Raw genomic sequence first — 60,948 nt, 5'->3', positions numbered from 1 at the left:
TAGTGGGTTTTGGGAGCAATAAGCGAATGAGCTGATTTAATAGCTCTTTGCCTAACAGGAGATCTCTCACCATCCCCATCCTCCTCTTTGTCCCCTTGCGCTAGGTCTCTTCTACTACAATACAACCTTTCAGTGAACTCATTTAACTGATGGGATTGGCAAAAAGCCGGATGGTTTAGTGGCAGACCTGGGCAAGCCTGGGGCAGTGTGGGCTTTTGGTTTTTTGTGGTTTGTTTTTTTTTTTTTTTTTGTTAAACTGTATCTGAAAGGGGCCAGACAGCTGCCACAGCTGGCAGAAAGCAAGCGGCAGGAGTGCATGCCAGGGCTGAGAGGTCCTGCCTCCGCTCGTGGCTTGCCCCTCCCCAGCATCTCTGATGACACTCTCTCCTTTAGGAAGGAGCACCTTCAGTTAAATTAAACTGTGTTTTTTAAGTAAGAATAAATTTAAGCTGCTTTAGCTCTGAATAATTCCAGATAGCAGTCTAGGTAGTTTTAATGTGGTTTTACTAATCTTCTTCAAAATCTAATTCAGACTAGCTTTCGTGAGGTCCTTTGTAGCCAGCTCTCAGTTTGTGCAAAGTGCCTGCAAAGTTAATGCAAAACTTGTGTGGTGTTACACACAGAGTCATTTAAAAGAAAATAAAACCAGAAAGGACCTCTGCAGGGTGTCTAGTCTAATTTTGTGCTCCAGTCAGGTCTGGCTTCAAGACTGTCTTGGATTTTGAAAATGCCCAGCCTGAGGAGAGGGATTGCACATCATCTCAGTCAGTGCTCGACTGTTCCTGTGGTGAAAGGAAACAGGCAACGGATAAAAGCTGTGCTTTAGATGGCAAGAAGGACCTTTATTTCTGTTGCAAATGCAGGGATTTTGGAACAAGGGATCAATACCTAGCCCTAGGCTATGGACAAAACTGTAGCTGGATCATCTTGAAATGTTGGTCAGGGCCTTGGTCCAGCTTTGACTTTCAGAAATGACGTGGTAAATTGAGACATGAGATTCTTGACCCTTCTTGGAGGCTTGATGGGGAGTTTGAGGGTGGCTAAAGTGTTTTCGGGTGAGCTAAAGCCAGTATCCTCTCTCTGTTCAGAGCCATTGCAATGGCGGGTGCCACACAGTGTACTCGTTAAGAGCAGTGACAGTTAGGCCAGTTTAAACAAAGCCGCTGTTAGTCAGTCGAGGTGCCCTCCTGGCCGGACGCAGCGCACTGCGGGTGCGCGTGTGGGCTGAGCATGGAGGGCTGGGCTCCTCCGGAATGGCTGCCTGAAGCCCCACGCCCACCCTGACGTTATCGGGGAGAGGTCACCGTCCTTCCCCTCACTCAGCGTTTGCTCTGAGTGCCTCTTCTCCAACACGAATCCTCACAGAAGCGGGCGGGTGGACCCCACGCACTCCTCAGCGCAGCCAGAGGCACAGAGCGGGTGACGACGCGGGTGGACATCTTTGGAAGCAAGATGAGGGGAGACCAGGGCGCGGGCCGCGCGCGGGTCTCGAGGGGAGGCTGGCTTGGCCTCCCCGGGCCTCGCAGTGCCCAGGGCCACCACTGGCCACCTCAGGTGGAGGGGAGGAGAGATGTGCCCATCTGAGAGCCGGGCGGCTGGTGGAAGGCCTCTGGGGCGGGGCCTACGTGACGTCACAGGGCCGCCGTAACTGCCCGAGTTGTCCTGGCAACAGTCATTGCAACAATGAGCCACCAACGCTGCGGGCAGCCTGCCTCTCAAGCACAGTACACCGACAGGTAAAACTGATACCATTTGGACATGCAGAGACAATTTGGAATAGATTTACGCCCTAGCTAGCTGTCAGGACTGGAAAAAAGATTTTTCTTCACCTGTTAAGACAGGTTTAAAAGTTCCTGATACAACCATGCTTCTAAACGTGAACTAGCGCTTGGGCTCAACCTTTTCCAATGTTTTTATAGTTCTGGAGCCTCTCAACTCAGTTGCCTGGGACTCATACAGAACAAAATTACGGTACGTGCCACAAGTGATTCCTATCCGACGACCAAAGCGTGCATGACCCAGCCAGAAGAGGAGTTGCGCAATGGAAGTGCAAAGGTTATTAAACCTGATGGACCATTTTTAGGTATGGCGGTGTTTCATTTTTTACTAGATGCCTGTATGTTTTTAAACTCAGTAATTCATTTTTTCAGGATTCTTGGGAAAGTCGGTGTGTTCAGAGATCTCTGATGTAGGTAGCTTGCCCTCATGTTACAGTCTGCTCGTGCTGCATTCAGACATTAGCCCTTTTTTTCCCCCGAGAAAGCCTGCCAGTCGTTCCTCGTTCCCATATTGCTTGACTGGTTGAAATTTTGACCTCTGAGGTGAGGGATTTTACCACCCCATGCCCTGAAATTCTCTGGTTCAGTACCTAACGTTTTGTTTTTGTGACAGCACTTTTGAGGACCTAAATACTGTGCTAAGTCATTAGCCTGAATTTGTAATCTAAAAAAATTCACATTGAGGAAGTCTCATATACAAATTCATAGGCTTTATAGGAAAAACTTTGCTTTCCACACTTGCTAATGCTGATTAAATTTTATTTATGTCTTGGCCATCAGTAAGCAACTGCTACCACAAGACCATGGTTGGTTTTCAAAAAAAAAAAAAAGCTTAAAGTAAGGCAATGCTGGCATGGGAACGTGGATTTCATCATTTTCCACAAAACAGAAAGCATTTAGGTGGTATTGTTTGTTATTAAACTGTTCTGAGTACCGTTTTCCTGAGGAGCCTGGAGCTGGCTGCAGAGAGGTGCAAGGTGAGCATCCCCTTTCTAGGCACTCAGTGGTACGGGCAGCGGCGGTCCTGCCCGCAGCAGCGAGCTGAACCAGGTACATCCATCTTCATTACGTAAAACAGGCTCTCACTTGGCTGCGGCCGCAGTCGTCCGCCAGCACGGACATCCCTGACAGCGATGGTACAACGCTTGCTCTGCCTCAGCAGGGCATTTGAAGCCAGCTTTGTCACAGCTTTTTGGAGATACAACACTAAGTGTGTGTGGTCTTGACACTAAGGCAGCTCAGCACGGGTTGATACAGGGACATGGAGTGGGGACTGCTTCCCCTGTATTGTCTAAACTGCTCTTTAACGGCAGCGTGAGAGGAGCCACTTTCATGGATTTCAAAACTTCTCCTTGGGGAAGTTCTATTTTACATGTGAATGATCTGCGTGGTTCCTGTTGGTGGTTTAAATAGATCTTAAGCAAATATTTAACATTAAATAAATGGGGTCTGAAGATTGACAGTAGGACAGTTAGGATATTTGGGGGCACTTTTGTTTCAGACTGGCATTGAGGAGGCTCAGGTAGGACAGGTCTTGTTGCTGGTAGGTCACGGGGGTGACTCTGCAGCGTGCTTCGTGCAGTACAAATCAGGAACTGCGGTTGTTAATCATGTTAAGGCTTGGTTATGTTCTCCGTTATTCTTTTTAAGGGATTCAGAGACATGACTTTAGGAGGTGTTTTGTTTGAATGCTGGTTACACCATCAGCTGTGCCGGGGGGGTGTGTGTGTGTGTGTGTGTGTGTGTATCTACACAGAAATTAACTTGTCCCGATGATTGTAATGCATTCAATTTAAAACTGCTAAATTCACACTGTTCAAAAAATGGAACTGTGTGCATTTGCATGATTAGGTTTCTTCTTGAAAACCAGAAGGGCAAAGTCCAGGGAACATGCAGGGTGCCAAGGTTATAAAGGTTTGGCCTCCACTGCAAAACGGAAACAAATTCCTGCTACTCCTGAGGACAAGCAGTACCTAAGCACAGCTCAGTCTCTGTGTGTCTGATGGAGAGAGCAAGCTCCAGATTTTCTCACCAATACTCATTAAGTCTCCCTCATGTACCAAACGTGAGCTGCTGGTTTCAAAAAAATAGCTGGTTTGTGTCACATCCTCTGTTGGATTGCAAACAGGTTTTACTACAATGATTTTCTGTAACATTCTGATAATTTTCTTTTTTTTTTTTTTTTTTTTTCTTTTTCTTTTTCCCTGCCTGATAGCAGAGCAAGGAGCTCAGGTCTTTTTCTGGAAAACTGAGATTCAGCTCGGGTAGTGTTGTTTTTAAATTCTGGATGCGTTGCTTGCGCACACTTGCATTGTTCCTCCAGTTGAGAAACGCATCTTTTTATAGAGTTTGATCCAAAACGCTGTGCAGGCCATGTTTTAAAACTTCTCCGGCCTTGATCCCAAGAACTGTTAAATTTTGGGTGTACTGTTGCTGACAAACCGGGGGTTATTTAACAAGAGGGGAACATTTCAGCTTAAAATGTGGTGTAAGTTATGGTAGCTCAAAAGTGATCAACACCAAGTGTTGGTAGTTTCTTTAAGCAGTGATGTGATTAATTGTGTAGACTTGTTCTCCCTAGGCATTAACGGGGGATCCTTTAGTTATATGGAAGACCTTTGCATCACACTTGGGAGCACTCTCCTGAAAAAAATGCCCGATTTTGAGTATTCAGTGCTTGAGCTTATAAACTGGAAAAATAATAAAAGCACCATGTATATAAATAACCAGTAAAGCCTTCCTACCGGTATCACTCCCCAGTTGTTTTAATACTGAATATTTCTTTGTTAATGCCTAGCTCGATGCAGCTTTGCTACCTGTATTCTTATAGATCTTGAAATGCTAACTTAAGTCATTTTTAGAGTTTATCTGGCTTGGTAAAGTCTTTAAAACAACTTTCTTGTCTTCTGCCAATCTCCCACATCATTCTCTTTTTTTTTTTTCTTTTTACCCTTATTTCAGGAAGAAAAGCACAGGTCAGAAAAGCACCACAAAAAATTCCAGATCCTGTGCCTGTGAGGAAGAGATCAACGCCCATGAACCCTGCAAACATAATAGGGAGGACTTGCACACAGAATGTGGTTTGTCGGCGGCCGTACAGGGATAGGGTGATTCATTTGTTGGCACTGAAGAATTACAAGAAACCAGAGTTACTCACTCGCTTGCGGAAAGATGGTGTCCACCAAAAGGACAAGAATTGCCTCGGAATGATCCTTCATCAGGTGAGATCATAGAGTTTGTGCCAGAAAGTTTTCCTTCCTGCTATTCTTTTCAAAATAATTTTGAGCTGTGTCACTTCAGTGTTTAAATCAGAAAATAGTGAACAACTTAATGCTTCTTGTTTAAGTTTTTCAATAAACTTCATGCAGATGCCCCAAACTGCAAGTCAGTGTGAGGAAAGGAAAGACAGATGAAAAAATTCTTGGCGAGTGGTTTTGTTTTGCTAGAATGCCAGGCAATATTAACTATTTCTAGCTTTGTTTCTCCTAATATCTTATTTTTTCCCTCTCTCTTTTACTTGGACTGCTCAGTTGAGAGAAGTTGACTGTGCGTTCTCTCAATTGTGTGAAATAGTTTGTCATAGTACTTCATGTTTTTTGTGACGAGTTTATGTGAAGAGAAATTTGGTAACTGCAATCGCATAGGTTAGTACTTCGTTTGAACGTGGCTGGTGGCCTGTAAGTGGCACTTGACTTCCCTTGGGATCTGCCGGAATTGCAACCAAGGGAAGGGTGTTCCAGCGAAATCGTAAATGCTAAAGGTGGTGGTCCGATTTTGAGCATATTATTTCTTTGCTATCATGTGGACTGTGTCTTTACCTTCCTTGAAACTTTTTTTTATTCAGTAGCTTTTCCAGTGCTCCTTTAAGTTCCACCTGTATTTCTTTATCACATCCCTCAAAATTACTGGTAAGTCTATAATGTTGTATAGGTGAAACTTTTAAGCTGCGTGTTCAAGAGCGTCACTTATTAATTTGCTACAAAAGCAGTTCAGAAAAGGCTTCTTAAAGTACCGTAAGATGCAGTGGCTCCTCCCTTACTTTTCAAATACTCCCCGTACCCATAGACTGTGGCTGAATTAGGCACGTATTAATGTGTGAAGTAGGAATATTTCCTACTTGTCTAGGAAAAAAGTGTTTGGGAACCTCTTAAAGTGAGCAAAATTCAACATTTATACAGCTTTGGTTCATCCTACACTGAATTCTAAAACCTCATTCCTTGAATATGTTAAGTGTTATTGTTTTGTTTCCCCAGTGCGATGGTAGTTGGTTTTTTTCCACCCCGAAGACAGACACAATTTAATGACAGCCATGTTCTTACCTACAAATTGAAGGAGTCAATCTATATTTTAAGTTGGTTATAAAATTCTAAAAGCTCAGCTCCCTAGAGCGTGAAAGGTGCAAAAACTTCCTCTTGTCCCATTATGCTTGGCAATGTTTAAGGAGACTTTCCTGGAGTCTGTTTCCTGTATGTGGTGTGAACCTCAAGGCACCAGTACCTCAAGGTACTGGTTTGCATCAGAAATGGTCGTGTTAGCAACGCTACACCCTGAAAAGCCTTGCTCATGTTTTTCTTAGCTCTGTAATGAGTTTTTTTTTTTGTACAAATCTAAAATCAGCAGCCTGAACTTGCTAAGATCTAATACGCACAGATTTGCTTCTCTTAGAATACAGCTTTAGTTGTTTTTAACAAGTGAATTACTGTTTAAGGGTATCTTTGTTACTTTTAATTGTTTTTTTAGATGGGGACAGACAGACATGGACACAGGCATGAATTTGCAGTATTTACCATGTTTTAGAGGAAAAAAAAATAGGCTGAGCTGAAAAGTGGTGGTGGTGTGTTGATGAGTAGTTACTCCACATTTTGTATCAGGCAAAGAGAGATAGTTTTGGGGGTTTTCCCTGAAACTCTGAACAGGTGTCAGGTGATGAAGTCTAAACCAGCACTTTAGGTGTCAATGATCTCAAGGGCTTTTTAGCTCATTTTAACCTTTTGAGTACACTTTGCATTTTTCTTAAGGAAGCTATAAGCCCATTTTATTTTCAAAAGTATAGAGCGAGGCATGCACACAAGCCTCTCGTGACAATACTGAACCCTGCGTCTGCAGAATGAAGAGCACGTCTGGCCTGCACACCTCCCCTTAAACATTTCAGCACTAAAACATTGTTAGACATGAGTACAGTTACTTTTTTCCCAATTGGTAAAACTTTGATATGGCTTAAAACTAATGGGATAGATGAAGAATTCATCTTTGTACCAGAAGTACTTGTCCAGCGCCAGTTAGGTTATCAGGTACAACTGTTCAGCAGAGAGATACAGTTTCTTGTGGCTCAGGCACTTGAGAAAGAAAAGCAGTTGTGTTTCTCAAGACAAATGATGACATAGTGCGTTCATTAATGTGATGATGGAAAACAGGCGTTGTTCCAAGCACAGTCTGTGCTCTGCCATTGCCGTAGAGCTGTGTACAACCAAAGAACAGCAGGTGTCCTCCCGGAGTTGAACAAATCTGAATTTGTATGTGGAGATAGTGTTCTTCAGTTCTTAAAACAAAACAAAACAACAAAAAGCCCAAAACAAAAGAAGGCAAACAAACCCCCCACAAAACAGGCCTCTCGGCATATTTCATGCAGTGAATATTTAAAGTTTTGGCATAGTTTGCCTTGATTCCCAATGCTGTATTACAGACCCCTGGTGCAGAGAGAGGTTTGCAGCAGTTTGGGATTTTCTTACCTTCAAATTTCTACATCCCAAATTGACCACATTTTTAAAAATTGGTGCTCGTTGCATGAGAGCTACTCGGATCTTCACATCTAAAAAACCTGGAAAACTGGTGTGTGATTCTGTTTTCAACTTTAATTTTACTTTGCAGTAGTGTGCATTGAGGTATCACGAACATTTATTTTCTTAAATGTCTGCCTATAGGTAGCCAGCCTGAATACAAAGGATAATTCTTACAGTCTGAAGGATCATCTGTTTAAAGACATTCAAAAAGATTGGCCTGGATACAATGAAATCGATAAACAGTCATTGGAGTTAATACTTTCTAGGTAAGTTCAGTCTCTAGGGGAAGGAAAATTGCCATTTAAAAACCTTGTTCTGGGAAATGAATGTCTGTCTTCCCTATAATGAAAGAGCTATGACATAGACATTTTTTGCCTTGTAACCTGAAATGTTGGGTCATGCTTACAGAAAATTAAATTCATCTGAGGATGCCCCCAGCACCAGTCATTCGGGATCTCCTGTAACTCCCAGTAAAGATGGCCCATCAAATGCTCAGGTATTTTGTACTTTTTTTTATCATTATTTACAGTGTATTAAGATTTATCACACTTTACACCGATGTAAAAGTTGTGATGTGAAGCACTAATATTGTCTTAAACACATGAAAAACGGAAGCATTTATCTTTAATTGGACGTTTCTTCTTTTGAAAGGTGGTTGCACTGTCAAGGACTGCAAAAAAACTTAGTCACGTAGCTTTAAGGGCTGCTATATTTAGTGTTCTGTATTTCAGAATGTTTATTAAAATACTTAAGACAAGATGGGAAGCACAGAAAGCCTTTCACCACTGAGATATTTACATTTACACAGAGGAGGGAGGGCACACCTCTGTGTTTCCCTAACTTTCTTTCAGAGCATGAAATGGTGCAGGTCCCAGGGACCTCTTCCCACCTGCCTCCCTACCCACAGAACGCAGATTTATTCCAACAGGGTGGCACAGAGCCGTGCCTGGGACTCCCGGCCCAAGCTGCCGCTTGTACATCGACGTGAGCAGCGTGCGCTTGCTAGAGGAGAGGATGTGAACCAGCTGGAGAGCAGCTGGGACAACAGCTGCAGCAAAACTGGGGGGTTTACCCGTTCTTATCGGCTTTGCACATCACACGCTCTGAGAAGCATGCCGCTGCGTGCTTCTCGGGGCCGCTTTAGTAAATCGCGTGGCTGTGTGCCAGCAAAAGCTGACTCTTCACCTGGTGTGTCCGAACGGAAATCGGTGCCTAAACGGTACCAACCTGACCTCCTCGTTTTGGGGAAGCCTTTGCTAGAGCTGCTGAAGAGAGTGTCTTTCTCCCAAAGCCTTTTAGCTGTAGGTTTGAAGAACGACTTGTTAATCATAAAATTAGAAACCAAGGATGAAAGAAACCATGTATTTAGCTGCAGTACTTCCTCGTTTGACAGCTAGTTTTGGAGAAGAAAGATGTGTTTTCAACAATTGCCAGTTCAGAACCGTTCCTTTTCCAGAACGGGAGCAAAACTTAGTTCTGCTGGTTTTTACGGGTTTTTTTCTTTATTATCACAGAAAAGGGTCTTGAATTCCTCTTCCGTCGGTCCTCTGAACAAAAAGAAGAGGATCTCTCGCCTGGGCAGTGGAATCCCGTCCCCGCTCAGAGACCGCTTGTCTGCCTTCAGGGAGAAAGCCGCTGCCGCCCCTCCGCCGTCTCCTCGCCCCATGACCACCTCCATTCCCGCTCCTCACCCGCTGCCTGGGACGCGCCTTCACGCTTCCAACCTGCCAAAAACTGCCAGCTCCACCTCCCCCAGCACCCCTGAGGGGCAGGGGACACAAAACCTGCCCATGGACAGCTTCAGTCCTAATAGCACTAAGGCCTGTGAGGACCAGCAACAAAAATATACCTCTTGGAGTTCTTTGGGGATCCCAGAGCCTGCCGGGGTGCAGGTGAAGCCTCCTAAGTCCACAGGCAAGAAGCTGCACCAACTGCCCGGGAAGCTAAAAGAGCGTAAGGAGAAGGATGAAGGCAAAATGCAGCACACTGTGAGTGTGAGCATGGAGGAGAAAAACCTCAGAAGAGAAGAAACTGCCAAGCTGAGTACATCCTCCTGTTTGGATTCGGGTGAAGGTATTAATACGCTGCTTTTCCTAACTCCTGTATGGGTAACCGTGGTGCAAAGAGACCTGTAAAACGAGGGACTGGAAACCCAAATGGTCTATTTTTTCACTTGGCTTTGCCATTATCCCTACTTTATGGTCATGAAGAATCCATATTGTTTTTCCGCTGTTGTATTACCTTGTAAATGTTAGTTTAAAGAGAACAACAACAAAAAGCAGAAGCTGTTCTGCTGGAAGCTTATCTAGAATTTGGTTCATTTTTAAGAATTCTCCCTCTGTAGTACAAAAATCGTTAGAAAGAAACCTGAAATGGATTGCTGTAGGGCAGAAACTGGTTAAAAGGAAGAGCTAGGAACTAGAAAAACACAAGGAATGGAGTTTTTTTTCCTTAATTTCCAGTAAACTGACAGTTCACTGAACTTACTCTGCTTCTTCCATGAGCCAGTTTTAAGGTCTGCGAGCTGCAGATAAAACCTGTCACAGGTTTATGGCATGCTAGCTTACTGAAACACATAGATCAGACTTAAATGTATTTCATGGCGTATCACAATGCAAGGTTCACCAGCCTCTGCCTTTTCATGGAGAGCCTAAAACCTGCATAAACTGGCATGAGGTTTGCTGGAGTTTTGGTTTGAACTGTGCTGTGAGCTCCTCTCTATCTGCAGAATTTATTACTTCCAAAGATGTAGAAACGGTGTGCACTGAAAATGGTAGTGAAAAGATAAACAGCAACCCTCGGAGAATACTTGACTTCTTGACACACACACACAGAGAGTAGGGCAGAGTTCAGTTCCTTTGTTAAGTCTGTGTGTTGTCTAATTTCAGAGGTTTGACGTGCAAATGAGAAGTCAGGTTTAGCCCTTTCCTATCACAGCCCAGAGGCGTGTTTGGACTAGGCAGGGTGCCTCTCTGAAGTGCTGTTGTGCTTGTAGACAAGGGTGCTTTGAGATGCTCTTTTCACTTTTACCCTGGACATACTACACAGTGCCCACGTGGCTTGGGATTTCTTTGCAAATATTTGTGCTTTCAGATATTTATGAATTTATATACAGGTGAGGGTCTTTCTGCAGATGCCAGTAACGAAATTCTGAACAGCTAGGGAAGGAAAAATCTGCACTGCATTTCAAGTTGGTGCTTACACTGAGCCATGTCAACAAACACACCTGAATTTTTGGAAATGAAGCGCTCGCAGTGAAACTGTTCACCTAAGTTGTATTGTACATACCGCGACCGTTAATATTACTGTTTGCATTTCTCTCAAATGTTGTTCCCATTTCTACACCACTTTTTCTACTCCTGCTGTACTGCGTAATAATTTTAATACTAAAAGTAAAAGAATAGAGTAGAACATCACATGATAGTTCTTTTTCCCCCATGACCTAAAGCTCGGAGAGCTTAGAGATTGCAAGAACAGTCGAGCTTTAGCAGAAATACTGTGTTTAAGCAGTGGCAGTGGAAGAAAACAAAGAATATATAGGGCTGTGTGTTTTTTAACTGCAAGACCCCAGATGAAAAGCAGAGAGAGATTACCAAGATCTTGAGTGTTCCTCCGTGTTCCAGCTAACTTTTCCTTATGGCCGCTATTTTTCTTATTTACCAAAAAGTCAGGAGGCTCCTGAAATATTCCTTTAAAAAGAGGGACTAGAGATTAAGTGTACTGTGCTCTCATAATGCCATTTGAAAGAGCAAAAGAGCAATTTACAAGTGCAAATAACTTTCAAACCCAGTTTTGCCACGTTAATGAGGAGCAAGTCTTTGTTGCAGGTCATTGAAGCCTGAATGCCAGGAACCTATATACAATGCTCCTGACTTTCCTGCTTAGAGTGCTGAAATTAAATCTGACCTCGGATACCTGTAATTGGCAGGGAAGGAGGGATAAAAACATGGCACGAAAAGAACTTCAGCTTTCTGCTCTATTTCTTGCTGGAACCTGGACGTTGAGATACATCTATATCTACATAGATACAGATACATCTCAAGCTGTTGTCTTTTGTGCAGCCACATCTGTTGCTGCATAATTTGAATGGCTGTGCAGACGCCACATCGTGTCTTCAAATAAGAAAAGCTGACCTTGGGTTAATACTGCGGTAGCGCAGAACCTGTAGAATAAAGTAGCCGTGCCCTCTTTCTAAAGCCCGGTACTGCCTACTATGGAGAAGGTCATGTGAGCCCTATTATTAACTTACAGAGCTTATTCCAAGTAATTTACTGTGAGAATAAAACTCTAAAGGCTTTCTTCAAGCCCATTAAGCTGGTATTGTTTGGCTACATTAAAAATCTGTTTACCGCAAGTGTCAAAATTCTGCTTTTCTGTAGGAGTTGAAGAAACTTGCACTGCCTCCACAGGTTCTCCTTCAGCAAGCCAACCACCAGACTACTTCACGTGAGTAAAATAACAATTAACTTTCTTGCCACTCATTGAAGCAGATGAAAAATCACCTATAAAAACTCTCGTTTAGCTACAAAATTGAGAATTGACCAAAATGTAGTTTTAGAATAATGACAAGTTCCTTCAAGTCACCCAGCTGCCTCATTCAACTACCTGCAAGTTTTAAACTCTGAGGGTGTCCCTTAATTATTGCGGTGCGAAAAGAAGCCATAAAAGGTAATTTTAATACCCTTTAGAAGAAGACGTAAAACATTTAATTTCATTCTTCTTCAAGAACACCATAAGAAAGGAACACGAACCTGCGCTGTTTTCTTTTTAGAGGCAAGGCAAAACAGGAGGAAAGCTGAATGCTAGAATACATAAATTCGAACACCTTTCCTGCACTTTCACTGCTTAGTGCATTCTAAGGTGGAAAGTGGGGAGGGAAGGTAGCAGACTTTAAAGTCCAGAGTTACAAAGCCTATATGTGAGCTAACAGGAGTTAACCGTCAAAGTTATTTCTAAAGCTTTGATGTAAAATGGTCACTGGCTAACTTGAAGCTGCAGCAAAATATCCAATTTCACCGCAGAATTGCAGACCAAAGAGCTAGAGAAAACAGAAGAACCTCAGTTCAGATTTTAACTTTTACCTGCTTAATTTTGACTACAAAGCAAGATAAAAATACATCAAACTTGCATGTGAAAGGTAACATACCTACAGTGACTGCCATGTTGCAGTCTGTAAAACTACAGAAGGACTTCCCGGTGAGTTTACTTTTGGCTCCTGAACAAGTTGTCAAACATCAGATTGACATTTCCAAAAAGCTGAGATTTACCTGCTCTATAAAAAAGCTTTTCATCCGTGACAAGTGTTAAAGAACTTGCTTCAAAATGAAATACCTCTAATACCAGAATCATTTGGTTGCCTAAATAGTTCTTGACAGTATCAAAACTTTCCTAGGAGGAGGGTTTGTCTTTACCGTTGCAAAACGGGGAAGTAGCTTCTGCAAATGCCCAGTGTCTGGGCTTTTCCCCCACTGTTTTACTGGTGGCCTTTTTTAAAAAATGTGAAAGTTGAAGGAGGCCGCACTGGAATAATTGTGGAATAACGTGGTCAGCGCCACCTGAATTTCTAATAAAATGGGCTTTTTGGGGGGAGGATGGGCACAGTGGGGAGCAGTCTAAAGCTCCTTCCTCGGTTGGAAGGATGAGTTTGAGAAGGTTTTGAGGGGCCTTCGGTGCTCAGAGTTGGAACGAGCACCCCGACAGGTAAAGCCAGGACGAGCCCGACACTTCCTAGCAGCGCAATTGCCCAGCGTCAGCCGCAGCAGCGGCGCTGAGCCCATGGTCGTGTCTGCGGTGCAGGAGAGGAGGGAGAAGTGTGTTAAAACGCTGCGAATTGCCAAGTTCAGCAGCTTCTGTCAGAGGAGTAACATCAGCAAGGGAGGTCAGGCCTCCGCCTAGCGCTTGAACTTTGGAGCATCTTCTGCCTGTGCTGAAGCAGACGGCATGGCAGCACTGTGCGTCTCACTTACTCTATTAAGTGATGCTCCATGGAAAGACTGAAATAAGTCTGGCCCTGCAGGGAAGCAGTTTAGTGCTTCACGTGTTAGGCTGAGAACTCAAACCGATGTTTAATTCTTGGCCTCTGCTGCGTGCCAATGAAGCGATCCAGCTCCCCGCTGTCTGCTTCCCAGTCAGCTGAGGGCAGGGATACTGAGGAGGAGGGTTATTTGATGTAATCTAGTATTAAAGCCGGATGCCAATAGCTACTGTTAAAAGTTTAAAAAAAACCCCAACACAAAACGACCACCAACAAAAGAACAACCAACCAACCAACCAAAACCCAAAAACCCCAAAGAAACCTTCATGCAAGGTTTCATGAAGTTGGTTTAGTTCTGACTGGGATTAAAAACCTTAACGAAGACTTCCCTGTGAAAGGAGCAACATCTGGAGCAATCTCACAGATAATCTACTGGCCACAGTGTCCTGGAAAAAAATTAGGGTGTGCTGTTTCAGACTGATCACTACAGAAAGATTGAAACCTGAGAGCACCTACAATTTGATCCAGTTTAAAGGACTTTGGTAGTTTATTTCAATTTCTCTTCCTGTCTAAGTGCTCTATAATTCATGAGTATAATCACAGCTTTAGCATAAAGATACTTTCCATCTTAGTCTAAAGAAAGATGATGAGAGTAAAGGAACTCAAGCTTTTTAGGCAAAGCTTAAGGAAGAGCTAGACCAACCAAACAGATTCACCTTTCTCCCCACTTCTATCCTCATTTCTTCCCTCTGCACACGCCTACATTGCGAGTGCTCTGCTGGGCTCTAGTCCTGTGCTCAACTCCTGCTGTGGGATGTAACTGTGCACAAGCTTCACAGGTCCTTCCCAAAATGCTGGGGGGCACCTGTAGTTTTCTTTTAAAAACCATCCAGCACTCTAACCAGGTGCCTCTGGCCTGGGATACATCACTGAGCAAAGTTGTCATCTGCATTGGTGCAGACTTTCAACTTGTTAAAGTTTTACTGCTCGTTAAAATTAATCTAAAGGTGGTTTGAAGGATTTGTCCCCGTGTGGAGGTGCCTGTGTCACCCAAAGAGAACGGGGTCTTTAGGCTAGGAGGACCAGAAGCACTGGTGTGACAGTGTTAAATCTGCTCCTGGTGATTTGAGGGAGAGGGGAATGAAGAAAGTTTCAATCGCTTCAGTGGCTTTAAGCATTTAAGGGTTTTTCCCTCCTTAGGAGGTGATGTGATGGTGGTTTTTTTTTTGTTTCAGACCTCTCTGCAGTTTGTTTTTGTTGCTGTATTGCAAGTGCCTTAGTTGAATGGACATCAGTGGAACTGGTGTTCCCTAAAATAATAAAACGTTATCATTAACTATGCTTGGCTGTTAGGTTTTTGGCTACATTTGTGCCTATCTGACTGCATCCAACACTGTAAATGTAGTCCCTTCCAAAAATGTAATGGAAATGAATTTTCAAAAGTAAATATAATCTAATGAACTTCTCCCTTCATAGAAAGAGATTATAATCTAGCAGTTTCTCTTCTCTCTCTGAAGCTGATGCATTTATTGATCCTTCTATATTTGAATGATTGCTCATGTTTTCTAAGTATGCTACGCCTTCCTTGTGCACCTTGTGAATGACACTCTAAGAAGTAAAATATTAGCAAACAGCTCTCACAGAAATATGGTAGATTTCCGTAATTACCTAAACACTTTCCCTTGGAGCACGTGTGCTTACTTGTAGAAGCAGTCAGTCATGTAGTTAACTGACTTAAAGCTTGGGTGTCTGTGCTTGATATTCATTATGTCCTTGGTGTGAAATTGCATGTGTGCTTATTTTTGCACCAGAAAATACACAGCCATAGTCTCATACGAGCAACGCCAGCGTTACAAGAATGACTTCTGTGCAGAGTATGATGAATACAGGAACTTGTATGCTCAGATGGAGAGGATCAGCCAGCAATTCATGAGTCTTGATGCACAACGGCACATGCTTTCTCCAGGGTCCAAAGAATATAAGGTAAAGAAGGATAAAACTGTGAGGATTGTGTTTCATCTCCCTCTTATCCCTTCCAAAAGCCCACATTTTCAGCACAGGCAGACCTTTCAGTATATATATCTGTTAAATTATATTGACGTGGTTTTAAAACGAACACCTGAGACTGAGTAACCGGTCGCAGGGCTGGAATTGCCAGACTGGCTCATGCTTCGCTGTCGAGGCGTGGGGGTGCTGCGGTGCTGTTACACAGATCGGGGAGAAGATTGGAAGCGCGTGGAAACCAGCAGCTGTAATCCCAAAGCTTTCCTGACCCTCTGTTTCCCATGGTTTTATACCCTTAACTAAACCTGCAGCCACAGGTTACCCATCTTCCTGATGCTAGCTATGATTCTAGCAGAGAAGGGTGTTCAAAAACTGATACTCTGGCCTTCCACTCAGACTTCTCTGATTTGGACATACAAATTCCTCATGTTCAGTACCAGAATTCTTTAATTCTGTGTGCACGCTGAGGATTCTTGGCTGGCGTTTTTTTAGTTTTTGGTCAGATTGCAAGTGTATTTGTGAGCAGAAGGAGTATTTTAAAATCCCCGGTACTGCTCAACTAGACAAAGGGAAACCTTTTAGAATGGGCATACATCCTCAGACCCTGTGTGGGCTAGCCCGGATTTTTGAAGCTTGAAAAAACCCTGCAAAAAGTTGTTCAGCCCTCAAACTCCACCTATCTGAGCTGTCTGCAAACAGACAGCAGCGTGAGCGACTTGTCAAAGGGAATCGTCAAACACATGCCCCTTTTGTTGCCTATTTACACGTTTAATTGCAGATTTGGGGTGATGTGGGGGGATGGGAGGTTATTTTTGCATTTTCTGGTAGTAGTGAAATGTTCTTCATGTTGTCTTCATGTTTGTTTGTCTGTTTGTTTTTTCCTTGAAGATGCTTTGTGAGGAAGTCTTAGAAGAGTACCGAAAGTTAAAAGAGGTATGTGTAAGACCAGATTTGTGGGAGGTAGTAATCACTGAGCCTGGCTCAAGGGTATTTTTAAGCAAAGGACATGAAATATTTAACTCTGCAGAAACGTTTTCATGCCATGATTTTCTTTTTATCTTATCTTTACAGTCTAGCCCCAGCTACTTTGAAAAGAAGTGTAGATGCCAGTATCTCCACAGCAAGCTGTCTCACATTAAGAAACTAGTAGGGGAATTTGACGAGCAGCAACAAGAGTTATAGCACTAGTGTCCTGCTTCGACCAGGACACGTGAATGGACAGAAGCTTATTTATTTAAAACTTAAGATTAGTTTCCCTAAGATTCTAAAAGGTAGCATTGAACCTTTTTGTTACAGAAGTTTCCGTATTAGCAGAGTTAACTACTTTTATTGTTGTTGATGTTGCTTACATGTGTATTTAAAGCTGCTTCTTCTGGTCCCTTCTTTTCGTCAAGATTTTTGTTTGTGCATTTAATTAGTTTTAGCAGTAGATGACTGGGGAGCCAGTACCTTTACTATGAAGTTGTGCCCATATTAGGAAAACATTGTAGCAACCTGAAACGCAGATGGATAGGTGTAAGGCTGTTTTCTGACCTTTCTTGTTAATGCAAACTCTTTGCCTTAAATGGCAGAAGGTTTAGAAATTAGCACAAAACAAAAAAACCACATTGTTTTGGAGGGTTAAAGAGGCACGTAGATGTGCAGTATACAGGGCATTTTGTGACAAAAGAAACTCGCCCCTGCAATTTAAACCCCCCGTTGCAGTGGCTGGTTGCCTTAAGGTGTTTGGTTGTGAATATTTAGTGTAGTTAAATCATGAGCTGCACTGCTTCCCGCTTTGCCGAAGCACCTGGGAAGCACTACGTGGCCTATCGGTGTCTGGAAGCGTGTGCTTGTACTGCGTGTGTGCGAGAATGCGTGGGTGTGAGCGTGTGCGATGGGGAAAAAAACCAAGCTGCTACTCTAAGTAGGCCAAACGCTCAGGTTAAAACAACTGACGAGTGTTGCTGTAGGCTTTTTCCTACAGAATTGCTACTTGTGTTCTGGAAGGTGAGAGCATTTCCATTTCGGTCATTTGTCAGCTTTAATAATACTGGGGAAATTGATACTTTACCAAAATGAAACAGATATATAGTTTGGGGGCAAGATTATGGAATTAGACATGTAGGTTACCTATTTATATACTACTTAAAGTATTTTTTGAAGAGAGATATGCAAAGAAGCTATGGCCTGCATGAAATAGGTATTTAAAGATTTTTGTCCTGGGTGCCAAGAAGACAACAAAGAGGAGATGTATTTAACTGTAAAATGATGTGATCACCAAACAGCACAAGCTTTCATTTCATGAAGTTTTTTTGTTTATTTTGATGCAAGCCATTGCTTACTTTATCAGGTGAAAACGCAGGTTATTTGGTCAAAATTGAGCAAAATCTTTGTGTGTCTTACTGTGTTTGTCTTTTCAACGTATTGCCAATTGAAGAGGGAAGCATTATGTTTACAAATCTGATTTTGGACCTTTTGCCAAAGTTTTGGTAGTATTGCTGATAGACAGAAAAAACTGTTGTATTATCACTGTAAACCAGAAAATGTCTGACTGCCAGAAAACACGCGTTCAGGTAAATGGGAGCGATGGAATTTTTGCCTTAAATTTCTGCGTTCAGAGACGATACATGTTTGTGAAGACGGCATAGCGAGGAAGGCGCATCCCTTTCTGCTGCCTGCCAGCGATAGTGGTGCTACCGACGGGAGACCAGGCTGACTCTGGGTCCCTTGGATTAGCACAGCTGGTTTCCCTCCGCATTTCAAGTGGCGAAATGAAGGGCAGATGTCTTGCTCCCTGTTAAGAACTGAGTTCATCTGGGTTTAACAACTGCATTCGGTCCCCAGCCTGCGCACGCAGGGGCTGTTAACTTCACTGCAGTTCTGCTGCCCGCGCGCTGGGGGCCCAGCTTTCAACCTAGAGACAGAGCTGCTGCTCAGATTAAAACGGTGGGAAGATCCTGATGTTGGGACCCAGTTTGGCAGTTGTTGGCTTTTTACCTAAACTGTGTGCCCGGGTCTGACGTTAACCGCCAGGACGGGACAAGCCGCGCTGCTACAACCGTCTCGACGGCTGGCGATCACCCGCAGTGCTGTCACTGTAGAACTGAGACCCGGTGCAGCTAACTGATTTCCCCCCCTGCCCCCTTTTGCCATCGCGCACATCTTCTGGTTTAGAGGCCGTGTACGTGTTGCCGCTGGAGGTTAGCGCTACTTCAGAGGTCCCGCGCTGCAGACCACCATCAGACCGGACAAGGTACTGTAAAGGCCTTAATCGAAGGCCTTAATACCTCCTATTAAAGCCAAGTTGTCTTAAATAAAAGAGTCATTGTGTGTCTAACTACCCATGCAGCTCCTTGAGAAATTTTAGGAGACTATATTCACCTCACATCCTTCCCTTTTGCATGAAGCAGGGAGGGAGGAATCATCCTTCTCGAGCAATACTGCTTGCAAACTAAGTTTTCGTGCATTGCATTAGTGGCATTCACTGCTGGCAGACCCTTTTGAACCCTTCTTAAACATTAACAAGTTACACCTCTTCAGCACTTCCTATAAAATAAATATTACCTATAAAATGAAGGTAGTATTGTAAAGACAAGAAAAGAACTACTTCAGGAGGCATATCCCACTGAATTTGGGCAATACCCTCCTGGCAGCTCTTTCTGACCCAAGAGACTTTCTGAACCAACACCTACCACAAAAGGTGTTTTCCTTCTTCAGCTGTTAGCTAGCAGAGATCACTGTTCTTCTAATTCAAGATTGTTTCTCTAGAACAAGTGCACTTTCCTCTCAACTTTCTTCCCCGAAAGGAATCACCTTAATGGTAAACTGCAGTGGCAGAGAATTTTATGTGTGTAATACCTCTGGAGGAACCAGCGTTCAAATCAAATCTTTACAGAACCAAAATATCTCGGCTGTCTATAGGAGATGCCGACACTTCAGAGGGACTCTCAAACTCACCACCTTCGCTTTCCCCTTCGAGTGAAACCCCAAGAAATTGAGGAAACCTGCGATCCATACGCCAGCTGCTTCTCCAAACGCCAGCACACACAGACCTTGCTACGCAGACCCTTTGCTTGCGCTCAGCTATCAAGCATCTAAGGTCCTGTCTGCACTTCCAGAGCAGTGAACGTCCCCAAGATACTGTCGCTGTGTCTGACGGCTGCTGGTGGAATCAAAGGAGGCTCCTCTTCTAAGGTCAGAGAAGATCGTGATATGGGCAAAAACAAGTGAAGAGGAAAGGCCAGTGGTGATTTGGACATGGTTGCAACAAATACGCAGCATAGTGCTTACACAGTGGGAAAGCAACAAAGGCCTCAACACCCTCTGCTATCACCTCACTAGTTCCTAGACGCTGAAGGCTGTACCCCACTCCCACATGGCGGAATAGCAGAGTCCTTTAGCTGATGGGCTCAGGTAAGGCAAGTAGAGAACAGCTAGAAATAACACTGCCAAGATATTAGAAGAGAACATAAATCGGTGACCTTATCCATAACTGCGTGACCATGGTGTTTCAGAAGCCAAATGTAATACAGCAGCACCTTGTCCTGGTTCTCTGAGTCAAAGTGAACAGTGTTAACATCTCCCGAAAAGGCAAGAAAATGCCCTGCTTTTGCATTAGTTTGCTTCAGCTTCTAGAAGATTACGTTCAGCGTCGTATCAATGTTGTCCAGTGGTGTTGAATAACTATTTGTCCCATTTGATTAACTGGGCTATCACAGGCAGAGTTTATGCACTGATCTGGGAAGCTGATAGCAAACAGGCACGTGGACGCTGTTCAGGTTCTCAGTCACAGGCGAGCTTGTGCCCTCAATTTCAGAACAGAGATTTCTCTAGATAGTGGGTTTTGGGAGCAATAAGCGAATGAGCTGATTTAATAGCTCTTTGCCTAACAGGAGATCTCTCACCATCCCCATCCTCCTCTTTGTCCCCTTGCGCTAGGTCTCTTCTACTACAATACAACCTTTCAGTGAACTCATTTAACTGATGGGATTGGCAAAAAGCCGGATGGTTTAGTGGCAGACCTGGGCAAGCCTGGGGCAGTGTGGGCTTTTGGTTTTTCGTGTTGTTTTTTTTTTTTTTTTTTTTTTTTGTTAAACTGTATCTGAAAGGGGCCAGACAGCTGCCACAGCTGGCAGAAAGCAAGCGGCAGGAGTGCATGCCAGGGCTGAGAGGTCCTGCCTCCGCTCGTGGCTTGCCCCTCCCCAGCATCTCTGATGACACTCTCTCCTTTAGGAAGGAGCACCTTCAGTTAAATTAAACTGTGTTTTTTAAGTAAGAATAAATTTAAGCTGCTTTAGCTCTGAATAATTCCAGATAGCAGTCTAGGTAGTTTTAATGTGGTTTTACTAATCTTCTTCAAAATCTAATTCAGACTAGCTTTCGTGAGGTCCTTTGTAGCCAGCTCTCAGTTTGTGCAAAGTGCCTGCAAAGTTAATGCAAAACTTGTGTGGTGTTACACACAGAGTCATTTAAAAGAAAATAAAACCAGAAAGGACCTCTGCAGGGTGTCTAGTCTAATTTTGTGCTCCAGTCAGGTCTGGCTTCAAGACTGTCTTGGATTTTGAAAATGCCCAGCCTGAGGAGAGGGATTACACATCATCTCAGTCAGTGCTCGACTGTTCCTGTGGTGAAAGGAAACAGGCAACGGATAAAAGCTGTGCTTTAGATGGCAAGAAGGACCTTTATTTCTGTTGCAAATGCAGGGATTTTGGAACAAGGGATCAATACCTAGCCCTAGGCTATGGACAAAACTGTAGCTGGATCATCTTGAAATGTTGGTCAGGGCCTTGGTCCAGCTTTGACTTTCAGAAATGACGTGGTAAATTGAGACATGAGATTCTTGACCCTTCTTGGAGGCTTGATGGGGAGTTTGAGGGTGGCTAAAGTGTTTTCGGGTGAGCTAAAGCCAGTATCCTCTCTCTGTTCAGAGCCATTGCAATGGCGGGTGCCACACAGTGTACTCGTTAAGAGCAGTGACAGTTAGGCCAGTTTAAACAAAGCCGCTGTTAGTCAGTCGAGGTGCCCTCCTGGCCGGACGCAGCGCACTGCGGGTGCGCGTGTGGGCTGAGCATGGAGGGCTGGGCTCCTCCGGAATGGCTGCCTGAAGCCCCACGCCCACCCTGACGTTATCGGGGAGAGGTCACCGTCCTTCCCCTCACTCAGCGTTTGCTCTGAGTGCCTCTTCTCCAACACGAATCCTCACAGAAGCGGGCGGGTGGACCCCACGCACTCCTCAGCGCAGCCAGAGGCACAGAGCAGGTGACGACGCGGGTGGACATCTTTGGAAGCAAGATGAGGGGAGACCAGGGCGCGGGCCGCGCGCGGGTCTCGAGGGGAGGCTGGCTTGGCCTCCCCGGGCCTCGCAGTGCCCAGGGCCACCACTGGCCACCTCAGGTGGAGGGGAGGAGAGATGTGCCCATCTGAGAGCCGGGCGGCTGGTGGAAGGCCTCTGGGGCGGGGCCTACGTGACGTCACAGGGCCGCCGTAACTGCCCGAGTTGTCCTGGCAACAGTCATTGCAACAATGAGCCACCAACGCTGCGGGCAGCCTGCCTCTCAAGCACAGTACACCGACAGGTAAAACTGATACCATTTGGACATGCAGAGACAATTTGGAATAGATTTACGCCCTAGCTAGCTGTCAGGACTGGAAAAAAGATTTTTCTTCACCTGTTAAGACAGGTTTAAAAGTTCCTGATACAACCATGCTTCTAAACGTGAACTAGCGCTTGGGCTCAACCTTTTCCAATGTTTTTATAGTTCTGGAGCCTCTCAACTCAGTTGCCTGGGACTCATACAGAACAAAATTACGGTACGTGCCACAAGTGATTCCTATCCGACGACCAAAGCGTGCATGACCCAGCCAGAAGAGGAGTTGCGCAATGGAAGTGCAAAGGTTATTAAACCTGATGGACCATTTTTAGGTATGGCGGTGTTTCATTTTTTACTAGATGCCTGTATGTTTTTAAACTCAGTAATTCATTTTTTCAGGATTCTTGGGAAAGTCGGTGTGTTCAGAGATCTCTGATGTAGGTAGCTTGCCCTCATGTTACAGTCTGCTCGTGCTGCATTCAGACATTAGCCCTTTTTTTCCCCCGAGAAAGCCTGCCAGTCGTTCCTCGTTCCCATATTGCTTGACTGGTTGAAATTTTGACCACTGAGGTGAGGGATTTTACCACCCCATGCCCTGACATTCTCTGGTTCAGTACCTAACGTTTTGTTTTTGTGACAGCACTTTTGAGGACCTAAATACTGTGCTAAGTCATTAGCCTGAATTTGTAATCTAAAAAAATTCACATTGAGGAAGTCTCATATACAAATTCATAGGCTTTATAGGAAAAACTTTGCTTTCCACACTTGCTAATGCTGATTAAATTTTATTTATGTCTTGGCCATCAGTAAGCAACTGCTACCACAAGACCATGGTTGGTTTTCAAAAAAAAAAAAAAGCTTAAAGTAAGGCAATGCTGGCATGGGAACGTGGATTTCATCATTTTCCACAAAACAGAAAGCATTTAGGTGGTATTGTTTGTTATTAAACTGTTCTGAGTACCGTTTTCCTGAGGAGCCTGGAGCTGGCTGCAGAGAGGTGCAAGGTGAGCATCCCCTTTCTAGGCACTCAGTGGTACGGGCAGCGGCGGTCCTGCCCGCAGCAGCGAGCTGAACCAGGTACATCCATCTTCATTACGTAAAACAGGCTCTCACTTGGCTGCGGCCGCAGTCGTCCGCCAGCACGGACATCCCTGACAGCGATGGTACAACGCTTGCTCTGCCTCAGCAGGGCATTTGAAGCCAGCTTTGTCACAGCTTTTTGGAGATACAACACTAAGTGTGTGTGGTCTTGACACTAAGGCAGCTCAGCACGGGTTGATACAGGGACATGGAGTGGGGACTGCTTCCCCTGTATTGTCTAAACTGCTCTTTAACGGCAGCGTGAGAGGAGCCACTTTCATGGATTTCAAAACTTCTCCTTGGGGAAGTTCTATTTTACATGTGAATGATCTGCGTGGTTCCTGTTGGTGGTTTAAATAGATCTTAAGCAAATATTTAACATTAAATAAATGGGGTCTGAAGATTGACAGTAGGACAGTTAGGATATTTGGGGGCACTTTTGTTTCAGACTGGCATTGAGGAGGCTCAGGTAGGACAGGTCTTGTTGCTGGTAGGTCACGGGGGTGACTCTGCAGCGTGCTTCGTGCAGTACAAATCAGGAACTGCGGTTGTTAATCATGTTAAGGCTTGGTTATGTTCTCCGTTATTCTTTTTAAGGGATTCAGAGACATGACTTTAGGAGGTGTTTTGTTTGAATGCTGGTTACACCATCAGCTGTGCCGGGGGGGTGTGTGTGTGTGTGTGTGTGTGTGTATCTACACAGAAATTAACTTGTCCCGATGATTGTAATGCATTCAATTTAAAACTGCTAAATTCACACTGTTCAAAAAATGGAACTGTGTGCATTTGCATGATTAGGTTTCTTCTTGAAAACCAGAAGGGCAAAGTCCAGGGAACATGCAGGGTGCCAAGGTTATAAAGGTTTGGCCTCCACTGCAAAACGGAAACAAATTCCTGCTACTCCTGAGGACAAGCAGTACCTAAGCACAGCTCAGTCTCTGTGTGTCTGATGGAGAGAGCAAGCTCCAGATTTTCTCACCAATACTCATTAAGTCTCCCTCATGTACCAAACGTGAGCTGCTGGTTTCAAAAAAATAGCTGGTTTGTGTCACATCCTCTGTTGGATTGCAAACAGGTTTTACTACAATGATTTTCTGTAACATTCTGATAATTTTCTTTTTTTTTTTTTTTTTTTTTTTCTTTTTCTTTTTCCCTGCCTGATAGCAGAGCAAGGAGCTCAGGTCTTTTTCTGGAAAACTGAGATTCAGCTCGGGTAGTGTTGTTTTTAAATTCTGGATGCGTTGCTTGCGCACACTTGCATTGTTCCTCCAGTTGAGAAACGCATCTTTTTATAGAGTTTGATCCAAAATGCTGTGCAGGCCATGTTTTAAAACTTCTCCGGCCTTGATCCCAAGAACTGTTAAATTTTGGGTGTACTGTTGCTGACAAACCGGGGGTTATTTAACAAGAGGGGAACATTTCAGCTTAAAATGTGGTGTAAGTTATGGTAGCTCAAAAGTGATCAACACCAAGTGTTGGTAGTTTCTTTAAGCAGTGATGTGATTAATTGTGTAGACTTGTTCTCCCTAGGCATTAACGGGGGATCCTTTAGTTATATGGAAGACCTTTGCATCACACTTGGGAGCACTCTCCTGAAAAAAATGCCCGATTTTGAGTATTCAGTGCTTGAGCTTATAAACTGGAAAAATAATAAAAGCACCATGTATATAAATAACCAGTAAAGCCTTCCTACCGGTATCACTCCCCAGTTGTTTTAATACTGAATATTTCTTTGTTAATGCCTAGCTCGATGCAGCTTTGCTACCTGTATTCTTATAGATCTTGAAATGCTAACTTAAGTCATTTTTAGAGTTTATCTGGCTTGGTAAAGTCTTTAAAACAACTTTCTTGTCTTCTGCCAATCTCCCACATCATTCTCTTTTTTTTTTTTTCTTTTTACCCTTATTTCAGGAAGAAAAGCACAGGTCAGAAAAGCACCACAAAAAATTCCAGATCCTGTGCCTGTGAGGAAGAGATCAACGCCCATGAACCCTGCAAACATAATAGGGAGGACTTGCACACAGAATGTGGTTTGTCGGCGGCCGTACAGGGATAGGGTGATTCATTTGTTGGCACTGAAGAATTACAAGAAACCAGAGTTACTCACTCGCTTGCGGAAAGATGGTGTCCACCAAAAGGACAAGAATTGCCTCGGAATGATCCTTCATCAGGTGAGATCATAGAGTTTGTGCCAGAAAGTTTTCCTTCCTGCTATTCTTTTCAAAATAATTTTGAGCTGTGTCACTTCAGTGTTTAAATCAGAAAATAGTGAACAACTTAATGCTTCTTGTTTAAGTTTTTCAATAAACTTCATGCAGATGCCCCAAACTGCAAGTCAGTGTGAGGAAAGGAAAGACAGATGAAAAAATTCTTGGCGAGTGGTTTTGTTTTGCTAGAATGCCAGGCAATATTAACTATTTCTAGCTTTGTTTCTCCTAATGTCTTATTTTTTCCCTCTCTCTTTTACTTGGACTGCTCAGTTGAGAGAAGTTGACTGTGCGTTCTCTCAATTGTGTGAAATAGTTTGTCATAGTACTTCATGTTTTTTTGTGACGAGTTTATGTGAAGAGAAATTTGGTAACTGCAATCGCATAGGTTAGTACTTCGTTTGAACGTGGCTGGTGGCCTGTAAGTGGCACTTGACTTCCCTTGGGATCTGCCGGAATTGCAACCAAGGGAAGGGTGTTCCAGCGAAATCGTAAATGCTAAAGGTGGTGGTCCGATTTTGAGCATATTATTTCTTTGCTATCATGTGGACTGTGTCTTTACCTTCCTTGAAACTTTTTTTTATTCAGTAGCTTTTCCAGTGCTCCTTTAAGTTCCACCTGTATTTCTTTATCACATCCCTCAAAATTACTGGTAAGTCTATAATGTTGTATAGGTGAAACTTTTAAGCTGCGTGTTCAAGAGCGTCACTTATTAATTTGCTACAAAAGCAGTTCAGAAAAGGCTTCTTAAAGTACCGTAAGATGCAGTGGCTCCTCCCTTACTTTTCAAATACTCCCCGTACCCATAGACTGTGGCTGAATTAGGCACGTATTAATGTGTGAAGTAGGAATATTTCCTACTTGTCTAGGAAAAAAGTGTTTGGGAACCTCTTAAAGTGAGCAAAATTCAACATTTATACAGCTTTGGTTCATCCTACACTGAATTCTAAAACCTCATTCCTTGAATATGTTAAGTGTTATTGTTTTGTTTCCCCAGTGCGATGGTAGTTGGTTTTTTTCCACCCCGAAGACAGACACAATTTAATGACAGCCATGTTCTTACCTACAAATTGAAGGAGTCAATCTATATTTTAAGTTGGTTATAAAATTCTAAAAGCTCAGCTCCCTAGAGCGTGAAAGGTGCAAAAACTTCCTCTTGTCCCATTATGCTTGGCAATGTTTAAGGAGACTTTCCTGGAGTCTGTTTCCTGTATGTGGTGTGAACCTCAAGGCACCAGTACCTCAAGGTACTGGTTTGCATCAGAAATGGTCGTGTTAGCAACGCTACACCCTGAAAAGCCTTGCTCATGTTTTTCTTAGCTCTGTAATGAGTTTTTTTTTTTTGTACAAATCTAAAATCAGCAGCCTGAACTTGCTAAGATCTAATACGCACAGATTTGCTTCTCTTAGAATACAGCTTTAGTTGTTTTTAACAAGTGAATTACTGTTTAAGGGTATCTTTGTTACTTTTAATTGTTTTTTTAGATGGGGACAGACAGACATGGACACAGGCATGAATTTGCAGTATTTACCATGTTTTAGAGGAAAAAAAAATAGGCTGAGCTGAAAAGTGGTGGTGGTGTGTTGATGAGTAGTTACTCCACATTTTGTATCAGGCAAAGAGAGATAGTTTTGGGGGTTTTCCCTGAAACTCTGAACAGGTGTCAGGTGATGAAGTCTAAACCAGCACTTTAGGTGTCAATGATCTCAAGGGCTTTTTAGCTCATTTTAACCTTTTGAGTACACTTTGCATTTTTCTTAAGGAAGCTATAAGCCCATTTTATTTTCAAAAGTATAGAGCGAGGCATGCACACAAGCCTCTCGTGACAATACTGAACCCTGCGTCTGCAGAATGAAGAGCACGTCTGGCCTGCACACCTCCCCTTAAACATTTCAGCACTAAAACATTGTTAGACATGAGTACAGTTACTTTTTTCCCAATTGGTAAAACTTTGATATGGCTTAAAACTAATGGGATAGATGAAGAATTCATCTTTGTACCAGAAGTACTTGTCCAGCGCCAGTTAGGTTATCAGGTACAACCGTTCAGCAGAGAGATACAGTTTCTTGTGGCTCAGGCACTTGAGAAAGAAAAGCAGTTGTGTTTCTCAAGACAAATGATGACATAGTGCGTTCATTAATGTGATGATGGAAAACAGGCGTTGTTCCAAGCACAGTCTGTGCTCTGCCGTTGCCGTAGAGCTGTGTACAACCAAAGAACAGCAGGTGTCCTCCTGAAGTTGAACAAATCTGAATTTGTATGTGGAGATAGTGTTCTTCAGTTCTTAAAACAAACCAAAACAACAAAAAGCCCAAAACAAAAGAAGGCAAACAAACCCCCCCACAAAACAGGCCTCTCGGCATATTTCATGCAGTGAATATTTAAAGTTTTGGCATAGTTTGCCTTGATTCCCAATGCTGTATTACAGACCCCTGGTGCAGAGAGAGGTTTGCAGCAGTTTGGGATTTTCTTACCTTCAAATTTCTACATCCCAAATTGACCACATTTTTAAAAATTGGTGCTCGTTGCATGAGAGCTACTCGGATCTTCACATCTAAAAAACCTGGAAAACTGGTGTGTGATTCTGTTTTCAACTTTAATTTTACTTTGCAGTAGTGTGCATTGAGGTATCACGAACATTTATTTTCTTAAATGTCTGCCTATAGGTAGCCAGCCTGAATACAAAGGATAATTCTTACAGTCTGAAGGATCATCTGTTTAAAGACATTCAAAAAGATTGGCCTGGATACAATGAAATCGATAAACAGTCATTGGAGTTAATACTTTCTAGGTAAGTTCAGTCTCTAGGGGAAGGAAAATTGCCATTTAAAAACCTTGTTCTGGGAAATGAATGTCTGTCTTCCCTATAATGAAAGAGCTATGACATAGACATTTTTTGCCTTGTAACCTGAAATGTTGGGTCATGCTTACAGAAAATTAAATTCATCTGAGGATGCCCCCAGCACCAGTCATTCGGGATCTCCTGTAACTCCCAGTAAAGATGGCCCATCAAATGCTCAGGTATTTTGTACTTTTTTTTATCATTATTTACAGTGTATTAAGATTTGTCACACTTTACACCGATGTAAAAGTTGTGATGTGAAGCACTAATATTGTCTTAAACACATGAAAAACGGAAGCATTTATCTTTAATTGGACGTTTCTTCTTTTGAAAGGTGGTTGCACTGTCAAGGACTGCAAAAAAACTTAGTCACGTAGCTTTAAGGGCTGCTATATTTAGTGTTCTGTATTTCAGAATGTTTATTAAAATACTTAAGACAAGATGGGAAGCACAGAAAGCCTTTCACCACTGAGATATTTACATTTACACAGAGGAGGGAGGGCACACCTCTGTGTTTCCCTAACTTTCTTTCAGAGCATGAAATGGTGCAGGTCCCAGGGACCTCTTCCCACCTGCCTCCCTACCCACAGAACGCAGATTTATTCCAACAGGGTGGCACAGAGCCGTGCCTGGGACTCCCGGCCCAAGCTGCCGCTTGTACATCGACGTGAGCAGCGTGCGCTTGCTAGAGGAGAGGATGTGAACCAGCTGGAGAGCAGCTGGGACAACAGCTGCAGCAAAACTGGGGGGTTTACCCGTTCTTATCGGCTTTGCACATCACACGCTCTGAGAAGCATGCCGCTGCGTGCTTCTCGGGGCCGCTTTAGTAAATCGCGTGGCTGTGTGCCAGCAAAAGCTGACTCTTCACCTGGTGTGTCCGAACGGAAATCGGTGCCTAAACGGTACCAACCTGACCTCCTCGTTTTGGGGAAGCCTTTGCTAGAGCTGCTGAAGAGAGTGTCTTTCTCCCAAAGCCTTTTAGCTGTAGGTTTGAAGAACGACTTGTTAATCATAAAATTAGAAACCAAGGATGAAAGAAACCATGTATTTAGCTGCAGTACTTCCTCGTTTGACAGCTAGTTTTGGAGAAGAAAGATGTGTTTTCAACAATTGCCAGTTCAGAACCGTTCCTTTTCCAGAACGGGAGCAAAACTTAGTTCTGCTGGTTTTTACGGGTTTTTTTCTTTATTATCACAGAAAAGGGTCTTGAATTCCTCTTCCGTCGGTCCTCTGAACAAAAAGAAGAGGATCTCTCGCCTGGGCAGTGGAATCCCGTCCCCGCTCAGAGACCGCTTGTCTGCCTTCAGGGAGAAAGCCGCTGCCGCCCCTCCGCCGTCTCCTCGCCCCACGACCACCTCCATTCCCGCTCCTCACCCGCTGCCTGGGACGCGCCTTCACGCTTCCAACCTGCCAAAAACTGCCAGCTCCACCTCCCCCAGCACCCCTGAGGGGCAGGGGACACAAAACCTGCCCATGGACAGCTTCAGTCCTAATAGCACTAAGGCCTGTGAGGACCAGCAACAAAAATATACCTCTTGGAGTTCTTTGGGGATCCCAGAGCCTGCCGGGGTGCAGGTGAAGCCTCCTAAGTCCACAGGCAAGAAGCTGCACCAACTGCCCGGGAAGCTAAAAGAGCGTAAGGAGAAGGATGAAGGCAAAATGCAGCACACTGTGAGTGTGAGCATGGAGGAGAAAAACCTCAGAAGAGAAGAAACTGCCAAGCTGAGTACATCCTCCTGTTTGGATTCGGGTGAAGGTATTAATACGCTGCTTTTCCTAACTCCTGTATGGGTAACCGTGGTGCAAAGAGACCTGTAAAACGAGGGACTGGAAACCCAAATGGTCTATTTTTTCACTTGGCTTTGCCATTATCCCTACTTTATGGTCATGAAGAATCCATATTGTTTTTCCGCTGTTGTATTACCTTGTAAATGTTAGTTTAAAGAGAACAACAACAAAAAGCAGAAGCTGTTCTGCTGGAAGCTTATCTAGAATTTGGTTCATTTTTAAGAATTCTCCCTCTGTAGTACAAAAATCGTTAGAAAGAAACCTGAAATGGATTGCTGTAGGGCAGAAACTGGTTAAAAGGAAGAGCTAGGAACTAGAAAAACACAAGGAATGGAGTTTTTTTTCCTTAATTTCCAGTAAACTGACAGTTCACTGAACTTACTCTGCTTCTTCCATGAGCCAGTTTTAAGGTCTGCGAGCTGCAGATAAAACCTGTCACAGGTTTATGGCATGCTAGCTTACTGAAACACATAGATCAGACTTAAATGTATTTCATGGCGTATCACAATGCAAGGTTCATCAGCCTCTGCCTTTTCATGGAGAGCCTAAAACCTGCATAAACTGGCATGAGGTTTGCTGGAGTTTTGGTTTGAACTGTGCTGTGAGCTCCTCTCTATCTGCAGAATTTATTACTTCCAAAGATGTAGAAACGGTGTGCACTGAAAATGGTAGTGAAAAGATAAACAGCAACCCTCGGAGAATACTTGACTTCTTGACACACACACACAGAGAGTAGGGCAGAGTTCAGTTCCTTTGTTAAGTCTGTGTGTTGTCTAATTTCAGAGGTTTGACGTGCAAATGAGAAGTCAGGTTTAGCCCTTTCCTATCACAGCCCAGAGGCGTGTTTGGACTAGGCAGGGTGCCTCTCTGAAGTGCTGTTGTGCTTGTAGACAAGGGTGCTTTGAGATGCTCTTTTCACTTTTACCCTGGACATACTACACAGTGCCCACGTGGCTTGGGATTTCTTTGCAAATATTTGTGCTTTCAGATATTTATGAATTTATATACAGGTGAGGGTCTTTCTGCAGATGCCAGTAACGAAATTCTGAACAGCTAGGGAAGGAAAAATCTGCACTGCATTTCAAGTTGGTGCTTACACTGAGCCATGTCAACAAACACACCTGAATTTTTGGAAATGAAGCGCTCGCAGTGAAACTGTTCACCTAAGTTGTATTGTACATACCGCGACCGTTAATATTACTGTTTGCATTTCTCTCAAATGTTGTTCCCATTTCTACACCACTTTTTCTACTCCTGCTGTACTGCGTAATAATTTTAATACTAAAAGTAAAAGAATAGAGTAGAACATCACATGATAGTTCTTTTTCCCCCATGACCTAAAGCTCGGAGAGCTTAGAGATTGCAAGAACAGTTGAGCTTTAGCAGAAATACTGTGTTTAAGCAGTGGCAGTGGAAGAAAACAAAGAATATATAGGGCTGTGTGTTTTTTAACTGCAAGACCCCAGATGAAAAGCAGAGAGAGATTACCAAGATCTTGAGTGTTCCTCCGTGTTCCAGCTAACTTTTCCTTATGGCCGCTATTTTTCTTATTTACCAAAAAGTCAGGAGGCTCCTGAAATATTCCTTTAAAAAGAGGGACTAGAGATTAAGTGTACTGTGCTCTCATAATGCCATTTAAAAGAGCAAAAGAGCAATTTACAAGTGCAAATAACTTTCAAACCCAGTTTTGCCACGTTAATGAGGAGCAAGTCTTTGTTGCAGGTCATTGAAGCCTGAATGCCAGGAACCTATATACAATGCTCCTGACTTTCCTGCTTAGAGTGCTGAAATTAAATCTGACCTCGGATACCTGTAATTGGCAGGGAAGGAGGGATAAAAACATGGCACGAAAAGAACTTCAGCTTTCTGCTCTATTTCTTGCTGGAACCTGGACGTTGAGATACATCTATATCTACATAGATACAGATACATCTCAAGCTGTTGTCTTTTGTGCAGCCACATCTGTTGCTGCATAATTTGAATGGCTGTGCAGACGCCACATCGTGTCTTCAAATAAGAAAAGCTGACCTTGGGTTAATACTGCGGTAGCGCAGAACCTGTAGAATAAAGTAGCCGTGCCCTCTTTCTAAAGCCCGGTACTGCCTACTATGGAGAAGGTCATGTGAGCCCTATTATTAACTTACAGAGCTTATTCCAAGTAATTTACTGTGAGAATAAAACTCTAAAGGCTTTCTTCAAGCCCATTAAGCTGGTATTGTTTGGCTACATTAAAAATCTGTTTACCGCAAGTGTCAAAATTCTGCTTTTCTGTAGGAGTTGAAGAAACTTGCACTGCCTCCACAGGTTCTCCTTCAGCAAGCCAACCACCAGACTACTTCACGTGAGTAAAATAACAATTAACTTTCTTGCCACTCATTGAAGCAGATGAAAAATCACCTATAAAAACTCTCGTTTAGCTACAAAATTGAGAATTGACCAAAATGTAGTTTTAGAATAATGACAAGTTCCTTCAAGTCACCCAGCTGCCTCATTCAACTACCTGCAAGTTTTAAACTCTGAGGGTGTCCCTTAATTATTGCGGTGCGAAAAGAAGCCATAAAAAGTAGTTTTAATACCCTTTAGAAGAAGACGTAAAACATTTAATTTCATTCTTCTTCAAGAACACCATAAGAAAGGAACACGAACCTGCGCTGTTTTCTTTTTAGAGGCAAGGCAAAACAGGAAGAAAGCTGAATGCTAGAATACATAAATTCGAACACCTTTCCTGCACTTTCACTGCTTAGTGCATTCTAAGGTGGAAAGTGGGGAGGGAAGGTAGCAGACTTTAAAGTCCAGAGTTACAAAGCCTATATGTGAGCTAACGGGAGTTAACCGTCAAAGTTATTTCTAAAGCTTTGATGTAAAATGGTCACTGGCTAACTTGAAGCTGCAGCAAAATATCCAATTTCACCGCAGAATTGCAGACCAAAGAGCTAGAGAAAACAGAAGAACCTCAGTTCAGATTTTAACTTTTACCTGCTTAATTTTGACTACAAAGCAAGATAAAAATACATTAAACTTGCATGTGAAAGGTAACATACCTACAGTGACTGCCATGTTGCAGTCTGTAAAACTACAGAAGGACTTCCCGGTGAGTTTACTTTTGGCTCCTGAACAAGTTGTCAAACATCAGATTGACATTTCCAAAAAGCTGAGATTTACCTGCTCTATAAAAAAGCTTTTCATCCGTGACAAGTGTTAAAGAACTTGCTTCAAAATGAAATACCTCTAATACCAGAATCATTTGGTTGCCTAAATAGTTCTTGACAGTATCAAAACTTTCCTAGGAGGAGGGTTTGTCTTTACCGTTGCAAAACGGGGAAGTAGCTTCTGCAAATGCCCAGTGTCTGGGCTTTTCCCCCACTGTTTTACTGGTGGCCTTTTTTAAAAAATGTGAAAGTTGAAGGAGGCCGCACTGGAATAATTGTGGAATAACGTGGTCAGCGCCACCTGAATTTCTAATAAAATGGGCTTTTTGGGGGGAGGATGGGCACAGTGGGGAGCAGTCTAAAGCTCTTTCCTCGGTTGGAAGGATGAGTTTGAGAAGGTTTTGAGGGGCCTTCGGTGCTCAGAGTTGGAACGAGCACCCCGACAGGTAAAGCCAGGACGAGCCCGACACTTCCTAGCAGCGCAATTGCCCAGCGTCAGCCGCAGCAGCGGCGCTGAGCCCATGGTCGTGTCTGCGGTGCAGGAGAGGAGGGAGAAGTGTGTTAAAACGCTGCGAATTGCCAAGTTCAGCAGCTTCTGTCAGAGGAGTAACATCAGCAAGGGAGGTCAGGCCTCCGCCTAGCGCTTGAACTTTGGAGCATCTTCTGCCTGTGCTGAAGCAGACGGCATGGCAGCGCTGTGCGTCTCACTTACTCTATTAAGTGATGCTCCACGGAAAGACTGAAATAAGTCTGGCCCTGCAGGGAAGCAGTTTAGTGCTTCACGTGTTAGGCTGAGAACTCAAACCGATGTTTAATTCTTGGCCTCTGCTGCGTGCCAATGAAGCGATCCAGCTCCCCGCTGTCTGGTTCCCAGTCAGCTGAGGGCAGGGATACTGAGGAGGAAGGTTATTTGATGTAATCTAGTATTAAAGCCGGATGCCAATAGCTACTGTTAAAAGTTTAAAAAAAACCCCAACACAAAACGACCACCAACAAAAGAACAACCAACCAACCAACCAAAACCCAAAAACCCCAAAGAAACCTTCATGCAAGGTTTCATGAAGTTGGTTTAGTTCTGACTGGGATTAAAAACCTTAACGAAGACTTCCCTGTGAAAGGAGCAACATCTGGAGCAATCTCACAGATAATCTACTGGCCACAGTGTCCTGGAAAAAAATTAGGGTGTGCTGTTTCAGACTGATCACTACAGAAAGATTGAAACCTGAGAGCACCTACAATTTGATCCAGTTTAAAGGACTTTGGTAGTTTATTTCAATTTCTCTTCCTGTCTAAGTGCTCTATAATTCATGAGTATAATCACAGCTTTAGCATAAAGATACTTTCCATCTTAGTCTAAAGAAAGATGATGAGAGTAAAGGAACTCAAGCTTTTTAGGCAAAGCTTAAGGAAGAGCTAGACCAACCAAACAGATTCACCTTTCTCCCCACTTCTATCCTCATTTCTTCCCTCTGCACACGCCTACATTGCGAGTGCTCTGCTGGGCTCTAGTCCTGTGCTCAACTCCTGCTGTGGGATGTAACTGTGCACAAGCTTCACAGGTCCTTCCCAAAATGCTGGGGGGCACCTGTAGTTTTCTTTTAAAAACCGTCCAGCACTCTAACCAGGTGCCTCTGGCCTGGGATACATCACTGAGCAAAGTTGTCATCTGCATTGGTGCAGACTTTCAACTTGTTAAAGTTTTACTGCTCGTTAAAATTAATCTAAAGGTGGTTTGAAGGATTTGTCCCCGTGTGGAGGTGCCTGTGTCACCCAAAGAGAACGGGGTCTTTAGGCTAGGAGGACCAGAAGCACTGGTGTGACAGTGTTAAATCTGCTCCTGGTGATTTGAGGGAGAGGGGAATGAAGAAAGTTTCAATCGCTTCAGTGGCTTTAAGCATTTAAGGGTTTTTCCCTCCTTAGGAGGTGATGTGATGGTGGTTTTTTTTTTGTTTCAGACCTCTCTGCAGTTTGTTTTTGTTGCTGTATTGCAAGTGCCTTAGTTGAATGGACATCAGTGGAACTGGTGTTCCCTAAAATAATAAAACGTTATCATTAACTATGCTTGGCTGTTAGGTTTTTGGCTACATTTGTGCCTATCTGACTGCATCCAACACTGTAAATGTAGTCCCTTCCAAAAATGTAATGGAAATGAATTTTCAAAAGTAAATATAATCTAATGAACTTCTCCCTTCGTAGAAAGAGATTATAATCTAGCAGTTTCTCTTCTCTCTCTGAAGCTGATGCATTTATTGATCCTTCTATATTTGAATGATTGCTCATGTTTTCTAAGTATGCTACGCCTTCCTTGTGCACCTTGTGAATGACACTCTAAGAAGTAAAATATTAGCAAACAGCTCTCACAGAAATATGGTAGATTTCCGTAATTACCTAAACACTTTCCCTTGGAGCACGTGTGCTTACTTGTAGAAGCAGTCAGTCATGTAGTTAACTGACTTAAAGCTTGGGTGTCTGTGCTTGATATTCATTATGTCCTTGGTGTGAAATTGCATGTGTGCTTATTTTTGCACCAGAAAATACACAGCCATAGTCTCATACGAGCAACGCCAGCGTTACAAGAATGACTTCTGTGCAGAGTATGATGAATACAGGAACTTGTATGCTCAGATGGAGAGGATCAGCCAGCAATTCATGAGTCTTGATGCACAACGGCACATGCTTTCTCCAGGGTCCAAAGAATATAAGGTAAAGAAGGATAAAACTGTGAGGATTGTGTTTCATCTCCCTCTTATCCCTTCCAAAAGCCCACATTTTCAGCACAGGCAGACCTTTCAGTATATATATCTGTTAAATTATATTGACGTGGTTTTAAAACGAACACCTGAGACTGAGTAACCGGTCGCAGGGCTGGAATTGCCAGACTGGCTCATGCTTCGCTGTCGAGGCGTGGGGGTGCTGCGGTGCTGTTACACAGATCGGGGAGAAGATTGGAAGCGCGTGGAAACCAGCAGCTGTAATCCCAAAGCTTTCCTGACCCTCTGTTTCCCATGGTTTTATACCCTTAACTAAACCTGCAGCCACAGGTTACCCATCTTCCTGATGCTAGCTATGATTCTAGCAGAGAAGGGTGTTCAAAAACTGATACTCTGGCCTTCCACTCAGACTTCTCTGATTTGGACATACAAATTCCTCATGTTCAGTACCAGAATTCTTTAATTCTGTGTGCACGCTGAGGATTCTTGGCCGGCGTTTTTTTAGTTTTTGGTCAGATTGCAAGTGTATTTGTGAGCAGAAGGAGTATTTTAAAATCCCCGGTACTGCTCAACTAGACAAAGGGAAACCTTTTAGAATGGGCATACATCCTCAGACCCTGTGTGGGCTAGCCCGGATTTTTGAAGCTTGAAAAAACCCTGCAAAAAGTTGTTCAGCCCTCAAACTCCACCTATCTGAGCTGTCTGCAAACAGACAGCAGCGTGAGCGACTTGTCAAAGGGAATCGTCAAACACATGCCCCTTTTGTTGCCTATTTACACGTTTAATTGCAGATTTGGGGTGATGTGGGGGGATGGGAGGTTATTTTTGCATTTTCTGGTAGTAGTGAAATGTTCTTCATGTTGTCTTCATGTTTGTTTGTCTGTTTGTTTTTTCCTTGAAGATGCTTTGTGAGGAAGTCTTAGAAGAGTACCGAAAGTTAAAAGAGGTATGTGTAACACCAGATTTGTGGGAGGTAGTAATCACTGAGCCTGGCTCAAGGGTATTTTTAAGCAAAGGACATGAAATATTTAACTCTGCAGAAACGTTTTCATGCCATGATTTTCTTTTTATCTTATCTTTACAGTCTAGCCCCAGCTACTTTGAAAAGAAGTGTAGATGCCAGTATCTCCACAGCAAGCTGTCTCACATTAAGAAACTAGTAGGGGAATTTGACGAGCAGCAACAAGAGTTATAGCACTAGTGTCCTGCTTCGACCAGGACACGTGAATGGACAGAAGCTTATTTATTTAAAACTTAAGATTAGTTTCCCTAAGATTCTAAAAGGTAGCATTGAACCTTTTTGTTACAGAAGTTTCCGTATTAGCAGAGTTAACTACTTTTATTGTTGTTGATGTTGCTTACATGTGTATTTAAAGCTGCTTCTTCTGGTCCCTTCTTTTCGTCAAGATTTTTGTTTGTGCATTTAATTAGTTTTAGCAGTAGATGACTGGGGAGCCAGTACCTTTACTATGAAGTTGTGCGCATATTAGGAAAACATTGTAGCAACCTGAAACGCTGATGGATAGGTGTAAGGCTGTTTTCTGACCTTTCTTGTTAATGCAAACTCTTTGCCTTAAATGGCAGAAGGTTTAGAAATTAGCACAAAACAAAAAAACCACATTGTTTTGGAGGGTTAAAGAGGCACGTAGATGTGCAGTATACAGGGCATTTTGTGACAAAAGAAACTCGCCCCTGCAATTTAAACCCCCCGTTGCAGTGGCTGGTTGCCTTAAGGTGTTTGGTTGTGTATATTTAGTGTAGTTAAATCATGAGCTGCACTGCTTCCCGCTTTGCCGAAGCACCTGGGAAGCACTACGTGGCCTATCGGTGTCTGGAAGCGTGTGCTTGTACTGCGTGTGTGCGAGAATGCGTGGGTGTGAGCGTGTGCGATGGGGAAAAAAACCAAGCTGCTACTCTAAGTAGGCCAAACGCTCAGGTTAAAACAACTGACGAGTGTTGCTGTAGGCTTTTTCCTACAGAATTGCTACTTGTGTTCTGGAAGGTGAGAGCATTTCCATTTCGGTCATTTGTCAGCTTTAATAATACTGGGGAAATTGATACTTTACCAAAATGAAACAGATATATAGTTTGGGGGCAAGATTATGGAATTAGACATGTAGGTTACCTATTTATATACTACTTAAAGTATTTTTTGAAGAGAGATATGCAAAGAAGCTATTGCCTGCATGAAATAGGTATTTAAAGATTTTTGTCCTGGGTGCCAAGAAGACAACAAAGAGGAGATGTATTTAACTGTAAAATGATGTGATCACCAAACAGCACAAGCTTTCATTTCATGAAGTTTTTTTATTTTGATGCAAGCCATTGCTTACTTTATCAGGTGAAAACGCAGGTTATTTGGTCAAAATTGAGCAAAATCTTTGTGTGTCTTACTGTGTTTGTCTTTTCAACGTATTGCCAATTGAAGAGGGAAGCATTATGTTTACAAATCTGATTTTGGACCTTTTGCCAAAGTTTTGGTAGTATTGCTGATAGACAGAAAAAACTGTTGTATTATCACTGTAAACCAGAAAATGTCTGACTGCCAGAAAACACGCGTTCAGGTAAATGGGAGCGATGGAATTTTTGCCTTAAATTTCTGCGTTCAGAGACGATACATGTTTGTGAAGACGGCATAGCGAGGAAGGCGCATCCCTTTCTGCTGCCTGCCAGCGATAGTGGTGCTACCGACGGGAGACCAGGCTGACTCTGGGTCCCTTGGATTAGCACAGCTGGTTTCCCTCCGCATTTCAAGTGGCGAAATGAAGGGCAGATGTCTTGCTCCCTGTTAAGAACTGAGTTCATCTGGGTTTAACAACTGCATTCGGTCCCCAGCCTGCGCACGCAGGGGCTGTTAACTTCACTGCAGTTCTGCTGCCCGCGCGCTGGGGGCCCAGCTTTCAACCTAGAGACAGAGCTGCTGCTCAGATTAAAACGGTGGGAAGATCCTGATGTTGGGACCCAGTTTGGCAGTTGTTGGCTTTTTACCTAAACTGTGTGCCCGGGTCTGACGTTAACCGCCAGGACGGGACAAGCCGCGCTGCTACAACCGTCTCGACGGCTGGCGATCACCCGCAGTGCTGTCACTGTAGAACTGAGACCCGGTGCAGCTAACTGATTTCCCCCCCTGCCCCCTTTTGCCATCGCGCGCATCTTCTGGTTTAGAGGCCGTGTACGTGTTGCCGCTGGAGGTTAGCGCTACTTCAGAGGTCCCGCGCTGCAGACCACCATCAGACCGGACAAGCTACTGTAAAGGCCTTAATCGAAGGCCTTAATACCTCCTATTAAAGCCAAGTTGTCTTAAATAAAAGAGTCATTGTGTGTCTAACTACCCATGCAGCTCCTTGAGAAATTTTAGGAGACTATATTCACCTCACATCCTTCCCTTTTGCATGAAGCAGGGAGGGAGGAATCATCCTTCTCGAGCAATACTGCTTGCAAACTAAGTTTTCGTGCATTGCATTAGTGGCATTCACTGCTGGCAGACCCTTTTGAACCCTTCTTAAACATTAACAAGTTACACCTCTTCAGCACTTCCTATAAAATAAATATTACCTATAAAATGAAGGTAGTATTGTAAAGACAAGAAAAGAACTACTTCAGGAGGCATATCCCACTGAATTTGGGCAATACCCTCCTGGCAGCTCTTTCTGACCCAAGAGACTTTCTGAACCAACACCTACCACAAAAGGTGTTTTCCTTCTTCAGCTGTTAGCTAGCAGAGATCACTGTTCTTCTAATTCAAGATTGTTTCTCTAGAACAAGTGCACTTTCCTCTCAACTTTCTTCCCCGAAAGGAATCACCTTAATGGTAAACTGCAGTGGCAGAGAATTTTATGTGTGTAATACCTCTGGAGGAACCAGCGTTCAAATCAAATCTTTACAGAACCAAAATATCTCGGCTGTCTATAGGACATGCCGACACTTCAGAGGGACTCTCAAACTCACCACCTTCGCTTTCCCCTTCGAGTGAAACCCCAAGAAATTGAGGAAACCTGCGATCCATACGCCAGCTGCTTCTCCAAACGCCAGCACACACAGACCTTGCTACGCAGACCCTTTGCTTGCGCTCAGCTATCAAGCATCTAAGGTCCTGTCTGCACTGCCAGAGCAGTGAACGTCCCCAAGATACTGTCGCTGTGTCTGACGGCTGCTGGTGGAATCAAAGGAGGCTCCTCTTCTAAGGTCAGAGAAGATCGTGATATGGGCAAAAACAAGTGAAGAGGAAAGGCCAGTGGTGATTTGGACATGGTTGCAACAAATACGCAGCATAGTGCTTACACAGTGGGAAAGCAACAAAGGCCTCAACACCCTCTGCTATCACCTCACTAGTTCCTAGACGCTGAAGGCTGTACCCCACTCCCACATGGCAGAATAGCAGAGTCCTTTAGCTGATGGGCTCAGGTAAGGCAAGTAGAGAACAGCTAGAAATAACACTGCCCAGTGATTAGAAGAGAACTAGTTGTAAATTCAAACACCATTTTGATTCATTAATATCCAACAGCTAAAGACAAACCTAAAGCAAAATCAACGTGATTTTAGACTAAGCACTTGTATCCTGGGAGTATTTTTCAGCCTGCTGAGAGAGAATGAGCTGATCAAAGCAGACACTTTATTGAGAGCAGCGAGATTAGTGCTGCTTCAGCAAGCCTGCAGTTAGTTAGTTGACATTAACTAACCTGTTTGAGAAGCTGGTAACACCATAATTAACCTTAGCTTCCATTTGAATTGAAACCTGTCCACCTCCTGATGATACCGCACCTGCCACACAAGCCAGTGCAAGTTTATGTCTAGTGTTTCGGTGGTGGTGTCCTGGTGATGAGCTGTAACTCATTTCCCATTAAGGGCCACAAGCTTTCAAGACTTCCCTGGGAAAGCAGCAGAGCAGAGGTACTGTTTTGCTGTCTCAGCGTACAGTGGCCAGTTGAAATCCTACCAGGTGACTGCAGGGAAGCCAGGAGCCCACTACAACTGGCCGCACCAGGAGCTAAGAGCCATCAGCAGCGAGCCAGCTGAGAAAGAACAGAGCAACACCACAGTCCCAGAGTCACACCCGCCAAGGCAAGCCCAGTGTTTCAGCAGCAACAGTCTGGACCAACTTAAAACATGAATGGTTTATGCAATCACGTTTCTGGGTAGGTTACCAATACCAACATTCTGTAGAATTATGTCCCTTAAGTAAATCGATGAGATTCAAAGATAAAGGAAAAAAAAACCACCAACAAACAACTAAAAAAACCCTTCAACCACCATTTGTTTAAATCCATCCATCTGAAATCTGTCTTCAGCAACCCCACCTTCTACTGTTCACTGTTACCTCTTACCATATACCTGCCCACATAATGCGATAGATATATACCGATACAGCAGTGAGAGCTGAGAGATCACATAACACACGCGTTCGCTGACTCTCCCGCACTCCCACGCTTGGGCACCCGGAGGTGATGTCAGCATGGTATTGAATAACGCGGCTAGAGCTTCCCCCCACTGCTGGAGAAACTTAACCCTATCCTAGCTAAACCAGGACAGGGAGTTAGTCAGTATAACCAGTGAGTTCAAGGAACTGTTTATCTTACCCTAAAGTAAATGCTTATGCGTTTGGTCAGAGAGACTGCGCACTGGATTCAGTGATTTTATTCATTATAACTCCTTTAAAACAAAATAGGCCCCCAGGCCCCTCGTGCAGGCAGAGATGATTACAGCTACACCACAGACACACCGCTGAGGTCAGAGAAATTACAGCCCATCTCTGCTCTACCCAGTCTGGCTCAGCTGGTGAATTTACACCTCCCTCCCTCTCAGAACAGCTCCTGTAACCCCCAGAAGAAGGGAAATGGCAGATTCAGCTGTTAAAGCTCTTCCCCTTCCTGTGAGCAATGGGACCAGTCACTGGACCAGAGAAAAAGAGCCCGTCTCCCCCGCAGCCCCCAGCTCCTGAAGGTCGTCTAAGGAGACCTGGGGGTTCAAATTTTGCCTCTTCTGAATCACAAGTACCGGGGGATTTCTGCCAGGCCGAGCATCTCCAACCGCATCTCCTGGCTGCGCTGGGTCCGGTGACCCAACTGGGAGGGACCATTCAAAAACTGCCCCAGGGACCCAGAGATTCCCCAGCCACAGGGGTCGGGCTGTGCAAACGAGGGACCCCAACAGCCACTGTCACCCCGCTGCCATCCCCCAGCCCTCACAGCGCTGGTCGCCTGCCAGCCCTCACAGCACCGACTGCTGCAACACACCAACCCCTCGCGGGGTGACACCCCTCCCTGCTCACCTCGAGGATACAAGCTCTGGGGACAGCACGGGCTGGAACCCGGACACAGCGTCCTCACTCCTGGAGGGCGAGATGTACACGGTCATCTCCCACTGAGAGAGGAAAAAACGGCATTAGAAAGCCTCCACCTGACAGAACAACAGCTTTAACTCATTTAAACCAGACACAGGTGCTTCTATGAACTTCTGACCCTAGTTTTTAAGAACAATACACACTTTAGACTATGATTAATTGGAAGAGATCACACTAGATAATCTGAATGGCACTTGAAAGAGGGTTTAATGTTTAAGCAAGCTGGGAAGGGATTTTGTCAGCCAGAAATCTATCAGCAAGCACTTGGATCTCTAAGGGAACCGCTTTTTGTAACATTGGATGGAGATTTTTAATTATAAAGCCATTCACTCCATGTAGGAGGAGATTACTCACTGTATACTAGCACACAGCTATTCATACACACCCTATTTCTATTTTTAAAACAGGTGCCACTAAGCAGTATTCCAGATGGAAGGCAGATGTGGGTAATCCTTCCAGGAATATTGGCAGCTCAAAGCAACTGTCCTCCTGTCCCACAGAGCATCCCCAAAGAAGACTGAGCTCTCCAACAGGTCTTGCCCAGCTGCAGTCCTTCCCCAGGAAGCCCAAAGAGAAACACGATGCTGTCATGACACATGGGGACACAGTGGGACACGGGGAAGACATGGGGATGGCCCCACATTGGGACACTGGGAGAGCTGGTGGCTCCCGACGCGTGTCGTGATGGGGATGGAGACGGGACATGGCAGGACACGGAGGGGGACACAGGGGGGTTTACAGCAGCCCTGGGTGACCAGGACAGGCTGGTGACATGCCCCAGGGGGTCCCAGGGGGGGACAGTCTGGGGGGTGGTGTCCCCCAGACTCACGTATTTCTCCAGGGAGAGGGTGGGGTTGTCCATCAGAGCCTTCACCATCCCCATGAGGTAGATGAGCAGCACCAGGTTGTTCTGCACCATGTTGACATGGACCTAGGGGAAAGGGGGACGCCAAAAAATGTGGGGGGGTTGTCACAAGGGCCACCCCACCTTTGGGGACACACCTGTGTCACCCTACGTGTTGGGAACACCCATGGGACTCACCCCCTCCCAGATGAAGGTGCTGAAATGTGAAATCTGGTAGAGACCAGGGTCGGCAGCAATGCTCTGGAGAGCTTGATGGGGGGGACACATGGGGGTGTGTCACGTCCCGCTCAGACGAGGGGGACAAGTGACTCAGATTCGCAAATCCCCAATGGAGCGGACAACAAGTCTCCAAGTCTAAACATTTATTAACTACTCACAATGTACTAATTGAACACACGATAGTTGGCTAAGTATATAGCAAGTTGTGGCAAGCAATATAATATGCCTTGCATTGCTTAATAGGAAAGGGAAAAGAGGGAGATAGAGGGAATGGGGAAACACAGATCACCGGTCTGGGTTTCTGCGCTGATCCTGCCGACGAGGGTTCCGGGAGGCACAGGAGACATCCGTCTTTTTCGCTGGCATCCGTCTTCTTCGCTTCACTGCACTCTCTCTCCTCGGGGCGCGCCACCCCCCCCCCCTTCTTGATTTATACCCACTTTCCTTGGGTCCATCCCCTAGGTCGACCCACATACCTACGTATCCCATGTACGGGGAGGGGTGAGGTGTTTCATGGGATGATGTAATTAGCATGATCATATTAGCCCTCGTTAGCATATTGAGGGGTGTTAACTTTAATATGCATTTTGTGGATAATGAAGCAAAGGTCATTCACCGGCCAGATGGCCCTTGAAGTTTTGGCCAGGTGCACCAGAGCAGAGCCGTCCTGTCTTCACAGGGCTCCATCCTCCAGTCCCATCTTGTATTATTCTGGCAGCCTTATCAGCTTCGACCTCCACAGAATGCACCCTGTGACTCATAGTTTTGTCTTGCGAGTGTTTGAGGCATTTCTTCGACCAGCCTCAACTTTTGCTTTCTCAGGCTGTTTTTCTTAGTTTCTCACAGGCCTGGTTTCTCGTCTCTCACAGGGTGTCCCCCAAGGGACAAGGGGACGCTCCAAGTGATGTGGCAGGGGGGTGGGGACATGGTGGGGGGGCAACAGGGACCCATAAATACGATATTGAAGGTGGGAGGAGAGAGGGAGGCCACCAATCCAAGAGGTCAGTGTTGAGTTGGGGACACCAGGATGTCCCCAAAAAAGGGGTGGGGACCCCCTGAGATTTTGGGGACACCGCAGGGACACTCACGGCGCATTTGGCCTGGCAGGAGCACACGCAGGCCTCGGGGATCTCCTTGTAGCAGAGCTGCTGCTCCACCCAGAGCTCGTGGGCACGGCAGGGTTTGAGGCGCAGCGGGGTCCCCTCCAGCAAGGGCCCCTCCTTCTCCTGCCCTGGGGGCACCGAAAGGGGGGACACGGTCACCAGGGGCGTGGGGAGACCCCAAAATCTCAACAGACACCCCAAGTGTGCTGCAGACCCCTCCGGAGCTCCCTGATCGCCTACAGACAAGGGAGTTTTTGGGAGAAATTGGTGGATTTTGGACAAAAAAGTTTTGGGATGAAATCGGAGGATTTGGGGTATGGCAGGAATTTTGGGGTGAAATTGAGGGATTTTAGGAACATGTGTTTTGGGACGAAATTGAGGGATTTGGGCCATGGTGGAGTTTGTGGTGAAAAGGGGCAGTTGCAGGTATGGGGGGATTTGTGGTGACATGGGGGAATTTGGGGTACAGGGGGGGAGAAAGGGATTTTGCATACAGGGATGTTTTGGTGACAAACTGAGGGATTTGGGGATGAAACTGGGGGGTTTTGGGAGTGCTGGAGTAATTTCTGGGGTTAAACTGGGGGATTCTGTGGATCCAAGAGAGATTTTGGGGTGAGTGTGGGAGATTTGGCAGTCAAACTAGAACACTTTGGGGTAAAACAGGGGGATTCTGGGGTCTGAGGAAGATTTTGGGGTGAAACTGGAAGGCTTTTGGGGTTGCTAGAACAGAGTTTGGAGTAAAACTGTGGGGTTTTGAGTTTCAGGATAGATTTTGGGGATGAAATATAAGAGTTTTGAGGGTGCTGAGGCTGATTTGGCGGTCAAAGTGGGAACACTTGGGTTCAGAGTGGGAGATTTGGGGGTGGAAAAATGGCTTTGGGGGTCAAACAGAGAAATTTTGGGGTAAAACTGGGGGTTTGGGGATCAAACACAGATCTGGGGACCAAGGGCCATTTTGGGGTGAAAAGGAGGGGTTTGGGATCCAGGGAACTCACCCCGCAGCACCCAGGTGAGGGTGGCCCTGGTGATGGTGGAGGCGCTGTCCCCCACCACGACGGCGTCCCAGCACTGGTACTGGAGGTAGTCGGGCTGATGCTCTCGGGGTACCCCTGGGGCAGCAGCACATGCTGGGGGGGGGAACAGGTACCCCTGGGAACCCCAGAAATCCCAAATCCCCCCTGCAACCCACCCAAAGCCCATTTGTCACTCCCAGGTCCCTCCAAAACACCCTCAGCCCCCCCCAACACCCCCCCAAACCTCATTAGTGCCCCCACAGATTCTATTTGCCCCCCAGTTCTCCATTTTACCCCCCAAGACCCGAAATATTTCCCCGGGACCCTACCAGCCCACCCCCAGGACTCCCCTAAGCCCCAGGAGACCCCCCAAGAGACCCCCCCAGGACCACAATATCCCCCACAAGATCCCCCCCAGGACCCCAGTAGCCTCCACTGGACCTTCTTGCACCCCATCACTGTCCCCCAGGACCCCAATATCTCCCCCAGAAACCAGCCGCAGGAGCCCATTAGACACCCCCCCCCCCCCCCCCCCCGGACACTAATAACCCCCTCAACTCCCACAGGACCCCAATAACACCCCCCAAGCACCAAGACCCTCCGCCAGACACCAATACCTCCCTCAAGACACCCCCAGGACCCCAATATCTCCCCCAGAACCCCCTCCAGGACGTCACAAATCCCCCCACATTGGACACCAATATCTTCCTCAAGACCCCCCGCGAGGACCCCAATAACCATCCCAAACCCCTCCAGGACCCCCACCCCCCCACGACTGCATTACACTCCCTCTAGGACCCAAATAACCCCCCAGGACTCCAATAACCCCCACAACTCCCACAGAACCCCAGTAACACCCCCCCAAGAATCCCCCCAGGTCCCCAATCCCCCCCTCACGGCACAGGCAGGAGTGTGGGCAGGTGCTGTGGAGGGACAACGTGCTGGAGCCCCCCCGGGGGTCCCCCTGGCCCCCACAGGGCCTACTTCCTGCTGACAGTCTGCGAGGGCTTATGGTCTGCAGTGAGGCGGCCTAGGCAGGAGGTCCTCCAGCTCTCTGTGGTCTCCACTGAGGGATGTTCCATGCAGAGATTTGGTTCACCCAGCAAGTGGGAATTCCTCCTTTTAAAACACTCGCTTTGTTCTGGATGGCTGACTGATTTTCTCTCCTGCGAAGGTGGCACCAGCACCTGCACCAGCAGCACCAGCACCAGCACCAGTGGTGGTGGCTCCGGCCTAGCAGTGAGTGAGTGCAGGGGCTGGGGCCGATTTCCCTGGAGGGGTGGCAGGATCACCGGGGAGGGTGGAAGCTTTGGTTTAAAAACCCAAACTTTTTCATAGTTCTGAATTTTGTTTCAAAAAAAAGGTTTGTTGTCAGAATTTGGGCTGTTCAGACGTTCTGATGTGTGACTGTGCTTGTCCTTTTACCTTGAACTTGGTGGGGTTTTGCTGTCTGTAAGGGTCTGTTGTGTCTGTGGGGTTTATCTGTCAGGTTACCCCAGGGAAAGTGAATTTTAGCCCTTTATTTTTACTTCAAGTGTGAAAGAAGTGAAAGTGTAAACGTTAGACCCAATTTTTTAAGTAGTGCTTAAAAACTTGCCTGTCACTGACTCTTGCTTTGTCCATACCATATTAAAATGTCATACTCATTATGTGTACTGTTTTGAATGTTGGGGGTTTTTTTTTCGTGCTTGCCTATCTTTGCTCTTGCATGTCAACTTTGTATCTTTGTGCTGCAGAAGGAGTCTTGCAAAAATATGGGGAAGAAAGAGAGACGGTGAGTGACAGAGAACCGTGAGGTGTCCTGCAACATAGACTTAGTAGGATACTAATTTAATTTAACTTACTATTTTTGTATAAGCAGTGTATTTCACATAGGGAAACTAGTTGTAATTTTAATTTAGCTGAAATAACTTCTTCCAAGGAGTAGTGTAGTCTAAAATAACACTTGGTTTTGCTCTGTAATTATAATTTAATATCTTACTGTTATAGTTATGCTACAGATACGCTCTAAGGGTGGAGGGAATATCTTCTTGAGAAGCCATGAAGTGGCACTGATGTGCTGAAATCCATGTCTTCTGCTACGCTTTCTGAATTGCCTTATGATTTTTTAATAGACACTGTTTACAAACAGCTGGTTTAGTTCTTGGCTTTTCACTTCAAATCTTACTAAAAGATGAATTCATTGATGTCTGCTTCATCTATGTCTGTTCCTGTGCCAGCCTTGCCTGGGAGCTTAAGTACTCCTTTGTCCCTAGAGAAACTGATGTTAAAATGATACACAACAATCATATTTTCTCTGTCTTATTTTTGCTCTATTAAATTAAGTTCTTGCTGTCCTTTTGAATGACAGGCACTTCATTTTTTAAACATCTTCAAGGCCTGCTTTCGGAGTATTTTATTCAGATCTGAATTCCATTTTTTATTTTTTTATTTTTTTCTGATGAAACCAGAACTGTCCCTAGTACTTTGTATATCATCTCTGAAATGCCTGTATGATTTTTTTTTTGTCTGCTGGGAATTGCTTTCTCCGGGGTTCTGCCACACTCTTGGATTATTAACCTGTGAATGATCAATATGCTTTGGTTTTGTATCTGGAGAAGTATTTAACTATCACATGTCCTAAGCCCTATTTTAGAGCAGAAATTCTTGTGCTGAAATCCTGGGTGCCAGAATGATGTTCCTATTCTCTCCTCTTATACTTTAATTTAATCTTTTGTGTATATGGAGTGCCTTGAGAATGTTACTATAGAGGCACCAAATATGTCCATGTTAGGTTTTCTGCACATTTGTGACTGATCTTTCTTGTTTCTTTTAATTAGGAAAACCTCAATATTTACTCCCAAGGAGAGGAAGAAATCCAAATGGGTGACAAAGAAATAGGTGAGAAGCCAGATGACATTGTAGGTTAGTTCTGGTTTAGATTTTCTTTACTATGCTCAAGCCAAAAGCCTTGTCTTAAACAATTGAGATGAGCTGAACTAGCGGGTGTTTTTCACCTGTTGAAACATTCTGTGTTGCTGTTGGCATTACAAGCCATAGTCATGGACTCCAGGGCCGTAGTGTCTAATATCAAGTATATTGATAAGTATATTGTATATCAAGTATAGTGATAACGGGGTTGAGAGTGTGTGAATCAGGTTAAGGGCCAATAAAGCAGATCTTGCTGTGGGAGTCTGCTATAGACCCCCCAACCAAAGCAGTGAGGTGGATGAAGCTTTCTATAAACAGTTGGGAGAAATCTCGCAGTTACTTGCCGTTGTTCCTGTGGGGGACTTGAACCTCCTGGATATCTGCCAGGATCACAACACAGCGGAGAAGGAACAATCCAGGAGGTTCCTGGAATGTATGGAGGATAACTTCCTCACGCAGCTGGTGAGTGAACCGACCAGGGAAGGTGCCCTCCTGGACCTGCTTCTTGTGAACAGGGAAGAGCTTGTGGGGGAGGTAAAGGTTGGAGGCTGTCTAGGGTGCAGTGATCATGAGATGATCGAATTTTTGATCCTTCAAGAAACAAAGAGAGGAGATAGTAAAACTGCCACCTTCGACTTCCGGGGGGCCAACTGCCACCTGTTCAAGAGACTGGTTAACAAAATCCCTTGGGAGGTTGCCTTGAAGGAAATGGGAGTCCAGGAAGGCTGGACATACTTCAAGAGAGAAGTCTTAAAGGCACAGGAGCAGGCTGTTCCCATCTGCCGAAAAACAAGCAGGAGGGGAAGGAGACCGGCCTGGCTAAACAGGGACCTTTGGCTGGATCTCAAGAACAAAAGGAGAATCTATCGCCTTTGGAAGAGGGGCCAGGCCTCTCATGAAGACTATAAAGATGTAGTGAAGTTATGCAGGGAGAACATTAGGAGAGCCAAAGCACAGCTAGAGCTCAACTTGGCTGCAGCTGTTAAGGATAACAAAAAACCTTTCTATAAATTCGTTAACAGCAAGAGGAGGATTAGAGAAAATCTCCCTCCTTTATTGGATGCAGAGGGAAACATGGTAACTAAGGATGAGGAAAAGGCTGAGGTGCTCAACACCTACTTTGCCTCAGTCTTTAGCCGTGGAACTGGCTGTTCCCTGGAGGACACCCAGCCTCATGAGCTGGGAGATGGGGAGGGGAAGCAGACTGATGTCAGCACAGTTGAAGAGGAGGTGGTCAGAGACCTGCTACACCACTTGGATGCACACAAGTCTGTGGGACCGGATGGGTTACACCCAAGGGTGCTGAAAGAGTTGGCAGATGTGCTCGCCAAACCGCTGTCCATGATTTACCTGAAGTCATGGCTGACTGGGGAGGTCCCATTGGACTGGAGGGTGGCAAATGTGACACCCATCTACAAGAAAGGCAGGAAGGAGGATCCAGGAAACTATAGACCTGTCAGTCTGACCTCGGTGACAGGGAAGGTCATGGAGCAGGTCATCTTGGGTGCCATTAAAAGTCATATAATGGACAACCAGGGGATCAGGCCTAGTCAGCATGGGTTTATGAAAGGCAGGTCCTGCCTGACAAACCTGATCTCCTTCTACAGCAGGGTGACCCGCTTATTGGATGAGGGAAAGGCTGTGGATGTTGTCTACCTTGACTTCAGTAAGGCCTTTGACACCGTTTCCCACAGCATTCTCCTGACAAAACTGACTACTCGCGGCTTGGATGGGCACACGCTTCGCTGGGTAAAAAACTGGCCCAAAGAGTGGTGGTGAACAGAGTTAAATCCAGTTGGAGGCCGGTCACGAGTGGTGTCCCCCAGGGCTCGGTTTTGGGGCCACTCCTGTTTAACACCTTTATTGATGATCTAGACGACGGGATCGAGTGCACCCTCAGTAAGTTTGCAGACGACACCAAGTTGGGTGGGAGTGTTGATCTGCTCGAGGGTAGGGAGGCTCTGCAGAGAGACCTGGACAGGCTGGAGCGATGGGCTGAGGCCAACTGTAGGAGTTTCAATAAGGCCAAATGCCGGGTGCTGCACTTGGGCCACAACAACCCCCAGCAGCGCTACAGGAGTGGCTGGAGAGCTGCCAGTCAGAGAGGGACCTGGGGGTGTTGATTGACAGCCAGCTGAACATGAGCCAGCAGTGTGCCCAGGTGGCCAAGAAGGCCAATGCCATCCTGGCTTGCATCAGAAATAGCGTGGCCAGCAGGGACAGGGAAGTGATCTTGCCCCTGTACTCGGCACTGGTGAGGCCGCACCTCGATGACTGTGTTCAGTTTTGGGCCCCTCACTACAAAAAGGACATTGAAACACTTGAGTGTGTCCAAAGAAGGGCAACGAAGCTGGTGAAGGGCCTGGAGCACAGGTCATACGAGGAGCGGCTGAGGGAACCGGGGTTGTTTAGTCTAGTCTAGAGAATAGGAGGCTGAGGAGAGATCTCATTGCCCTCTACAGCTACCTGAAAGGAGGTTGCAGAGAGCTGGGGATGAGTCTCTTTAACCAAGTGACATGTGACAGGACAAGAGGTAATGGCCTCAAGTTGCGCCGGGGGACGTTTAGACTGGATATTAGGAAACATTTCTTTACAGAACGGGTAGTTAGGCGTTGGAATGGGCTGCCCAGGGAGGTGGTGGAGTCCCCATCCCTGGAGGTGTTTAAGAGTAAAGTTGACTTAGCGCTTAGGGATATGGTGTAGTTGGGAACTGTCAGTGTTAGGTCAATGGTTGGACTGGATGATCTTCAAGGTCTTTTCCAACCTAGACGATTCTGTGATTCTGTGATTCTGTGTCGTGAGCTCAGAGCAGGTATTCAGAGAAAAACAAAAAATGGGTGCTTTTCCAAAATGCTCACATGATAAAAGGCGCCAGATGGCTGTGGCTGGGTGGGAACACAAAGAAACGGCCAGTGTTACTCAGAATGAGAAAGACCGATCTTACTACAGCAGGAGCAGGACAGTTTTCCTGGTGTTGAGCAGCACAGCAAGAGCATTTTGCGGAAGTCAGGTGGGCTGCCAGGGGTGTGTGGAAAGCTCCTCCCGAGCGTGAAGATCAGCAGGGGAGGAGGTAGCGGTGTTCCTTTCCGTGTTCAGCAGCAGTCAGGGGAAGCTGCTGTCCAGGCCGTTAGTTAGAGCTGCCATCCTGGTACTCGGTGGAAATACCGTGAGGAATAAGGTTAAATGGTAACGGGCCGTCTTGTCTTGATGTTTGAAGTGAGGAGGGGAAACTTTAAGGTTTTGAGGGGAGCAATAGTTGTGATGAAGGCAGTCAGTCCAGTGACCCTTGCAGGAGTTTTCTGGGTGGAAAAGAAGGGGGTGAGACTGTACTTAAGGACAGAAAAGGATGTGACAGTAGCTGAGCCGATCAGTGTTAGGTTTCATGATTGATCTCTGCATGCCCGCCAGAGAGCTCTGAGAGACAGTGGCAGGAGGGGGAGCCCAAATAATGCCCTGCTGGGCTACTGCCAGGCCCATCCCAGGGCCATCAGCCCATCCCAGTCCTTGATGCATGAGCCCAGAGGAGCCCAGGGGGGCACAGTGAGAGTCAGGGACCCAAAGCGAGGAGGAGCAGCTGCCTTGTCTGGGCCCCTCCCCGGGCTGCCCCAGCAGAGGCGTCAGCGCCAGTGTCCAGCTGTGAACCCATCTGGATGAGTCACTGGGAGCAGCTCTCCAAATCACCTTTTGGACTAAGGGGTTACTGTAGCCCAGGGGTGGGACGTACTGTGGGATGCAGGGGAAGAGCAGTTTGCACAGGACTTATGATGGGATCTTTAGGGCAGGAGCCAAAGGCGGGACAGGGGAGGGGTTGAGGTAATTTGGGGAGGAACAAGAGTGGGACAAGAGAGGGGCAAGGGGATAAAAAAAGCTGGTGACACGTCAAGAGTTTGCTGGTCAGTGCTGACTGACTGTGCCCCGCACCTGATCACCTGGTAGCCCCGGTAATTTAGAGGCTTGATCTCATTTCAAAAGTTACTAGGCCCACTTCTGTCACACAGTACCTTATTTTAATTGGATTTGGTGCCTTTCGCTATCTAGCTGTCCTAACAACATGGCTCTGAGCTTTTGACCTGTTGCATAGAAATGAAGTTTAAGCTCTAAGTCACTTCTCACTTTAGACAATTCTTCACAAATATTTCAACTTAGTAGGATCTTGTAGTTCATAAATGACAATAATTACTTCACAGAGATTTATTCTGAGTAAGTGTTACTTGAGTTTTTCAAACATATCTAATAACTGCAAAGTGTTTAGTTATACATCGTGATTCACAGTTGAGTTACCTCGATGTCTTCAAGACTTCAAGTCAGTTTTCAATTCAAAGCTGTGGCTCATTTATATAGTCAATTTTCAAAAGGTATCACAAGTACACAAGTCATATGCATCAACAGCTTAAATAAATCTTAAGTGGGATAACAATGAATGTGATGGAAACACAATTTGACCTGCAAATGGGTAGGAGAGGAATCAAAGAAACGAGGAGGGATTGTGGATGATTAAAACATCCAACCTTCGACTAATTCTTCTTCTCCTGTTCTCAGTCACCCTCGATTAACAATATCAGTTCAAATACAGAGTCAAATACATCCATGTTTTGTATCAGAAATGCAGGAACGCGTGTATTTATGGCCGCACAAAAAAATACTTTGGATAAGAGTTCTCAGAGGTTACTCAGAAAGAAACTTCTCCTCCTGCCCATAATATTTCAGCTCATCATCTCAAACCTGTTTAAGTTAGGTGCATGTTTTCCATAGTCAGTGTAAAGAACATGGACAGGATTCTTAAAATGTTTTCCTACCTGCCCACAAAGGCAGACATCTCTGTGTTGGATTCACAAAATCATGCTGCTTAAAATGACAACTCATTGAAATACTTTCTGCCTTTGATTTATTACTTTTTGCCCCTCTCCTCACCCATCTTTCTTCTCCTCCACCTTACTCATCCTCTTCTGCACATGCCAGTTGAATTGACAGGCAATCATCAGATCTTGTCTTTCTCGATGGAGCCACAATTGTTTTGTTCCTGCCTCTGGTGGGACCATTTCAAAGGAAATGTTCTATTAATTTGAGAAAGTTACTGAATCTTTTTTAATCTGTCCTGAGGACAGAAGAGGCTACTCTCTTTTGCTGGCCTATTTTCTTCTTTCCTTCATCTTTCCATGATAGAGCATCTCTGTTGAAATGGGACTGAAAATGACATTTGTTCTTGCAGGCTGGTCCCACCCATTTCCATGAGACTGCTTTGTACAGCATGCATTGCACAGGGAATGCAAACATTATAGTACTTTGGCATTCACCAGTGTGAGAGCATTGGGGGTTTGGGGCCCAAACCATCAGTAGTATATCACATATCCTAAGGATCACAGCTGGTAGATTTGGTGGTCTAGAAGTTACTTTTCTTCTTTAATTCTTTGGATTTCCTCCAAGTGGCAGTTCAGAATTGTCCTGACAACCAACTGCATCATCACGAAGGAAGGTGAAGAGAACTAGATGAGAACACGTTCACTCCCTGTGACCTCATTCACCGTCTCTCCTTGTCTCAGTTAAAAGGGAATCTGTAGTTGTGAGACAGACAGGACCATCCAGTAAGGCAGCCAGCTTCTCCTTCTAACTCTCAGAGTGCACAATACTGGTCACTCTCTTCCACTGGTGGTGGGAATAGAGGGTGCTTTAGATATCTAATTGCTAGGCATGGCCTAGAATTATTTTGATCTAATAATATGTTATCATATTTATTAACCTTTCAGCTAGAAATTTTCTCCTTCCTGTCCCCTCTGCAATCAGTCTCCAGACACAGTATGCAGCAGGCATATACTTTGAATATCCTGCAAGCATTCATCGCAGACCATCTTTTCTGATTGTCTTTGTTCCATTGTTGCAGTACTAGCCTGATTATTCAGTTGCTTCACTGGGAACAGTTGAAGTATCTGCAGTGAGAAGCCAGGCTGTGAAAATTGCTAAAATCCTGACTGGAAACACAGCACACAAGCATCTCCTGGCTTCACTTGCCAAAAGATGTTTTACTGATATAAAGATGATCTCAGTGTTAAAGGGAATTCCAGACTCTTGGGCTTAGTGCTAAGTATTTCAGGGAGAGAAAGAGGTTGAATCTCCTTTCAAGGAGTTGCCAAACTTCAAGAACTTTCTAAAAAGCATCAGCATCACTAGAAAGAGATCCTTGTTGCCAGACACCTCCAGGGAAGCTGTGCTCACTTAGCTCATCGTTAGTGAGCATCTTTAACTGGAACAGCTTACGGTTAGGCTCCAGATGCCTGTTTTGTTAAAATCTCTTATAAAGATGACTCCATAACTATGGGAAGTTATTTCCTGACACAAGAGGGCTCTATGGGAAGACCAGTTGTTCAGCTCTGGAAGAGATCCTGTGGATTAATTAGGAGAAGATAAATGTGGAAGGCAACAAGAAGCCACCCAACCTAACAGCGCAGATCCCTTCTTGTTCCAAGTGGGCATAAGGCAAGATCCTTTCCACAGCTCAGTCAGGGTCCACTTGCAGGAGTGCACTCACAAGAGCTCAGCTGCAGCCCTGCCCTGTGACAGATTTCAGGCTGCTCCCAGAGAGCACCTCCAAATTCCAGGTCCTTCACTGAGGTGGAAAGCAGACACAAGACAGAAATTAACTTTCAATCTAATGTTGAAGGCACGCTAACAAACAGAAGGCTGAGTTTAAAAAGGTATCAGAAAGGAAGTATGAGATCTCTTCTGATTTATTTACACATATACTACCTTCCTGTTTAGTTGACTTGGGAGAGGGGACAAATACCCAAAGAGGAGATTAAAACACCTCGTGGAGGCAGTGAGGGGTGAGGAAGACTCAAATTTGAAGATGCTGTAGCTTCAGGCCTTGGTTTCATATCGACTGTGTGATCTCAGAGAGTTAGACACACTTTATTGCAGGGAATCAGCAACCAATCTGCCAGTGTACGGCACAGCTAGGGATGAACTCAGAAACGCAAGTCTCCCTTTCGCTACTAACTTCACAGCAGAAACCTCTCCCCTTCTCCCTGTGCTTTCCAGCAGCCCACAGGGCTCTGCCATTGTAATGTCATGCTATTTATGTTAGATGTTTCCCAAGGCTTTTAATAAAACTACGATGGAAATTCATCAAGGGAAGAACAATAAAAATCAGAAGGGGCATGTTTTCTTCTCCTTCTGCTACTACAGAGCTAGAAAAGAAATCTCAGAAGGCAGCTACTCCAGAAGACATCATTTTGAAACAACGAAGAAACAATCGCTACATGGCACAAGAAACCTTGGTGCCGATCAGCAGCCCACCCCGGCAGGCAGGCACAGCAGAGGGAAAATAAAAACTAAGTGAGGAAGCCTCACAGCTGAACTACTTAAAAGGGCACACGCAAGAGGATTAGACCCAAAAGAGCCACTCTGCCATGATCCTGATCCAGCGTGTGGAAGATAAACCATAAGAAAACCTTTTTTTTTCCCCGACCAAGCCATGCTTCAGCTGTCAATATATTAAAAACAACAAAAAGGTCTATCTGAAACTCCCTGACAGAATAAACATATGCAAAATGGTGTCTTTTCTCTTTTTCAAATCGACGTTTTCCACAGCATCCAACTTCCTACAGGCATGCAAGACCCCATATGATAGAAAACTACCAGGTATCAATAGTAAAGGAAAGAAAATGAAACGCAAGCAGCCTTATGGTTATTCTAGAAGGTTCTGACATGTGATAGATCGACATAAGTCGTAGTGAATAAGTGGTGAGTGTTTGCATTACTGCATTTTGCCAGAGACAGTCAGACCAATTTCAGTATTTGTGTCTGTCTTATCAAACAGGCTCTACCCTAAGTAAGTTCCCTGGACCACGCTTAGAAAACGCAAGATGACCACATTCCATGACTATTACGGACCTGTGCTCTTTGACTCTGGGAAGTAAACATCTGAGTGTCTTAATTGGAAAGGATATTTTACCTTGTGCAGAAAACAGCTGAAGTCCACCAAGAACGCCTTGACATGCCCAGGAAGTGCAATCCAATACTAATTTTGGTTTGTTCTTGTTTTAACCATCAGAAGTACTGGATGCTCAACCTCTAACCCGGTATTTAAAATGTGATAGTCACTTCCACTGAAAACCAAGGTGAATTATTACTATTACTATTTACTATCTCTGTACTGTTAAATACCCCAGCAACAGTACCTATAAACAACGGCACTTTTTGAACAAAATACTCTCTGCAAGCAGGAAGCCCTAAAAGGCTGCTTTAATTTAGAGTACTTTCAAACAGAACGCTTTTGGGGCAAATCCCATAGCCAAACAGTCGAGGGCTTTCACTACTGAACTCAATTGTTACCGGTTGTTATGCCCTTAATGCACAACGAGAAGTATTTCTTCAGGCCTGTATTTATTGTATTTATTCAGGCCTGGGTGCTCAGTGGACTTTTCCACAAATCAAGCACACCAACAGTAGGTTTTCATGCTCCTTTTATACACAGAAGTCAGAAGTTAGTACTTTTCCATAACACGCCTATTAGGTACTGATTGGTTAGTGATTAACATACAATTATAATACAGCTTACCTAATGCATCTACTATTACGCATGCTTGGGGGAAGGGTCTTAACCCGGGCAGGGGTCTTTTTGACCGGTGGGTGTGTTTTTTAGTATTATAATGAAGACAGTTCACTTTCAGGACACCCAAAAGTTGGTTTCATTGCCAAGTTAACTGATGGATCACTTTGTCAGGTTGTCAAATAACTCATTCTCAACACAATTCTATACATTGTCTTTATGGTCCAGGACGTTCTAGTTATTTTCTAGGGTATGGAGAACAAAGCCTATTCTTTATAAATTTCAATGTCTCACCTGATCAATTTTACAATTATCCCCAGGTGTGCAGTAACTATAGCTCCTAGCATAATCATTGACTATGAAATTTAGTAAATACGAAGTATACTGTATCAGTACCTCCCCACATTGCATCAGTTCCAAAGATCTAATGTCCTACCTGTCTTTTCAAAATTAAACCCACTGATATGTTATTTTTCATAAACGTTAACTATCAGCAAGCTTTTACTGGTAGCTTTTTTCTATCACTAGTCTTTTCTCTGCTAATGTCCAGCTACCACTGGAAATCTCATTACATTGGAGAGTTCACTGAAAACTTTTTATTGTAACCAAAAAGTGACATAACTGGGCTGTAATGCATTCTGCAAGTCATTCTGCTGATATTTTATAACTGATACTAGCTTCTTCTGATTCTTTTGAGAATCAAACTCTTCTGAGATGGAAACAAATTATATATTTATGCTACAATGTGTATCTGTCCTTACTATAAAAGCAATAAAAACAAATACACATAACAAGGAATCTCTTCCCACAGAGGAAACAGGACCTACAACTCGGCTCTCAGAAAAATCAGCCCCAAGAACAAAACCAATAGAATCATCTTAAAAGTCACCATTGTGGGAGCTTGAACCCCATGTCCCAGCATGGCTATTAAAATCTACCCCACGCAGCTTTAACAAGGAAGATACACTCCAAATGCCTCTGTAAACTAATATCCATTAATAAAGTTAACACACTGAAAGCCCTCACAAAGAATATAATGCTTCATGGGTACTTACATAACACATGTTTTGCTGGTAGCTTCAACTCCTCCAGCGGGGATTCTTCTAACAATTACTGACAAGTTCTTAGGAATCGGGGCATTATCATCTGTGTATTCTGAAAACAATACCAATACAGAAGAAAACATTAGTCAGTTCGTAAGAATGTATATTAAGATGTAATTACAGAGCACTTCAGAGAACCCCTTTACAGACGTAAAAACAAAATTCTATAGTTTGATTTGAGAATCAAACACAAGTAGCAAAATCTTTATCATTTTTTTGATAGTTTGAATGCAAAATGGTCTCAGATGTCACTAAAGGAGAGCCTGCTAATGCATGAGGTTCTTTCCTGACCTAGCTTAAGTTGCTTTTGCTCCTGTTAGGCTGCACACCCAAGAGATCTTTGGAGAGAAACAAACCACAGCAAAGTCTCACCTGCATAAACCAGATTCTAAAGTCTGACCGGCTTGCCCTGCAACAAAACTACACTTGGCTAAAGCATGAAAACTCTGCGCCGTTGCTTTCAGAGCTGTTAAGTGAAAACAATTCACCTATGCTGAGAGCGCTCGAGACTGACAGAAGAGAGCCACCATCTCTATTTCTGGGAGCTTCATCCATCAACAGCCACCCTTGTCAGCTGCTCAGTGCTTTACACTTAAATGGAAATGAAACTGGCAGTGCTAGATTTTGGATCACAGAAATCTGGGGGGTTTTTGAGCTTGCTTTCACAAGTAGGGCAGAATTGGCTCATACTAAAGTGGTATCTCCTCTCTTAAGCTAATCATCTAGTTTGAATTGACCACAGGGATGCGAATTCTTTTAACTCACTGTTTGCAGAATAGAGAGACTCAAACAAAATTACGCATGAAGACAGTCTTGAAAAGCCTTTCGAAAACAACGTGTGCCTGAAACTCTACATGCTTTGCCTCGGCTTACACCGTGTTAGTCTTCTGAAGAGGAGGAAAGCCTTCTGACCTTTTACATGAGGCCCAAACAGAAAACACAACTACCTGAGACACTTTGACTGAGTAAGCTAAAATGCAAAGATCTCTCCATGTGAACGGTTTTTATATTGTACTTATACAACCCAGCTATGACTAAGTATTTTAAAGTATCAGCAGCCATTCCCTGTAATGTGCTACAGTTTTAAATATTAAAGCCCTTACCTTTGCAGACTGAATCAAAACAATGGTCTGAAAACAAAAGATGCTGTGTGTCTAGTCAAGCTCTGTCAGGGTGGCTTTGCTCAGTGATCTCACACAAAATAGGAGCATTTCACAATTTATGCTCCATTTATCAGTATATTATTCCTACAGGCAGGAACCTCTCTTAGACCAAAACGCACCTACCAGAAGACATTATTTGAATAATGAAATTAAAATTATAGTTCTATTTCCAAGTGACAGAATGTAGTTAGGTGTTCGAATGGGCTGCCCAGGGAGGTGGTGGTGTCCCCATCCCTGGAGATGTTCAAGAGTCGGGTTGACATAGCGCTGAGGGATATGGTGTAGTTGGGATCTGTCAGTGCTAGGTGAACGGTTGGACTAGATGATCTTCAAGGTCCCTTCCAACCTAGATGATTCTGTGATTCTGTGAACGCTTCTGAAGAAAACTGAGAAATCATTTAGCTGAAACTAATTCCTGATCTTCCCCCTCAGGGAACTGAACAGCAAGCTTCTTCTGGACTAGTAATGATGAAAACAGAAGCTTTTACAGAAGTCATATCCTGAAACCAAAGCCTAGAGCTCTGCTCAAAAGGAAAATCTAAGTCTTATACAGCCACCCATCAAGAAAGGCCTGCGCTGGGACTTTCTGATGTCGGAGGAGCTCAAACAGCACTGAGGCCCAGACAAGTGTCACGGTCCACTTGGTGGACTCGTGATGGTTCGTTCGCTACGATCTCGAAAGTGCAAAATTAAGGTGACCAACACCAAAGGGGATAGCAGTAACTAAACAGTAAAACTTTATTGTGTTGCCCGTGAAGCGGCACGCGATAGTGAGAGATGGGTGAAAGAAAGGAGAAAAGTAAAGTTAAGTTTAGAGAGAGGAGGGAGAGAGGTTATAGCTACCACCGCCGATCTCACGACGTCCTAATGGTCCCGGGTCCAGCTGATGCTGTGTCATCGATCGTCATGGTCCTTGGTGGGGAAGCTTCCCATTTTCGTTGTCCAGAAGTCATCTTTTATGCTTAGTAACACACCTTGCTCCACCCTGCCTCAGGGGTCTCCGCCCTTCTCAGAATTCAATTATCATATCTCTGCCCTTCTTGAGCGAGGCCATTGCGCATGCGCAGGTGGGAGTGTCCGAGGTGTGGTCAGTCTTGGAGGCAGGTAGCCTTCGACCAGGAGGTGTATTTTGATATTATAATGAAGCAAAGTTCATCTAAAGTTCATGATTTCTTCATCGATATTATGGCAACAGTTGCGATACATCTTTTTGACAGTGGCTACGTGGTCACCTCTAAAGCTCCGGCTAGGCCCAGGTACCGAAAAATAGCACAACATTCTTTGTACTACATGGCTCAGGCACCGAAGAACAGCACTGCACTGCCTGCACCACATGGTTCACTACTCAGGAGAAGAGCACAGCACTCGCTGTGCCACACAGTTCTGCATTCAGGAGCCTTTGCACCACATTCACTGCAGGGATCGGCAACTGTGTTCCAAACAGGCCTTTGTTGGGTACCTCACTGTCCATGTCCCCTATGACAATGTCGAGACAATGCTGATCTTCTGACCGACTCTTACAACAAGTAACTGGGAGATGATGCCAGCTGCAGCTCTGGAAGCCCAAAGCAGCTGTTTCCACCTGCTGAACGGAGTCATACAGGGTGTTCTTTCAGGTCCAGATCACAAACCAGTGGATTGAGATTTCAGAGGCACAGGATAAGCAACAGTGGTGTTGCGGGAGGATATCGGACTTGCACAACTCTATGAGAGTTATAACAAGCAAAGCAGTTTATTTTTCCAATAGTACATACTTACACTCTCGCCAAAGTTCTTACTTCATAATTAGCAAATCAGCAAT

General features: G+C 44.6%; 2 protein-coding genes across 2 annotated transcripts; both read left to right on the top strand.

The window, feature by feature from the left end:
* The first annotated feature begins 1,683 nt into the window (after nt 1-1,683).
* LOC141918760 (RNA polymerase II elongation factor ELL2-like) lies at nt 1,684-16,718 on the top strand. The gene is made up of 10 exons (XM_074813626.1): nt 1,684-1,736; nt 1,920-2,083; nt 4,740-4,999; nt 7,700-7,824; nt 7,967-8,054; nt 9,073-9,631; nt 11,938-12,004; nt 15,344-15,515; nt 16,425-16,469; nt 16,608-16,718. The coding sequence occupies exons 1-10, from the start codon at nt 1,684-1,686 to the stop codon at nt 16,716-16,718; spliced, it is 1,644 nt and encodes a 547-aa protein (XP_074669727.1).
* Nucleotides 16,719-22,040: 5,322 nt separating this feature from the next.
* On the top strand, nt 22,041-37,081 carry LOC141918759 (RNA polymerase II elongation factor ELL2-like). The gene is made up of 10 exons (XM_074813625.1): nt 22,041-22,093; nt 22,277-22,440; nt 25,100-25,359; nt 28,063-28,187; nt 28,330-28,417; nt 29,436-29,994; nt 32,301-32,367; nt 35,707-35,878; nt 36,788-36,832; nt 36,971-37,081. The coding sequence occupies exons 1-10, from the start codon at nt 22,041-22,043 to the stop codon at nt 37,079-37,081; spliced, it is 1,644 nt and encodes a 547-aa protein (XP_074669726.1).
* The last annotated feature ends 23,867 nt before the right edge of the window (nt 37,082-60,948 follow it).

The sequence above is a fragment of the Strix aluco genome, chromosome Z (assembly GCF_031877795.1).
Source record: "Strix aluco isolate bStrAlu1 chromosome Z, bStrAlu1.hap1, whole genome shotgun sequence".
NCBI classification, from domain to species: Eukaryota; Metazoa; Chordata; class Aves; order Strigiformes; family Strigidae; genus Strix; species Strix aluco.
The sequence above is the reverse complement of the archived record's forward strand: the minus strand, read 5'-3'. Positions and strand labels throughout refer to the sequence as shown.

Bases quoted from the DNA above. Each gene is read 5' to 3' on its own strand.
- LOC141918760 (XM_074813626.1), top strand. From the start codon at position 1,684: ATGAGCCACCAACGCTGCGGGCAGCCTGCCTCTCAAGCACAGTACACC. The intron at 7,825-7,966 runs GTAAGTTCAGTC...TCATGCTTACAG, and splicing joins TTGGAGTTAATACTTTCTAG to AAAATTAAATTCATCTGAGG. The intron at 15,516-16,424 runs GTAAAGAAGGAT...TTTTCCTTGAAG, and splicing joins CAGGGTCCAAAGAATATAAG to ATGCTTTGTGAGGAAGTCTT.
- LOC141918759 (XM_074813625.1), top strand. From the start codon at position 22,041: ATGAGCCACCAACGCTGCGGGCAGCCTGCCTCTCAAGCACAGTACACC. The intron at 28,418-29,435 runs GTATTTTGTACT...TTATTATCACAG, and splicing joins ATGGCCCATCAAATGCTCAG to AAAAGGGTCTTGAATTCCTC. The intron at 29,995-32,300 runs GTATTAATACGC...GCTTTTCTGTAG, and splicing joins CTGTTTGGATTCGGGTGAAG to GAGTTGAAGAAACTTGCACT.